The sequence below is a fragment of the Ursus americanus genome, chromosome 4 (assembly GCF_024610735.1).
Source record: "Ursus americanus isolate L20-20 chromosome 4, mUrsAme1.1.p, whole genome shotgun sequence".
NCBI classification, from domain to species: Eukaryota; Metazoa; Chordata; class Mammalia; order Carnivora; family Ursidae; genus Ursus; species Ursus americanus.
Genome location: NC_142130.1, coordinates 77,046,097 through 77,118,185, shown reverse-complemented (window position 1 = coordinate 77,118,185; position 72,089 = coordinate 77,046,097). Strand labels below are relative to the sequence as shown.

At 36.8% G+C, this 72,089-nt stretch overlaps 1 long non-coding RNA gene and 1 pseudogene across 1 annotated transcript; one reads left to right on the top strand and one right to left on the bottom strand.

Moving 5' to 3' along the window:
* The first annotated feature begins 35,364 nt into the window (after positions 1-35,364).
* On the top strand, positions 35,365-66,370 carry LOC148110276 (uncharacterized). The gene is made up of 3 exons (XR_015724105.1): positions 35,365-35,560; positions 64,944-65,006; positions 65,126-66,370. It is a non-coding gene; the product is annotated as an uncharacterized LOC148110276 (long non-coding RNA).
* On the bottom strand, positions 48,287-48,540 carry LOC123784351 (acyl-CoA-binding protein pseudogene; annotated as a pseudogene).
* Positions 66,371-72,089: the final 5,719 nt, after the last annotated feature.

Sequence of the window (72,089 nt, the reverse complement as noted above, 5' to 3'; positions counted from 1 at the left end):
CAACAAATAACCTCCCTTTCAGCATGGAGGCACGTATTTCCTTAGATCCTGGGAATATTGGTAGTTGATGGATCTCATCTGAATTGCTTCTAGGAAATGCCCTCAGCCAAAGCAGCATCTTTTTTCAGAGGTAGCCTTTTTGTCCCCCCGAAAGTAGCCCACTTTCAATGGCTGGTTATTGCAGTTGTGTAAAGGCTAGGCCCCTTTCCCTCAAGGAAGAAAACTCTGAAAGTCCGTGGAAACTCCAGAGACCCTGGGATATCTGCTGGGATCTATTCCAAGTATATTGTTCTTAATGTTCAAATTTTCCAGTTGCCCAGTTCTGCTTCCCTCATTCTTGTAGAGGTGTTGTTTCCTAGACACCATCCAGTGAACCCCTTGCCTTTACATGTTTCTTTCAGATTCCATTTCCAATTGACTTAATATAGTTGAACCAGCAATTATCCTAGGAAGCAGATTTTAAAATAGGAATTTTGGATCTGGATCGTTTACTTGCTGGCGGCAATAAGGACCAGCATATTGGTGGTATGTGGAACGGTGACAGCCCCAGGTTCAGTAGTGGTACAATTTGACTACTGAGGAATTCAGATGGGATACTAATGGAAGGAAATGCGCTGAATGGCATCATAGCCCAGACATTTGCAAGCTATGATGGGAACTGATGACCATATGGACTGTAGGATCAGTTGGCTATAACTAAGTGCTACCAATATGTCAAAGAAAGACAAAGAAAGGTTGAGACTGTTAATCACTAACTTAAGTGGCTGTGAAAGTTAGAAGGGCACTTTTAAAAAGACATTTATCTTCTGTACTCAAAGGACAGAATCTTAAAAATCAGGTCCAAGACTTAATTATAAGTGTAGAACAATCCCTGGACAGTTTGGACTCTCAACTTCCCAATTTTATTCTTCTGAAGTTACAGCACTGCCTGGAAAGGCAAGGGACTCAGCTGGAGTTGCAGTGGGGACCTCTGAGCCAATGTGCTTAAAAACCATGAAACCCAAGATCCTCCAAAATCCCTGGGCCAGGAGAAGAGGTACTCTCCTCTAAGATAAGCCTGATACTCAGCTTTGATATGCTGGGAGAAGCCAGTGTAGACACTGGATTTGAGTATGCCAAAGGGAGGGGGTATGTTGTTAGAAAATGGCCATTGTAGCATGAACATAAGGCCAGAAAACTCACCAGCTAACTATGATTTAAAGGAGCACTGGGAAGACACTTTATTATTAGAGAAGGAGACAACAACTTTGTTGAGAGACTTGATGGTGGCTATCTTCTCTGAGACGTGAATGGCAATATAGAATGCTATTACATAATTGATCTCCTTAGGAGCATTAGGGCAGAATAGCGATGATAGAATCTCAAAATAATAGATAATCAGATGACTATGTTAAGCACAAGTAGAAAGCAGGAGCACAATTAAGTACTAACTAGAAATGTCAGATTGGCAGCCAGAAATCCTGAACTACAGAGATTATGGAAATAGTGAATAGGACAGAGTGTTCCTAAGGGAAAAGAAATGGACAGCCAATAAAAGTATTTCTCGTTGTATAGAACTAAAAAAAATGTATATCAAGAATGAATGAATAGTGGGTGAAGGCAGAGGATCTAATAATTTTCATGATCTCTTGCTCAGTTTCTAGACTTGACCCAGTTCTCAAACTTAGAAACCACTGACTAGAGTAGAGGCCAGGTTCCCTTGAAGAAAAATGCCATAACACCTTGGCAAGTGTATCGAGTAATTCTTCCCTGAATGCACTTACTGCCAATTAAGTTGTAATCATACACAGGGTGAACTGCAATACTCAGACACATCAAAAACTATTAAAGTTGGCATTGATACATGGGCCACAAAACATCATCATAGATTGAATAATAAAAAATGGACCCTGTTTCCAGCTCTGACTCACCATGAGTCCACTGGGTCCGTAAAACTACCGGGGGTCATTTTAGCAAATGCACAGCTGGAATAAACATAGTTGATAATTAGCAGAACCACCACAGTAGTTCCTTGGCACACAGGTAAGAGATATCTCATTGGGAAAGCCACATGGAATCCTCTAAAACTGCATGCCCAGCCAAAACATAAATCAAAAACTGTATTGCATCTGGGAAGCAGGGAGAATAGCGGAGATTATTGAAGTCTTAAAATATGCAGAGGAAGTGGTCTCAGACATATCCCTATTAAACCACCCTGGCTCATACAAAAACAGGCAGATTCTGGCAAAAGAATACTTTAAAAAGTGATTGCCTCAATTGCATCTGCTGTGCCAGATGTAGTATTTTAACAGATTAACATATTTTTGTTAATACATTTTCTTTGCCATCCCTGTTGGAAATGAGAATCAGAATCAGCCATTATTTATGTGACACAAACATTTACTTTGTGCCCTGGTAAATGCTCCCATTTTCTGACATCAGCAGTGGTGAATGACTTTTTTTTTTTGTTCAGAGCACTGGAAAAAAATATTTAAAAAGAATGGGGATCAAGGACACAGAAGTTTCAAGAAAGCATGTGGATGGCAGTGAGCACAAAGTACAAAAGATCTCTGAAATGCAAGGTAACGCCCACCAAAGAGTATACTCTAGGGAAGAGGCACTAACCAACCAAGTAGATAGAATGGCATAGCCAATTGATATGAGCAAATGTCTATCTCTGAGCAACAGCACAGTGATTCATAACAGAGTAGCCACAGTGGCAGGGATGATGGCTGTAGATGGACTCAACAGCATGAGTTCCAACTCTCCAAGCTTGACATCCAAATAACCAGGAGAACAGACCAGGGCTGAACCCGTAATACCTATCATTCCACTTCTTAGGTAGTAGCACTTCCAACCTGAAGGGACAGAGGTTATTCTGGATTGGGACCAATATACATTCCAGCTGAGGGTTGATCTTTCCTACAAGGCTTTGGCCAGAATAAAATTCCACCTTGCAAACATGGAATCCCACATAAAACTGCTTCAGACTATGGAGCCCACTTTATATCAGAGAGCTATGCCAGGAAGCTCATCACCATGAGAGCTAACCATATCACCCAGAAGCTGCTGTCCTGATAGAGCAACAAAACAGATTTTGAAGCTGTAAGTGATAGGTCATTCTGAAAATGATACTTTCCAGTGATGGGGTTCCATCACCCATACCTCAGGATACAGCATATATCCTAAAATGATTATCATATTACGGTGTTGGATCCTGGACAGGAATCAAGGAATGAAAATAGACGTATTCTATTTATTGTCATTCCACAAATGGGGAATTCATGCTTCTTGTCTTCACAACTTTAGGCTTTGTGGGTCTAGAGATCTTGGTTGCCTGAGAATAACACTTTTACCAAGAAAAAGAGTAAGAGTATCACTAAACTTTATGTATGGTTGTCACCTGGTGATTGTACCTCTTCATGACCAGAGCAAGTCATATCATACTAGCAAGAGAAGAGATAGAGATGATCTTACATGGTGGGGGCAGGAATATACTCATTTGGCAATCACCCGTGGACTCTCTTGCTATTCTTCAGTCCGGTTTTGGTTGCAAATGAACAGATGCAGCAGCCACAGCCTGAGAAGAACCTGTTGAAAATGGGCAAACACAGATACCTCTTGGATTTGGATCTGGATCATTCCCCTCTATCATCTACCCAGGCTAACAAAATACTAGGAGAGGGCATGGGGAATCTAGACCAGGTAGTGGGAGAGAGAAATGTTAGGCGTCACCTTGAGAATTACAGCACTAGGGGAAGCCTTACTGTGTCCCATTTACCTTCCTCTTCTAAGTGACTCCAGGAAGAGGCCAATAAGAATCTTAGAGAATCTATACCTAGCTGGGGTTAATGCATGTAGTAAGGCATGACCTGCAATGGATTCTTTGGTGAGCCACCCAGACTACCCTTCAGAAACAAGGCAGTTATTCATCCAGCTACCAGGAATGCTGTGAGCTGCTGGCTCGCCACTGAGGCTTTAGAAAGAATGGCACTTGACCAAGGAAATTGCATCTCCTGAGATTATTAGCTTTCCTTCAAGGATCAGTCCACATCTAGGGACTGCTGACTGCCATGGTACAAACGTTTAACTCCCTTGCCTGAATTTGGGACAACCCCAAAGGGCCATCCCAGCTCCAGAGTTCACTGTGTTACTGGCTAAAGCCTCTATTGCTACTGTTGTTACAATTCACTTCTTCTCTCAGCCAACTCCACCTTCCATATTCCAGCAGGAGATGTTCTCCAATTACTTTCCCTGAAATTTCCTGCGGGCAAAATTTCATTCTAGAGTCTGTTTCCAGGGAACCTTACCTAAGACAGGAATTATGAGTAAAAGCAAATTGGAAGAAACATGTAAATAACCTAGTTAATTTTATGGTGCTTTGGAATCTCCAGGAGTCTGGTGGATATATGGACTTAAAGCTCCTTAACGTGATCTCGGCTGGAGGCATATCTGGGAGACAGAGACCCAGAGATGGTAACTGAAGTCACAGTAAAAAAAGGAGATCACCCAGTGCAAGTGTTTAAGTGAGAAGAAAAGAAAGCCTAGGACAGAACGCTGGAAAAACAACAAATTCAATGGGTGGGCAGAGGGTTAGATTCTGGCGAAGCAAAAATAGACACTGAGGCAAGAAGAAAGTGATTAAGAAGGATCCTCGATAAATAGAAGCAATCCTGAGAAGTCAAGACAGCTAAGGTGTGAAATTCACCTCTCACAAAAACGTTAGCACTGATGTCCTCGACAAGAACAAAACACCATGGAGACAGAAGCCAGATCGCAAGAGCTGAAACAGCATGTGGTAGAGATCTGGAGTCATGACTTCAGACAGGGCTTCAAAGAGGTTTAATTGTGCAGGAGAAGAGAAAGACGACTGAAGCAAGATCCGGGATTGAATGAGGAGTCTTAAAACTTATTTTTTTGTAACAGGAAAAGTGTGTGATTGCATAAGCCACAAATTCCTAAGTATACATAATTCTAAAATATTCCAAAGAAGAAGATAAATAATGTGCAGTGGCAGTTGTATATGGATATATCCCCTCAATAAGAAATTCTAACAGCTTCGAAAATAAAGCTCTTGGGTAGCAAAATATGTGCGGGCAGTTTGAAGACTCTAATTCTCTTATTATTTACTTAATGTTTGGGTTATTGCCTCACGAGCAGAAGTGACATTAGCATTTTGCTGAAAGTTAAAAGTGATGAAAATATGCTAGTTAGGGGAATATATTAAAGTGAATATAAAAATTAAAATTTTAATATTTTAATATTTAATAAATACAAATATTTAAGATTTAATGTGTATTTAAGTTATTGATGGTAACACTGTTTTCAACTACTGTAGATAAGAGACTAGCTTACTAGCTATGTTTAATAATAAAAATATGTCTTTCAGTTTGTCCATAAAGAACTAGGCATTATGGGGGTGCCTGGTTGGTGCAGTCGGTTGAACGTCTGTCTGACTCGGTTTGGGCTCAGGTCGTGATCTCAGGATCATGGGATGGAGCCCCATGTCCAGCATCACACTCACTGCGAAATTTGTTTGAGATTCTCTCTCCTTCTGTCTCTCCCCCTCACCCTCCCATCCTCTGCACTCACTCTCTCTCTCTGAAACAAGTAGTTGAATCTTTTAAAAGAAGAAGAAGAAGAACTAGGAATTATATATTAAAAACTTTTGATGTTCACATAATAGGAGGAAAAGAAGTTTAGCTATTTTAGAGAGTTGATTCCACTAAGTGTTTGTGTACTTTGAGCTATATTTAAGTTTTAAAGCTCTGAGATGTAGCTAGGGGCTAATTTAGTTCAGTGTTCTAAACCAAGTGTTAGTATTTACATTGCTGCTGCTGATGTCTTCATAGCTTTCTAACATCTGAACTTCTACTGACTCTGGGTGCCAAATCACCAGGTAACCAGTCAGAAATGCCTGTCCAGTAGTGGGGGGAAAGGGGAGTGGAGAGGAAATGTAATGAGATGTCATCAGATTCTGTAAAGCAGAAGTAAAATGCTAAATAAACACCAAATCACTAACTGCATTATGAAAATGGGGGGATTGTCCTGGGGATGGGGATTGTATAGTGAAGGAAAATAAAAGGATGTCAACCTCTTTTAAAAGCCACTTTTTGAGCAAGCACATCCTAAGTGTTTGAATTTGATAGATAGATAGAAGATTAGATATCTAGGTTAAATTCAGTTTAACAGTGTCAAATAAATGTGAGGATGGAAAACTCATGTGTGGTTTGCATAAAGTCAATATTCCCTGTGTTGATTGAATAGATATAACAGGATGAGTTGTGACTGGAAATCAAATGTATAGGAAAAAAAAATAGAGCAGCGATAGATTTCTGTTTTTACTAGATCTTCCTGTAGTTACTTCAAAATGAAGTGCGTTGATCTTTTCTTTACTCTCCTGTGCTTCCCAGCTGTGGATAATTGATAAAGAGGTATAAATGCAACTCGGCGACAGCCATTCAATAGCTTGGTCAGCTATCTTTGGTTTGTGGCTTTTGTTGAACAGATAAACTGAACAAATCACATGATACTTGATGGACTTGAGAATCTAAGAAACGTATTCCTCTGGTGATAGGTGCTGAGGCTGGAAACGCACGGACTCTGTAGGGGGAAATACATACACACGGAACACAGGCGAGGCAGAGAAGTCAAAGGCGGATGCTCAAAATGGAGATACACATGCAGAGGGAGATGGGACCAGAGAAGGTGAGCAAGAGAACAGACGGGAAAGAGTACTTGGTCTGCAGATGTTCCACAGATTCTTCCCCTATTGCAGCCTATTTATTCATTTTTTCCCTAAGTTATCAGGCATCTGTATCTTTTTATACACATTTCTGAAGACAATTTAAATAATCCTATCCCTTATAATTCAAAGTGTCTGGGGAGGGGGAATAAAAGGTCATTTTGTACAAAAAGGCAGAGGAATATGAATTTGAAGGATATGCAAGAAGAATAAACGGGATAGGAAAACAGGAGGCCAGGGCAAATTGAATATAGCAAGTGACAAAATTTTCATAAATATAAGTTTAAAAAGCAGTGCAAGATTTTGTAAACACTTTGAATTGAATTTTGATCCCTATTAGTAGGTTTGTTCTTTTGCAGTTCCTTGAACTGCTTGTCCAATGGTGTGAAGCAGTTATTTCCCCGTGTTGATTTAGAATTTGCAAATATATATTACTGTTTATTTGTACAGTGATACAGGTCTTTAAGTTTCCAATTTTAAAGAACTAAATAGCTGTGTTTCTGTGTCTCTTACTCTTTTACTAGAATATACAATATGGTATACAGTCCAACATTTATCACAGAAACCCAAAGGGAATATTCTTACCATCTTCAAGCTCTTATTTTTGGGGGGTAGTGTCAACAGTTTATACTCTTGATCCTGGCCTTTTTATTTCTTCTCTATTTCCAACAGTGCAAATATAATGGAATATAGTACTATTGGATTGAATTCTTTGGCTATGCACGGATTATATTCAGAATGCTATCATCTTTTACTGCGTCTACTACACATAGTCACACTTGACATATGATATGCTTGTGAAAATGATGACCCCCAAAAGAGAAAATGAGACACCAAATTCTCCTCCACACAACAAAGAGAAAATAGGCAGCAAAGATACATGCGCAGATTATTTTTGTTACACTGGGTAATTGTGTAGACATCTTCAACTCCCTAGCCACTGCTAGATCTGATTTTCATTTCATTTTCTGAGAATGTTCTTGTTCCATGTTAAATCATGATCTCCTGGGATATGACATGTTTGATGCATCATGTTTTAAAATAATAAAATATAACATGTCAAGGGTTATTACACACCAAAAAACAAATAAAACAGAGGAGGTAGAAATCACAAGGTGCCCCCAAAGCTCCAGAGGACTTATTTCTTGGTGTTTGAAATATTAGTGACTGGTTCAGTGCCCTTCAACTTGAAAATAGGGAAGACTAATAATGTGGTTATTCTAGGCTCTCCTTCTACTTAAGGGCTACCATGGACTGCACTATTAACAAAGGGAGAAAGGAGAAAAATATAAAAGAAAATGTCAAGCAATCTCATTAACAGATTTTCTCATAAGTTTTTATAAGATCACAACCTCAGAATTGAATTGATCTAATATTCTATTGTATAAGGCTGTGTAACTGAGATTTATAATCTATCTACAGCCAGTTTGTGTTTAAAATATTGTATGTTCACTCAATAAAATTCTTGAACACTTAATGTGTGTTTGAATGTCTGGATGGAAAGATTAAGTCTATCTTCTCAGGCTAGTGAGGGAAAGAGCTTTGTAAACAGAATCCAAATTCAACATATCTGAGAGGGGGGGGAGGCTGGGGGTAGGGGGAGGATGGAGAGATTGGCGGGTGGGGTGGGGGGAACAGGTGAGCATGGGTGTGTTTATGTGTTTCCCCAATATTTGATAGGAAGATGATAATCCTCATTTCATTTATTTCGGTAGATGATCAATGCTGAATGCTTACTGATTCACCCTAGTCTCAATTTTGTGTTTTTGTTTCCTCGACTAAACGTTTGTTTGTCCCTGCTTGAAACATTCTTCATCATAGACATTGATTCTGCTATAGACTTGAACCTGCCCATACCAGTAGTCTTTTCCTGAAGCAAGATCCTGACCTCTTTATTAGAGAAAACTGCTCAATGACACATTTGTGCATTATTGCTTGGAAATATTATACTTTATCCAAGGCTAAGTCACTACTGCAAGATGATTTTCCATAGTTCCACTCCTAAGTTTTGGGAGGTATCCCGCTTTACTGCTTAGAGTGATGAATGCTCTATTAGAGGTAGGGAAATTGACCTCTGCAGCACGGAAGAGAAATACATTCTGAATGCCATTTTTTCTGATGGATTGTGATAAAATAAGACTTTCCTATGTGGGGAACTTAAAAAAATCATGGTGTCTGATCCAAGCTGGGTATTCAATAAGGAGAAGGTAGGAAAGGGCATTCTAGGCACAAAGACAAACCTCAGTAAAAGCACTGAACCATGGAAGTTTATTCTAACTCGAAACAATGACAAAAATCACCTGGAAGTCACATAACTGCCTTCTTAGAAATCAGAGTATGCCTTTTTCCTCTCCGTCTGTCCTTATGCAGGACAAAGATTTGTCAGTTTATTCATATTTTCAATAACCTCAATTGTGTGCCCATCACCTTGCTATAAGCAGGAAATTACATTTATGGACATAGTATGTTGCCTACTTCAAAGCACCAACATCTCAAGGAGGAAGAGAGCATTTGAAGATAATTACAATAAATGTGATCAAGATAACAAAGGCAGCTTCCAGGAGCAAAGAAAATGATCAATAAGTAAACCAGCCTGGTTGAGCCGGACAGGACAGGTGGGGGAAGAAGCAGCAAGGAAAGCTTCATGGTGAAGAAGATGAAATTCCTGACCTGTTACAAAAGATCAGTAGGAAATTGAAGAGAAAATGTGAATTGAGAAAGTCATTTTAGTTAGAGAAAATGACAAAGCTACAGAGTTGATAGGCGATTCTAGAATATAAAGTGTCAGCCCGGGAGCAGTGAAAACTTATGAATGAGGTGTCGAGCAATCATAGCATGAAGGCCCTGCATGAGCAGGAGCTGCACTTGGATATGGAGCCATAAGAGCAGGTGCTGAAGATTTAAGAGGAGAAGGGACACAATCCGCTATACATATGAGACAGATACCTCCGTAGGGCTGTGGATGAAGGATCTGAGAATGCATTATTAAAGGGAGGGAGACTAGGTCACAGTCCTTAATTGAGAGATGATGAGAAGCCTAATTAAGGCAGCATTATTAGGGACAGAGATTAGTGAGTGTGTTGATCATAAAAAAATTTTGAGAATACGCCTGGCTTTGTGATTAAGCTATAGGAGAGAGAGACCGGGGGAGGAAACAAATTTGAATTTACTTTCAGCTTTGTAGCTCTGGTAAGTTTATGGACAGTGTTGTCAGCAAGTAAGATAAAATAAAAAGGAAGAGAATTACTATATAACTTTCAAACAGGACAAGTTTATTTTTGTCGCATTTCAAAACACTACTAAAGTCGCAATAGGCATACAGGTCCATGAGAACGAAACAAGGGAGTGAGAGAGAAAAAAAATATTAAGAAATGATGTTACTGCATATTTTAAAAGAAGAAGAAGGGATGGACATTTAGGAGAGTAGAGAAAGACGGAACCTAAATGAAAAGAGGGATAATGATAGGAATAGAACCAGTATAAGTATCCTGAATCTTTTAAGTTTTGGGTTTGGAGGGACCTTGGGGGGCAAGTGGAAGACTAGAAGCTGAAATTAGAAGGACTGGATGAATAGCTGTATCTTTTCCTCCCCTGGGGCCTAGAGGAAGTTTATTCTCTGAAAATATTGAATTAGAATGTTCTAGACTCTAGGATATCTTCCTGGGCAGATGAAGATGAAACAGTGGACAAAAAAGAGGGACATAAGTGAAACTCTTCACTCTGTATCTTGTGACCCTCTCCCTCTATACCTTTCCAGAACATTCCTGGGCTCTGCTGCCAAAATGCTCTTCAACATGTATATAAACTGTACCCCACTCCTTGGGTTGGGAATTCTTCTCTGGAAAAAACAGTCAGCAATAGAGGAAATATCTACTCATCAGAAAAGCCTACTCATTTTTTAATAGTTTTGGAGTAAATTCCAACATCTAGAATCTCACTGCCTATTTCCCTTTACATCCCATATTAGTTTCCTAAGGCTGCTATAAAAAAAAAAAAAGTACAAATTTGGTAGGTTAAAACAATAGAAACTTATTCTTTCAAAATTCTAGAGGCCAGAAGTCTTATAATCAAGTTGTCAACCCACATGCCACGAAGGCACTTGTGGAGAATCTTGTTTTTCCTCTTCCAGCTTCTTGTGGCTCAAGCATTCCTTGGAGCCACATTGCTCAAATCTCTGACCCCATCTTCACATGACTTTCTTCCTGTGTGTTTATCTTAGGAGAGAACTGTGTGTTTCTAGATGGTGATGTAGCTTTGTAAATCCCCAAAGTTTCCCATCAATTTTTAAATAACTGGCCCATATCACCTTCAAGTCATAAAGATTTTGCCCATCGTGAAAACCTTTATTGCCATCCTCACAGGGGTTTTTATGTGCTGCTGCCCAACCCTAAACATAGACATAAAGGACACACACACACTTGGATAGAGCAACTGAGTGATGTCTGGGCCATTAAGTGGCTCAAAACAAAACAAAACAAATCTCCCAAACCTTCCTACACGTCTACTCTCATATGGGTGAAGCAAAACTTGATTCTTTAAGGAATATTCTTTGGTTCATGCAGTCTTCAGGCTTGACTGAGGACTCCTCCTGAAAGAGCAAAGAAAGCACTTGTTGGTCAATGGAAGATGAGAGAAGAGAGAAAATAAAGAGATTGGTGAAAGAGGATGGCTGCGAAGAAGACTATGGTTGGATACAACTGACCACAAATTTTTAACTTTGACACCGTCACTTGGGCAAAGGGTAATTTATGAACCAAGTTTATTTGGAGATCAATTCAGTACTAAAAATAATTCTAACAAAAAACATGTTTCTATGGGAAAATATTGAAGTTGGGAATGAGAGATCTTACAGAATTTTGGAACGTAATCTTCTCACCTGCTAATCTATAGCCGCTCGTGTAATAACACACAGCATGCCGAATACGGTGTTACTCCACGAGTCGTTTCCCACTCACTCTGTAGGCCTGTAGAAAAAGTCATGCAGCTCAAGAGACAAAAGAGAAGTGGGAAGGAAAATAAATCCCCTCTTTCCTAGGCTAACCAACAAACTGCATTTACTTTTTGTGTGAACACTCACCCCCCACTCTTCTGGAAGAACACAAGGCCTGCATGCTGTTCTAAACTTTACAACCTAAACCTGACCTACACTCCAATCCACCCCCTTCCCCCAACCAAAGTGCTCATAATCGTGGGTCATCTTTATACTGGGAGCACTGCATGGCCACTGCATCTAAAAACTCACGAGCATTTGTTATTCTAGCTCTTTTGTGCTTTGTTTTCAGACACAATATAGATATGCACACTTGCGCAAGTGTGCAAGAGATATGCTGTTTTGAAAGAAAAGCTTAAGACTGAATAAACAATAGTACCTTGACTGAGGGGGAAAAAAAAAACCACCAAAATTGCTAATAAACAAGTAAATAAATGAGCGAGAATACTGGAGACAACTGAAGAAATACATACAAAGGTCACCAGACACTACCAGGGATTTGAAAGTAAACATATTCAACTATGAATCAGGAACGAAATAAAACTGTAAATTAGAGATTCAGATTTCTTTCAACTGAAAACATTTGTTGCAAGTCTGACATTACAAAGTTCCTTTGTAACCAATTATGTCTATCGCTTGCAGTAAAGTCATAGTTCTTCACAGGTGTAAAATGTTGAAAAGCACAGACTTCTGTTGACAATGAGAATATAGTAAACCAATTTATGAACATGACAAAAATATCTTGAGGTGAAAAAAATAGGTCAAAAAGAGCAGCTTTTGTATTTTTGCCATTGTAAAATGTTCAGATAGCCGTCCAATACAAGGGCAAATAACACCTGTACACTAGAAAGCTTTACAAAAATTCTCACCTACAACTAAAGCAACACAGTATGGCTTAATTTTGCCTGTAAATACCTGTGTGTACATATTAATTCACATAATTCTATATGCATAAATGTGTGCATGTATTATTTCAGATAATTATTTTTCCTTACATAAAACAGAAAAAAAAATTGAAACCGACCAAATAGTATCAACATACTTTTGAGGGAAAAAAGTGTCTCACTATGAGAAAGAAAAAAAAAATTAGTTGCATGAAATCCTTTACAAGATCAAGAGGTACGTGTTAATGCCATTTAAAAACCACTCCATTTTATTCCAGTTCAGAATTGCCATTACACCTGTATGGCCATGTGCCAAGCCACTCTGAGGAAAGAGAAGTGGGTTGTCTTCCTGAGACATGTGAGTGGGTTGCCACAGAGACACAAATAGAATCAAAGGGGTAACTAACTAAAGTGATAATTATAGGTCTTTATTTATTTTTTTAAAAGATTTAATTTATTTATTTGCCAGAGATAGAGTGAGAGAGAGATAGCAAGCACACAAGCAGGGGGAGCTGCAGGCAGAGGGAGATGCAGGCTCCCTGCTGAGCAGGGACCCCCCCCCTCCCCCCCTCCCATGCAGGACTCGATCCTAGGACCCTGGGATCATGACCTGAGTCAATGGCAGTTACTTAACCGACTGAGTCTTCCAGATGTCCCAACTATAAGTCTTTAATATCTGTCCTTTTGAATCTTCAAATTGTGTAAGATACTCCTGATGCATGCAAATGAGGGTTAACTTGTGCAAAGCTAAACTCCTGCAGGAGATACTCCTAGACAAAGTGCTGGTTACCCCCAAATCCATTACTTAAAGGAAAGAATTAAAGTCAACTTCAAAGCTTGGATCCCAGTTCCAATTCAGCCATGAATAAAGATGTGGCAAGGAGTTTGTCACATAACACAACTGCAACAGCATGTTTTGTGCCTGAGCTCCCAAGCATATCCCCCCAGGGAAGAGTTTTCCCCTCCAAACTTCAGCCCCTACCTACACTGAGCTGGCAACAGGGTTGCTTGGATTCAAGGTTCTAAACCATCATATTACTTTTGAATGTTGGCCCCTGTTACCATTGGAGGAGAAGCCCTCTAGGTCTTTCCAAAAGCCCCACTGCCCAAGGACTGCTGTTTCCTCAAATCTCACATCAGGTCTCATGAGCTCACTTCAGATTTGCATCAGCTACCCCAGAATGTGGTGACAAGGCAACAGGGACTGCATGTCTGTCACTGATTTTCACCTCTGAAAGTTGCAGCAATAAATGCTATTACTGCAAACCTAGTATTTCTGCTTGACTCTGCTCTTTTCTGCATGAGAGTAAGAAGACATTAATTTGGATACACAAAGAAATCACTATTTTCTGATTCCTGAAACAGAATTTTAGCATCTAACGAAAAATAGAAGTCTTTCAACAAATTCTAGTTGAACAAAAATGTTCTTTGTCCATCTTTCACTTGGATCAGAATACACATACTTGAATAATAAATAAATATAAATAAAAGGTCAAAACATTTAATGTATACTCATATTCTCTTTGCTAAAAATGATTTACTTCTAGCTATTATTTTGTTTTGCTTATAAATAGAAAAAGAGAAAAAAAAAGGAAAGAAAAGATTCAGGTAAGCATTTCAAATATTAACTTCTCTATTTAACATTCCCCCCCAGGGCAACTAAGTCTCTTTTACAAATATGTAATAAATGAGAAAAAGGGAAAAAAGACTTATTGCTTTGGGACTGAGAGAACAGCCATGTGAGTGAACTCATCATTTTTCATCTTTTCTTTTCATGCTGTGCATTTTTTGTAGGTTTGTTCAAAATTGAAAGTTAAGTGGATCTAAAAACAACATGTAGCACTTGTTTTACAATCAATATATGATATTCTGACAAGCCGAAAGAAACGGTTAGTTTAAAAACTATTAATTTAATGCAGGATTCTAATTTAAGATGCAAGCAAATCTTTAAACTCTTCATTAAAACAATTGGACCTCTATCTATATTTTACCAATGTCTCGGTTGAAATATTAAATAATGTAATTTATCATTTAGGAATTACTATATTGCACTGAAAATGGATTTAAATGACACCATTAAAATAATGTCACCACAGAGAAGCACTATAAATGATCTGACTCTCAGTCCCTTCAAATACCTAAAATTAAGATGGAATAAATCTTTACTTTGCTACATTCCTCACCTGTATTGATATTTTATGAATCATTACATTTTAGATGCATTATGCTATGGGATACTCAATACCCTAGAAAAAAAATCAACTTTAGTTTCCCTAGTCTAAATCATATGATTCATGGGGTGACAGAATTCGGGTCTGTTGAAAAAGTCATGATTCCCAAGTAATCACTCAATAGGCAGTTGCTGAGTGAATGACATGAAGAGGAAGGCAACATACCTGGGAAAGGCATCATGATGTCATTCCCTCAATGCAAACTGTAAGTGACTGTATAGTTCTAAACTCCATGTCATGAGGAGAGCCGAGGATGATGGGCATTGAGCTGCCCTCTTCACCCTCCTCTCCCTCTATGCTTTTCTCATTCTCTGTGTTTCACCCAGGTTGGCCTGCCTTCACTGTCATAAACACACAGGCCTCCTTCTTCTTTCTAGCATATGGGATGGTCTCCTGTAGTTGAGTACTTATGAGTAATTCTTGCCATCTATTTCCACCAAAATATTTCCACCAAAATATTTCCAACAAAAGTTCAAAAAATTTTAGACCATGTATTCCTTATAATTTTAAATATATTGCTTATCAAGATAATGATCCCTTAGTTAAATTATTTTATAGGGTAAATCATAATGGATACTGCATAATTAATAAGACATGGAAGAGCAATTTAAAAGCATTTAAGTAAAAACAAGTCTTGTTTGATAAAATAAAATACACCAAAGAATCCCTACTGAAAGTCCCTATATGCTCTTTTAATTGTATTAAAAAATTATTTATAAATAAGCATTGTAAAGACAGAACCTGATCAATGATTATAGTTTTCTTGGAGCCATCACAGTTCATCCTTTATTTAAAAAGTTATCATATAGTCAAAACGGCATCAGTTCTATTTCAGAGATAACTCATTCATTCATTTATTCTTCTCTGGCCAATGGAGAAATATTTGCACTTGTAAGCCAATAAAACTTGTACAGTATACCATAAGATATAGATGCATACTTAATTGCAAAATACTTGAAGTTTTTCAAGGATTCTTTCAAGTATTTGAGATTAGTTTAAAGCAGTTGAATTCCAGCCTCACTGGCAAGCTAATTCTTAAGCATTGATTAAAAACAATGATCTAAAATTTTACTATTAAAGGTTAAGTAGATTTTTTAAATGAAAATATAGTAGTAAAAGGTGCTTATTTACTCACACTTTGAAGTGAATAATTAGTCCAACAGAGTAAAAATGTCCAGCCATACACAAATATAATTAATTTTATCAAAGGAAATAAAAATGTAAAACAAAGAAAAACAGGAAATTAAGTAGCAAGGAAATTAAAAGATTCATAGTGACTTTAATCCTTTCTCAGATTCTGAGTTTAATTGCCAGTTGCGGAGTAAGCTCATTATAAAATCACTCTAAGAAAACTGACTTTTTAATTTTAGGTTAATTTCATGGGTATGAATGGAGCCTTGGCTGAGAAATCAAAAGAAATAAAAAAAATTCCTTGATGAAAGATTATGAAAAGTAGTGTTTGCTCAATAAGCACAGTGTTCCAGCAATTATAAAGTCAAATAGATTCTAATCAAAAAACCAAAAAGTACTGATATTTAATATTTATCTTTTGTTACCTTTAAAAATGTACTGTTTGAAATTTAGGTGAATGAGTTTAATCCCATAAATCACTCACTTAAGCAAAAATAATATTTAATGATAAGTTAATTATATAAGGTCTCATAAAAAATTATGAGAAAATATTTTTTAGCAACTCAACTGGTTTGAGCTGAATCAAAACACCACATAGTATAAACCAAGTGCACATCTTCCCACAGATTAACATTACAATGTGATAAATACTGGAATGTAATCTTTCTACCAAGACAGTTTTCCAATCCCATTTAGAAAAAAAAAAAAGTATTTGTCTCGTTACCTTCAGATTTATTGTATGAAAAAGACTGCTTCGTACAACAGAAATGAAATCATTTATGTGACTTATTCTTCAAGGCAATTTTCTGGTTTATTATTTGTTCATTCTTTAGCTGTGGCTTAAGTGCATATACAATCATCCTACATACTGATATTCCAAATTAGGTTTGTCAAATCCCTCAAGAATTAAGAAACATTAGAGTCAATAATTCTTTATTTACAACTCAAGTTTTTACTATTTTGATGTATTTTGGAGCTCTCAGTAAATGGCCTTGGTTTTTTGATCTCTTCAAATGTTCGATTTTAAATAACTCTTCTGTTTCTACTATTAACATTAGAGCTTGGCCATATGCTGATTTTATTTTGATTTGACCTTAAGTAAATTTGATTTTTAAGTTTTTACTTATAACACATTTTCTCCTATAATCACACATATAATTTGTATGCATATACATATATATGAAATTATACAGAATTCACTATACAACACACACACACACATTGGAATAATTTACTTTGTAATCATACTTTCACACATATATATGAATTTTAGGAGAGGGAGATAGCCACGTTCACATAATTTTTAGCATTAAGAAGTCTATTTAGAAAACCCGATATCAAGGGGCGCCTGGGTGGCACAGCAGTTAAGCGTCTGCCTTCGGCTCAGGGCGTGATCCCGGCGATCCGGGATCGAGCCCCACGTCAGGCTCTTCCGCTATGAGCCTGCTTCTTCCTCTCCCACTCCCCCTGCTTCTGTTCCCTCTCTCGCTGGCTGTCTCTATCTCTGTCAAATAAATAAAAAAATAAAATCTTTAAAAAAAAAAGAAAACCCGATATCTTTGTATATTTGTTCTGGGATTGCTCTCCATTTCTCTTTATCATTAATAGCCACCTCCCCAAGCTACATGTTATAGGAATCATTCTTAAAGAATCATTTCAACTCCCTGATCTTTGGTTCCTGCTGTAAATTGATTCTACACACAGCAGTCTAATGAAATCATATAAAAAATACTTTTGTGATTCTAAACCATAGAGACATGTGGATGTTCCTTCCCTGAAAGATGAACTTAAACCCTGGTGTGATTCTTTATCTATTCACATTATTTTTCAGGAATAAAGTAGCAAAACCACAAAGCCCAGAGAGAGGTCTTGGGTTAAGTGTTTGTGTAACTCTTTTTCTCAGTATGCAATTTCTTATTCTCCTTCTATATTTCTTTAACTGACTCTCTCAGTATGTCCTCATTATATCTTGCTTTAGCGATAACGTCAAAATACTGTCATTAGTGAAAAGGATCTTTGCTCTGAGAGCAAGTGATGAAGGTGTAAATTACATGAGTAGAAGAAAAGATGTGCCCTAGGAATTTAAACCCATTTTGCCTTCATGATTCGGACAAATTCATTCAGTGAGCTAATGAGCTATGAGAAATGAGATACATTTCAAACACATTGCTTAGTGTAGAGAATGTTCTACTAGACTTGGTTTTATCATTAGAGTTGTGGGCTCACTTACTGCATTAGGGAATTCAGAATATGTTTAACTAATGTCTTTCATTTTTAGAAAGAGTAATAAAACAGTGAGAATTACCAATAATTTTTTTCTTTTTTTTTTGAGAAATATGTACTTAATATGTCTTTGTAATGGCCAATGGTATTTTACTTCTTGTGTATTTGTTTTTATACAACCTGCTTTATTCAAAACAATTCATTGTAGTTGATGGTCTTTATAAAAACAAACAAGCAAACAAAAGCCTGCTCTAGAGTTGGAATTGGTGATATAGAGTGAAATAATTACTTAGGATTGATTGTGAGACCAAAGCTGAGAGCAACAGTAAGGACAGGTCCAAGTAAGTGTTAGGTACCACAGATGAATAAAAATGCAAACCTGACACAGAGGGAAACAGAGAAAAAAGCTTTCCTGATCATCTCATGCATTCCAAGGAAGGAGCTCTGTAGTATTTCAAAGATTATTTTACAGAAACATGGTAAACATGCTCCAGATTTTCTGTGAAATCTGAAAGACAAAACCATCTCTTTTTTGCTTAAAATAAAATTATTTGACTTAACAGTAGCATGACATGATTCCACTATTACTGAATCACTGTGATTATACTATTTGTATAAAATATTGCATTTTAACCACAACAAAATATCATTAATTTTTAAAATTCATTTCCAAATAATTTATGGGACATTAAAGAGATATAGCTTCCCATTTCTGGGTGACGATGAAAGTGACGAATGAATGACTTGTTCTTATCACCAAGTAATGAAAATTAAGATCCAGTTGTGGGCGTGCCTTCGATAAATGATAGAAGTGGTGAGGAAATCCTGAGAACACATTATACTTAAAGTGTCTCAAGTAAATAAACCTTTGATTTTTCTATGCTTCAGGAAGAAAAAAAAATCCATCCTGCTTTACAGTTGTATCATGTTAGTGTAGCATTTTCATTTTCATATGCCTTTTCTCTTTTAGGTAAAAATAAGAATAGCTGATATTTGTTGATCATGTACTATGACAAAATTTTTGAGTTTTCCACTAAGTCTATTCTCCTGTTCTTACCTTGGAAGACCGGGGTTCTAAGCTTGAAGTTTCTAACTAGAGAATTCCTTTCTTAGCCCCCTTTACAGGTAGACACAGTATAGGGGGTCAGATTTTCCCCATGAAAGTGAATGGCAGTGTGTCACATGGGAGCCTGAGTCTGTAGGGCTGCGAGTTCTCCCATAGATTCATTCTCTTTCTCTTTCCCTGCCTGATGGAGCTAGGCTTACAGAACCACTGGGCAACGTGCAGATTTCCACAGGCTATTTGCTAATGCCTCTCAGGAAAACTGTCATTGTGAAAAAATATATACATGCTTCCTTGTTTCTTTTTATTTACTGCATTATAAAATGCTTTAAAAATGTAATAGGTTAGGCTTTTATTTCCCCTAATAAGTTTAACATGTGCCATGCCATCCTCTAAGAGCTTTATATAAACTGTATAATTTAATCATGAAAAGAGTTATGTGGGTACTTTTATTGCCACTTTTTCGAATAAAGAAACTTAGTTTTATTTAGATGAAGTAATTTGCCCATGTTCACTCTGCTACTGCCATAGTCTATCAACTCTAAGATGAGCCTTTTTTCCATATCATAACATCTCTGAAAGCAAGATGTATCTTAAAATAATTGGTATCCTACAAATCACTTGTAGGGGTTGCTTGTGTGTCTAGGGGAGAATATAAAATAACGATGTATGCTCTAAAAAATAATGCCTTGGATTTGATGACCATAAGTAAACATGGTTGTAGGTATTCAAGCCCAGGCATCCTGTTCCAGAACTTTTGATCTGAAGTCCTACTTCACTTAAAAAACAAAATGAGGGGTGCCCGGGTGGCTCAGTCGGTTAAGCCTCTGCCCTCAGGTCATGATTCCAGGCGGGGTCCAGGGATCGAGCCCTGCATCAGGCTCCCTGTTCAGAGGGAAGTCTGCTTCTCCCTCTCCCTCTGCGCCTCCCCTTCCACGTGTTCGTGCTCTCTCTGTCAAATAAATAAGTAAAATCTTAAAAAAAATGAAATAAAAAGACAAAACAATTTCAACATAACACAAAAATGGTGTCTAGGAAGGACAGTCTTGCACATTTTTCAAGTTGGTTTGATTCCGTTTATTTTCAGTTTCCCATATCTTTTCCATTTTTGATGTTAATAAATAAATGACTTTTAATCTTCCAGCATAAATTAACTGCTTTGCTGAAATACCCAAACAAGTGGTGAAAAGTGGGAATGTTTTTGCGATTTTTTTTTATTTCCTTGTTGATGTAAGACTATAAAACAGGACTAAATCTCATCTCCTAGGATACGTCCTGCCATGATGAAATTAATAAATTAGACAAAATGTATTGTTTACAAGTAAGATACTTCTGAAAAATTGTCTTGATACAGTATATATGGCTTCTCACCAAGTTCCTGCCAGGTGATGACGCATTTGTCCTTTTTCCTTTCTTGACCCCTCCCTCCAATCAATCTCTCTTTTTCTCTGCCTTCGTTTCTTATTTTTATCTTTTTGGGGGAGCAGGGCAGGAAGAAGATTCAATTTTAGCAGTTTGAGAGGTTTTGAAATAATGAGAAGCAGTACAACTATGTAATTTATTTTCATTTATCAACTAGACTATGAACTCCTTGAAGGGATGGTCTATGATTTTTATCACTCCGCTCCAGCCCTTGGTACAAAGTCAACAACTGCCTACAAACCCTGGAGAATCTGTTAAATGTCCCTGCAATTTGAAAGAACAAGATGGTAAAATTTTTTCAATTACTTAATTCAATACTATTGATCACCTACTATGTACCAATCAGTATTTCTGACAGAGTTCAAGTACAAGAACTATCTATGGATCTATTTATCTATCTATCTATCTATCTATCTATCTATCTATCTATCTATCTGTTATTCTGAAGTTAATGATTATTTATGTAAACTTTAAAAAAAACTAAAATTTTCCATTGCATATTTCTCTGTGTTTTTAATTTCCCTCATAAATTTGGACTGTGCTCATAAAAAAACCATGATTCCCAATAATCCATTTTTATGTGACTTAAACATATAAATATACGATTTCAAAAGAACCATTCTACTTCAGGAAATATCTTCTAAAGAAACGATCCTAAACAGAAAAATATATGTATATATAAACATACGTTAAACATAAATGTTTATAACTGGATTTTATGAAGCAAAAAATTTAAAAAAACTTCTGATTTTATATAGATATAGGTATATAGATATATAACTATATCACAACTAAAAAAGTAGCTGTCCTCAAGTTTTGATAATAGTGTGCATTTTTCTCTTAATTTTATTTTTCTGTGATTATAGAAGTCTGTTATGTGTAGATCTTGGTACTACTGAATAGGAATAATGAAATATAATGTAATGCTTTTTTGAGCACTTCTGAAGGCCAATCAGTATGCAACACAATTTATAAGAATTATTACTTCATTATTCATTACAAGCCTATGAGGTATTATACTATTATTCCCATCTTATTACTGAGAAAAGAGCCCAAACAGATGAAATTATACAAAAGCTAAAAAATAGAGGAACTAGTACCAGACCCAGTGTCATTCTGAAACTATGTTTTGAACAACGAGTGATACCATTTTTCCTGAAATATAATGTCTGTTTTCTCAAGTGGGAGAGAAAATAGTATATAGATATGAGACAATGTTAAATACTGCCTGTAAAGAAAGGAAAAATTGGTTTGAACTAAAAATGACAAAAAAAAACCCTTTTATTAATCAGCCTGGGGGAAAGGGTGTGAGCAGACACAGAATATGACAGCTATTAAATTAACAGAAAATGCTGTGTATCTCGCCAGTTGTAGAGAAACTGTAAAATGCATTAATGATCTCTTTTTAGAGAGATACCTTTTCTTACCAATTACACTCCCTGCCTCTCTTTGCTATATATATTTATAATTAGAGATACCCAATGACTAAGTCATCTTCACTTCAGGAGAGCACGCAATGACTAATTGATCTCCACCTCTAATCTTGCCCCAGAAAAAAGTGAGTGATCCAAAACTCATGCTTTCCTTAGACCTTTCTCAAAATCATTCCATGGGAAGCCAAACCTTACAAAAGATATGTCTCTGGAGAGTCACCCTTGCTGCATCAAGTCACTGTCTCTGACTTGTTGGATTACAGATTTGCCCCTGTGTTTTTGTTTTTGTTTTTTGACCACATGGATTTAGGCTTTATTGCATGGATTGCCTTAATACAAAACAGAATGTGATAAATGCTGTCAAACAAGTTTAAATGTTCTTTAGTTCGAGCAGTGAAGAGGAAGTGATTACTTTTGGGTCAAAAGACAGATGAAAGTTTACACTGAGTGCTTCCTGAGGTAGGCTCTAAGTTGGGGACCAATCTGGTTGTATGAGTCTATTTCAGGATCAGGGAACAGTTTGAACATGGGAAAGATATTGTCAGAAAACATCAAAGCACTCTGCTCAGTTTGAATTAGGTTTAAGGATATTCGGTCTAGAAAGCAATGTTGGAGATAAATGTGAAATGTTTAAAATATTATAAAATAAAAGTTGGGCATGTCTTGTGTAGGTTATCAGGTTGGACACAGAGGCATTTGAATGGTATATGATGGACAGATCGTTGGATTAAGACAAGAAACAATCTAGTGTCAGTTAAAGAATGGAGTTGGACATTTGAAATTTGGGTCAGGGAGAACATTCAGGAAGCAACTGCAAAAAACTGAGTGAATGTTCCATTGCCAGATTAATTAAAGTAAGAAAAATACATGTGTGACAATATTTAATAAGAGATTAAAGAGAAAGAACAAAAAAAATGTGGTAAGATTTTTAGTAGAAAATAGTGGCAGGTTCAGGAGTTGGTGATATTATCAAAGAGGGGACGATGAATACACTCTTCTTGATAGGCTGCCAAGAGCAGGCACCGTACTAAGATGGAACCACAAGCCAACATATGAAAATAAATCTCTAGAGCAGGGGCAGAGCATCTGAACTGGAAAGGACAATTTGAGGGTTGTTAATACTCAAGTGAATTTTCAAAGTATATCAGTAGAGAATTTAAAAGAAATCATGTGAAATGAGATGAATACGTCCATTTAGGAGCCATGTTTAGGAAAGAGCAAATAAGAAGAATCTGGTAAATAACAGATTAAGAAAATGATGAGAGATAAAGAACCAAATAGACTCTCAAGATGAAAGAAACTGACAAGTTTACATCGCTCATCAAGTGTGAGGAGGAAGAAGATTTAGTGGTTATGATATCACTGATGCACCATTCCGGAAAGTACTAGGGCACTCTAAATCTTTTTCCAGAGCTCTCTGTCTTATTTTGAGGGAGGATATTAGATAAGGTATTACCATATTGAAATTTATAGAATTTCCCCCCAATCTATGCCCCTTCCTAGTTTCTCATTTATTTTATGATCTTTAGTGTCCTACATTTCTTTAAAGTTAGAAGTTCTTAGGAACGAAGGTCCCAGTAGAACATGGCAATACTGTGATACTGAATGAACAGAGATCTGTGCTGGGAAACAAAGAGCAAATGGCAACTGGCAAGAATTTGTGAAGCAACTGCTTGTATTCAAAGCACTGCGCTATCCCCACTGTTCTATGAATCCATGACTTATGAACAATTGATTTTCTATTTAAGTATAAACTTTCAAGGTCACTTAAACCTAGAGTATCTATCATACATTTGAACACCGTGGGTAACTTCGATGAATGTTTCATCTATAATCTCTCCTTGGCACACACATCTGATTTATTAAGCTTCATCGCTGCTAACTCATCATACAAGTGAAATGCCAAACAGGTTAATTTTCCCCGTGAATGTGAACACTTTTTCACTTACCGTTTTTTGCCAGTTTTCCTTTTTCCTCATACAGGTATACCGCCCTCCAGGAGGGAGCTCTGTAACATTTTATAACTTACCTTTTATCTGTTGAGTCATTCCGGAAGCTGCCAAGAGCGCCTTTAAGGACAATACCCGGTCAATTACCGTAATCACTTCCCGCCTCTTTCTCTAACAGACATTTGCCATTTAAGTGACAGTTCCGTTCTGAATGGTCCCTTGATTTTAAACCTCTTATTGAAAGATTCACTGACTTCTCAGATAAGAGTCAATTTATTAATTTTTTCCAGAGCTTTTGACATATTTGAAAAAGTCACCTTCTCTTCACTTTAAATATCATTTTCACCAGGTAATCACTTCTCCTGATCCTCCCTGATGTTCTTCATAAAAACTTTTATATTCTTCCATTGTCTTACCCTAAACGCGCTGCATTCTATAACATACTTACTGATGCATTCTTCATTTTACCTGTAGTAGGTAAGAATCACCTTTGTTTTGTTTTGTTTTCTTGCCAGGCTACTCTTCTCTACTTCAAATCCTTTCTCCACATATTCATTACATTCCAAGCTCTCCTATGGCAAATTCATAATTGCCAAAGGAAAAAAAAAAAAATGGGGGGAGGGTACAAGTTGGGCCCAGACTGATTTTCTGTTACCTGAGTTAATGACAATAGGAAAAAAAACTTGCTTTCCTAAACACCTATGAAGAAACTTCAACGAATATTTGTACATGTTTTGATAACTTGTGCCACTTTATAGATATACAAAACTATTTGAAATATTTATAAGGATTTTATTTGCATCAAATTATGCCTACTTTCTTGGACATATTACTGGAAACTTTCTAATATTTCTCCAAAAAAACTCTTTTCAAAGCTCTACCTGACTTTTAACTACATATTTTTTTATGGATTGAATTCTTTTTCCCTGAAACATTCAAATGCTGAAATTCCAACTTCCCAGGACATGGTATTTGGAGGTGAGGACTTTTGAAAGGTGATTAGATATTGAGGGTAGAGTCCTCTGAATGGGATTATTTCCCCTTTAAAAGAGACCCCAGTGATTTCTCTCCCCCTCCTTTTCTCCCATGTGAAGATATAATGAGAAGACAGTTGTCTGCAATCCAGAAGAGGGATCTCATCAGAACCAGGCCCCTTTCTGGTACCTTGATCTTGAACTTCCAGGCTCCAGAACTGTGAGAAAAAAAAAAAAAATTCTGTTGTTACAAACCACCTAGTGTACGATACTTTGTTACGGCAGCCCTAAGTGACAAGGACAAATCCCTGAATGTACAGCTAGAGTATCAACCCCCCAAGAAGACTTTCCAACCCCCAACCTCTGCCCTCAATCCAGTCCTGAGCACCTACTATCCTTTTTTTTTCCTTAAGCTTCTATAGTATTCTTCCGTGTTAAGCAAGAATTACAACTTTATGAAAAATATGTATGGCCTCAGAAGGAACCTGGATCTTGTTAAACAAAATGTGGCTTGTCTAAATTGGCTCATTTTCTGCTGAATTCTTGGAGTCCTCTCTTCACTATCACTTTGCTGCCTATGCCTTTGCCTGAGCTCATAATCCTATTACGTGTCAGTTTGCTACACACATGTACTGTGCTGTCAATGAATATTTTCAGCATTCCTCAGGTAGGAAACAAAAATCTATCTTTTCTGTTCTATGTCCACACTACTCAGGGAATATCATTTCCATCATACCCGTTATTTGGAGAGCTTCATTGTGTCAAGATAATTGCCATTCCCGGACCTATTTCTTCCTAGAACCTCTCCCAACAGCACTAACAAATTACCATAGCATTTTTGAACACTTACACTTATATAGAATGGTATCACTTTCCATACAATTCGTTCATGCGTTTTTCTCTTCAAATCATTTTCCGAACAGCTAGTATGGAGGATATGGACTTTAAATACAGGTGTATCTCCCCTTTGGACTGTAAATTTTATGAGGGGGTCACTGAGTTGATTTGTCTCTGTATGCCTCAGGACAACTAGCAGTAAGCTTTCCTTATAGTTTGTGCGCAACAGAGATTTTTTTTTTTTTTTCCAATACCATTGCAGAGGACTCTATTGCTGAAGAAGCCAGGACAGCCAGATGATAAACTCTACTACAGGGCTGTATATAGACCTTCAGAATCTGTGGATCCTAATAAGAGGTTTAAAGAAGCAGAGTGATGGCTGATCACTGATTGAATAATGAATTAATATGAGGGAACTTGGGGTCTTCCAAATATCCAGGAAGTTTTTTTCCCCTTAACTTGTATTTTTAAAAATATTTTATTTATTTATTAGAGAAAAAGAGTAGGAGAGGTCACAAGCAGAGGGAGCAGCAGAGGGAGAGAGAGAAGCAGGCACCCCCACTGAGCAGGGAACCTGACCTGCGGCTTGATCCCAGGACCTGAAGGTAATGACCTGAGCTGAAAGCAGACACTTAACCAACTAAGGCGTCCACGCACCCCCCAGTTTAACTTCTATTTTAAACTGTATCATTTTACTAAGGATCTCTTATATAACTTATTTAGACACAAAGTTACATTCTAATAAGGAGATTTCCCCAGCTCCCTCCAAAGAGAAAATACTCATCTGAAACTTGATTATCCCATAGTTGGAGTTCAAGGTGTTGGGCCCGTATTTTAGAGATTCTACACATGGAGAGGGCTATGGAGAATCCATAAAATCATCTAAGTTTTAAATGAATGTGCTTAGCCAAGTTAATCCTGTTTATGAATTTCAGATACAACACGAGCAGTATCTAAGACACTAGGGGAAGGGCCTCTCTAAATAGCACACAGAAGAGTTGATCCCTGCTTCGATAGCACTCTATTTAAAAAGGTGAAATGGTAGATAGCATATAAGACCACTGGTTTCTTCAGGTCCTGCCCTCCTCTTTGCATTCAGAAAAAGAATTTTGCATTGTTTAAAGCCATCTATGAGTGAAGGGAAACAGAAGGATGAATTGACAGGTAGGCAATTAGCTCATTTCAGGCTAGGCAGGTGGAACGCTTGCCCATTAAGCCGGGTCTCAACTGTTTTCCTGAGCTGCTGAAGAAGAGAGATGGTCATCAATTCCCTATTACCCTTTTCCTAATGTCTCCCCCACTAGGAACACAATTTGGACTGAGATGTGCCTGAATATATTTGGTATTTATAAATGCCAATATAATATTCTGAAACAACAAATAGATACAAATAAACTTAGATGCAGTACTTGAGACAGTACAGAGTTAAATTTCTGGGCTTTTTTATTTTTTAAGGCATTTCTTAAGGCACATTTAGATTTTTTTTTTTTTAAGAGGGAGAGAGGCGGGGAGGGGGAGGGGAAGGGAAAGAATCTTAAGCGGGCTCCACACTGAGTCTGACCCTGACTCTGGGCTAGATCTCAGGACCTTGAGATCATGACCCTGAGATCATGACCTGAGTCGAAATCAAGAGTCAGATGCTCAACCGACTGAGCCACCCAAGGTGCCCTTTAGATTTTCTTTAATCATTCATGACATACCAGTAAGAAATCTGGTGGAAAGAGGCAATCCTAGGGCATTTCTTAAGAGTAAAGAAAATACTACCGAAATAAGGAACTCTGTTATAGCAAATTTTTCTAAACAAATAATTACACCCAGCTCCTTGTTATCACTGTGAAGTCAAAACCAAATATCAACTAAACTCTGTGCCGATGTGAAATTAAACTAAATCTCGTCTATTTGTAACCCCTTCTAAGATTATGTTCACAGAATTTTAAAGTGGTAGTGAATATTTTAAACAGAAAGAGGTGATATTTCATTTTTGCGTTTCATAAGTGGCCATTTTAAAGCATTTCTTCTTGGTATTCACTCATTTGTGATTTTTTTAATTGAATAACTTCCAACATGGTAAAATATAATGCTAATTGAAGATTAACTACCCTTTTTACCCTTTTTACATTTTTGCCTTTAACCCAAAAATATGATATAACTATAAATCAATTCATTCTTTCGGATGAGTTAATCTAAAAAAATTGATGACTTAATGACATTTCACTGCGGATATTAATATAGCACTTTAACGCTAGCCATTTCTCTTCTGCTGATACTTGCCGCTACCTCTACTTTTAATCATATTTTGCACCCCTTTTGTATTATATAACCTGTGGCTCACGGCAATAGGGAGAGCATGTTTACTTCAACAAAAAAAAGAAAAGGAAAGATTCCTTTCACTATTTTTTTTAAATGTGGAACTGAATTTGTTTTGTAAGACAATAGTATTCTTTATATAATTTATAAGATGATAATTATTCCTACAGTACATCCCCAGTTTCCGATGTAAAGTTCGATGATTCGTTAGTTGTGTATAACACCCAGTGCCCCATGCAATATGTGCCCTTCTTACTACCCATCACCCATTCTCATACTGTATGGTGACTAACATAATATAATAAAAAAACATTAAAATAAAAAAATTAAAAAAAATAAATCACCAAGCAAGTGAGAAACCAAAAAAAAAAAGATGATAATTATTCCTAAATATTTAAAGATCCAATATAACTACATAGTTTTTCTTATAAATCTATATTTTTTTCTCTTTGTGTGAATTACTTCTAATAGGCTATAAAATAGATTTTAAAAACTGATTTAATGAAGGACTTGGAAAGGACACGAGAGATCACTTAGCCTCACCTATCTTCCCCCATAACCTTCTATGCCTAAATTCTTTTACAACATTCTTGACAAATAATTCATGCAGATTCACCTTTCTGTCTATTTCTAGGATTATTTGTTCTGGAAACCAGTTATTCCATGGTGAACATTCTACATTATTTTAATTAAAACACATTCATGAATTAAATTACTTCATATAATAGTACCGAAAAGTGAACAAAATTATCATATTGACAATATTAACCCTAAAAATAAAACTGTCAGGTATTTTACCAGCAAAAATGGATTTGAGAATTACAATCCAGGACAAGCAAGCTAAGGCAGAACCACTGACAAGTCTGAAGCACAAACAGGAAAGCTCTTCTGTAGAGGAAAAGGGGAAGTTGGGAGGGGTATTATAAACAGAAAGTCCTTTGGAGTGAACTGGGCGTTCAAAGTATAGTGGTTTTTCACTGGCTGAGTTGTGACCATCTCTCATTGGCTGGGCTGTTGCTGGAGGAGAAGTAAATAATTCCTTCTTCTGCTAAGGTGGTCAAGTAATATCAACTTGCAAGGTACCACTTCCTTCCTGTTGGGGTCTTCCGTTGATGAGGAGTGGTAGGACATAAGAACTCTCCATTCTGGTCTTTCTTTTTTTTTCTTTCTTTCTTTTTTTTTTTTTTTAAAGATTTTATTTATTTGACAGAGAGAGAGAGCCAGCGAGAGAGGGAACACAAGCAGGGGGAGTGGGAGAGGAAGAAGCAGGCTCCCAGTGGAAGAGCCTGACGTGGGGCTCGATCCCAGAACTCTGGGATCACGCCCTGAGCAGAAAGCAGACGCTTAACGACTGAGCCACCCAGGCGCCCCCCCGTTCTGGTCTTTCAACTCCATTTTAGTGAGGTTTCCCTTTATTAATTTTCACAACAGCCATAATGGAACTATCTTACTTCCTCATAAATAATTATTCTTAGTCCTTTGTTTGCATTAGTATCATTATTATTTTATTTTTCTGTTTTCTTTTACAGGGCTTAGAGTAACAATGGTTTTTGGAGTCTTTCCTGCTATACTTCTCTCAAGCCAGGTCTCCTTGTTTTTACATTATATGGTTGACATTTTGAACATACATTCATATGTCTTAATAGGAAACTATTTCTAGTGATGTTGGAGGAATGACATGCTGAATCCTACCATAGATAACAATGATAAAAAATAGATAATACTAAAAAAAAAATATTGTCAATAGCACGTGTTGATGGGTATATACAACAACCCAAACTTGCATACTTCCTGGTGGTAATCTAAAACAGTGTGATTTATTTGAAAAGCAATTTGGTAGTTTCCTAAAAATTAATATAAACTTACTATGTAGTTCAGCCATTCCAATCTTGGAAACCTACTGAAGGGAAATGACAAGTTCATGTAAAATCTCATACAATTTTACTCGTAATAGCTAAAATTGACAACAGTGCACATATTCATCAAAAGAATGGATACGCAAATCATGGCATACCCATTCAATGGAATTCTACTCAGCAATAAAAATGAATACATTAATGATACAAGCAATATAATGGATGAATCTCAAAATCGTCATGCTGCGAGAAAAAATCCAGTCACAAAATAGTACAGAGGAAGCATAGCAATAATTGAGGGATGAGGAATTAGGAAATGAGGACATGAATGAGGAAACAGAAATGATTGAAATATTTTATATCTTAAATGTGATTGTGATTGCACAAACTCATAGATCTTTTAGATTCATCTACTTGTAGACTTTAAATGGACCCAGCTTACTGTTGATAGGTTATAGCTAAAGAAGTTATTTAAAATAGTATATCAAATGTAAACCATCTAGAGATGCTCAGTAATCATGAGTGCTGATTTGGCATGCAGTTCATGAGTTATCTCTTACAATTTAAATAAATAAATACATACATATATTTATATATTTGTATGTATATATAACACAGAAAGCCATGCCTTTAATATTTTGTTCTAAGCTCACACTTCTCCGATGTTAACACACTCACATCCTGAAAGGGTAGTGGTATGGGTTTAGTAGAAGTGTATAGAGGTCCCACAAAGTTGAATAATATTGACATCTCAAAATGATAATTTTAAATAGTCATCTCAAACTTATATTGTAGACACTCATCTATTCTTTACGTATCAGTCAAAATTCTTGTTAAAGGAGGCACTGCCAGATTGAAGTAAACTCCATTAGAGGATATTCACAGGCATTCAGAAGATAGTTTCACTCTCTTCTCATTTTAGATTTACTTTAGTGGGACAATTTGACACACATTGTGGGAATTGCCATTTTAATGCTCAACAAATTATTTCCTTGGCTATAGTAGAAATCTCAGCCCAGTAAATCATCCATGCATAAATCAGTAATCCTTGTTAACATTTTCCAGGAAGTACAAATCTAAGTTTCTCTATTATGCCCACAGGAGAGTTCTGGAGAGATTTCTAAATGCCTTTCAAAAAATAAATGATTTCAAAGTATTTTACTTATGAGCCTCTACTTTTCTAGAGGGGATATATATCTTAGAGGTATAATTTATTCTGAGATATAAAAGGAAAAGGGAATAGTAGACAAGAACAACTGTCCTCTTCATTTTCACCTTTTGTAAATTGAGGGTTATTACTGATATCTACCTCTTAGTATAAAGGTCAAATATGTTACTATCTGGAAAGAGCTTTAAAAAGTACTTGAAACAGAGTAAGAATTCAATAAATATTTATTATGTTTAATTTTGCTATCTCATCCCTAAGATCTGTGAACATCCTATTAAGTACATCAAATATTTTTTCGTAAGTTTCTCTTGTTATACTTGCTCATTTAATGCCAAATAAGAGCTTAGTTTCTAAGATATATTCAATTTAGAAAATGCTTTCAAACCTTATTTCTGCCTTTTTTATTTGTTTTAATCTACTTTTATTTCTAGGGTGAAGCTCCCCTGCTTCACCGTAAAAAGTACTGGGGGTTGACTTCCATTCATTACTCCACGCTTTTCCTCCATATTATCAGACATTCCACTCAGAGTTAAAATCAGACTAGAGAAGCATTTTCCTTTATATTTCCATGATATTCTGAGATAAAATACTATTGTATTACATCAAGAAATTTGCCAAGTATTCTACTTTCAACATATAAAAGATGTTTAGATAGTTCAAGTGGGATATAACAAATAAGCCAGGTATTTGAGATCCTATTCTATATCTCATTTTGAAGAAAATATACTATTTGAGAATAATTTTGTTCTTCAACAATCCTAAAATAACACCTCTTTATCTTTTATTTTTTTTTTTTTAGTGTGTGTGTGTTTTTCTTAAAGATTTTTATTTATTTGAGAGAGAGAGAGAGAGAGCAAGCGCAGGCAGGGGAGAGGGAGATGCAGACTCCCTGCTGAGCATGGAGCTGGGCACGGGGCTGGATCCCAGGACTCTTGGATCATGACCTGAGCTGAAGGCAGATGCTTAACTGACTGAGCCACTCAGGTGTTCCAACACTTTTTTTTTTTAATTAGTAATATTCACATCTAAAAACACAACCATATTTCCCTATCCTAATGTGATTTTCATAATTTTTTAACTTCTCAAAACAATAGCTTTTTGTAAAGATAACGATGTCTATAGGATATAGATAACATTTTCATTGAATATAAGTCTTAGGATGACTCATATAACCAAAAATAAATAGACAAATAAAGGTGTTAATTTTCTTTTTCTCTGACAAGACAGAATAAATATTAAATTTTAGAGAAGGCCAAACTATAGCGATAGCAAATCAGTGGTTTCCGGCAGCTGACGGTGATGGGAGCGGATGTCCACAAAAGGGCACAAAGTAACATTTTGTAGTTAATAAAATATATTTTTTATTAGGATTTGATTGTGCTGGTAGCTATAAAACTATGTCGGTAACGTGTCAAAATTCATTGAATCGTATACTTAAAACTAGTGATGGGTAATATTTTTTGTGTATACAGTTCAAAAAAGACTAATAATTTTTAAAATAGCAAAATCATATTTGCTATGCACACTTATTTAAAAAAGAAATTGCCTGGCTCAAAGTCTGGTGGAGGGTTCAGTCGGGTAACCAAGTTCTTGCCACAAGATCTCATTTGACAAAGCTTTTAGAAAGACAATCCAGGTAGTACCATAATCTTTAATGTGGCCTATCTATTCAGATCCAATAGTTATTATTAAAGTTAGATTCTTTCAACTCTTACATCTCCTTAGCAGGGAGATAACAATTTGAATTCAAAAGAAGGTTAGAGTCAGAGTGGCTGAGTATGCATGGCATTTTGAGCCTTTATGAATGTTCATTAAGGATTGTTTCTGAGATCCTTAGAACTTAGACATAGAGCATCAGTTTCCAGTCTCCTGAAACTTTCCAATTCTATGATTTCTATTCTTGATTTTCCTGTAATTGTCTGTCTCCGTTATTGTCTCAAATGTATCCTTGAACAAATTCTATTCCCTCTGTCTAGAAATAGCAAGAGTAAATTTCATTTTACAATCAAATAAAGCCTAAACAGAACTAGGATTATATGTTTATTATTCAAACTAATGTTCATGTCAATTGCTGCCCAGGGAAATCCATCATGATTTCAGTCTTGGCCAACTTTTTGGAGACTATCTTGGGATAGTATGGAGCATTTGATAGTATTATACTGCCTGAATTATCTCACAGAACACACTTTAGAAAAAGTTGATGGTCCCTAATCTACAAAGTCAGGTCAGTTTCAAATGTCTCTTTGTGAATTCTTTATCCTACATTGAGAGCAGCTCATGGGCCTATCATTTGCTGATCTGTAACTTCCTCTCCTGCATTAAAAGATGGCAATCTGAGGGGCACCTGGGTGGCTCAGTTCGTTAAGCTTCCAACTCTAGATTTCTGCTTGGGTCACCATCTCAGAGTCATGGAATTGAACGCCCCCCCCCCCCCCCCCGCCCCATCCCGGCCCCCTCTCCCACCAAGCTTCACTCTCTCCCTCTCCCTCTCCCTCTGTCCCTTCCCACAATCTCATGCCAGGGCTCTCTTCCCCTCCCCCCCCCCCCGCCCCGACCTGGGCCAAAGAATCTGTTATTAGTCATTTATACCAGTTGATGGACTAATTTATGTTGTAATAACAAGTGCTAATTCTTACATAATGTACTGCTTTCCTTGCTTTTCAGATCAACTCATTTAATCTCCAAACAGCCCCTTTACACACAGGAGAAAACTAAAGAATGGCAGGTGAAGTAGACTGCCAGAGGATTAGTCCAAAGAGAGAGTGCAAGTTCTATTTGACTCCAGGCAGTGGGGCTCCAGGGTCTAAAATACAGTATTTCAGGACTTCCAGGTGGTTCAGTTGGTTAAGCATCTGCCTTTGGCTCAGGTCATGTTCCAGGGTCCTGGGATCCAGCCCAGCATCAGGCTACCTGTGCAGTCTGTTTCTCCTTCTGCTTGCAGCTCCTCCTACTTGTGCTCTCTCTCTCTCAAATAAATAAATAAAACTTAAAAAAATAAAATTAAATTAAAAAAATAAAATGCAGTATTTCTACAAATTAAAAGATGTGATTTAAGTGAAAAAGTAAAGTAGAATAAGATAGATTCTTCTACGACATCAATTAATATTTCAATCAAAATTATTGAAGTTTAGCTTATGATTTGTAGAAAAGTATAAGGGGAAGAAATTTTATGCATGCTCCACAGAGTCCAAATAAGTCCTAGTTCGTACTGCTTTACCAAATGACTCAGATCTGAGTCATTGTGCGTTTAATAGTAATTACCCTCAGATGTGACATGGATGCCGCTTGTAGGATTTGTTCAGTCCAGCACCATAATACACATGCGCACACATGTGTATAAATATGGAAATAATGTATCCTATGTCCTATGGAAATAATGTATTCTCAATATGTACACGTCCATTATATCTTTCACATTTACAGATATTTAGGAAATATTTTATATCTGAAAAGCCACTGAGATCTCTAAAGATCAACATTGTGCTTCTCTCCAAAAAGTGAAAAACAGAAAAATCAAGATAGTAGGCTACAAGTAAAAAGATATTTTCTATTTTAAGGGATTAGGAGCAGGGTGAAATTTTAAGTAAAAAAACTGGTTTTTCTTCAAAAACCTTTGTGTACTTCGGAAGTTGAAACTTCCTGAGAACAGATGGACACCTGCTAGGATGTAATAGTTCATTCTGAGACACTTTTCCTTTTAGTTGCAAATTTCTGCTATTCATTTCAACTTTGTGTTTTTACTTTTAAATGAAAATTCTTCCTACTCTTTTTGATATGCTGATATCTTGTGATATCGCACCTTTTATTCAAACTATAGTGAATACTTCCTCCCTAGTCTCCTTTGCCTATTTTTTTTTTTATTCCCCTAAAGGCATCACCTTCAATGTAATACATGGCTTTATAGTCCCTCATAAACCCATGGAATTTAAAATCCTTTGTACCTCTGATCTCATTTCTTTGATTCTTTCCCTCTTTCAAGCATTTCTTGTATGGTTGTGAAACATACATTTAGAATAATTCCTTCTTGTTGAATTCTCTGGTTTAGACAATGTAATTGACCTCCCAGCAACCAGGAAATCTTTTCGGTCTATTTTTAGCTGTATTTGTCACCACCAGCTGTCGAGGTAGTTAAAATTCCCCTGGAGAACACTGTTAAACAGTTAGCGAGTGCTGCATTTCAAGTGCAGAATTTCACAGCGTTGGAACCTGGGCTACGTGCACGGTGACTCCACCTCTCAGCACGGATCGATAATGTTCTTGCTCTGCTTTAACTTGAACGGAAAGAGTGCTTCACTGATCAAAACCATATACATATTATTTCTTCTTTCATCAAATCAAAGCATGAGTAATATTTCTGGATAACAGTAGGTAAGCAACACAATGACTTTATAAGTAACAGACACATTTTTTACATGGTATTCTGTATTCTCTCGAATACAGAAAATGTATTTGGAAAATTACTGAAAGCAGGGATTAGGTTAATATGAGATATAGTACGTAAATTTTAGGAAATAGTTGTTAAAACATTATATTGTAATGGGTTTACTGTTTCTAAATTTCATAAAAGAATTACAAAGGTGAAAAACAGGTATAGTTTTCAACTGTTCTTCACCCACTAAAATTAATTGACCATAAATTTGTTAGCAGTTGGACTTTGAAGTGGGACAGAACTAAGGCACTGGTACATATTATTTTAATGAACAATGATGTGTGAAACGAATCATAGCCTTGTCAACAAGATAATGGTGAATTATAGCCTATTCGTGGATGAAAGGCTTTGTGACAAGTACATGAGGTAGCTCGTAAAAGACACCAGTTGAGTTTGATACTTGAAAAAGGAAAAACTACAGGAAACCCGAAGCTTTCAGGGCATACCCACACAACAAACACAGCAAAATCCTGTTCTGAGGACTTCGGATGAAATAGAACATTTCGCGACTTTCCCATTGTTGCTTAACAAATTTACCATGAACAGTAGCTTTAGACAGTACAGGTTTGCTATTGCATAGTTGTGTGTCAGAAGTCTGACAGGTCTCACTGGACTAAATGGTGTGGTCAGGGCTGCATTTCTAGTGGAGAATTCATTTTTTCCTTATTTGGATCGTTGAAAAAATTAAGTTTCTTGTTGTTGTAGGTCTGAGATCAACTTTTCTTGGGGCTGTCAGCTGAGCGTTGCTCCCAGCTTTCGGAGACCGCGTTTGTTCCTTGACTCATGGCTCCCTTCCTCCATCTTCAGTGCCAGTGTAAGGATAGGTGAAGTGCCTCTTCCTCGTTCCTCTCATCTCTCTGACTAAACCAGAAAAGATTCTCTACTTTTAAAAGCTCATATAATTAGGTTAATTAGGGCATCCAGGATCTCAGGATCCCCTTAATCACACTTAAACTTTCTTTTGCTATGTAAGGCAAATATCCCCACGTTCCACTGCTCAGAGGTGTGGACATCTTTGTGGGAAACATTATTCTGCCTACCATGGCTCTGATTCTTGACATCAATTACTTTATCCAGTGTATTCATTCGCTAGGGCTGTCAAAACAAAACACTGGAGACTGGGTGGTTTAAACAACAGAAATTAATTTTCCTCACAGTTTTAGAGGCTACAAGTCCAAGATTCAGGTATTAGCACGTTTGGTGTCTTTTGAGGCCCCTCCCTTGTGGTATCTAAATGGGGTGTCTCTCCCCATCAGATGGGGCCCCCAAATATGGGGCAACAATCTGGCGGAAGCCAGTAGTGCAGGAGGTGAAAGAATTCCCCAGAGGCAGAACAAAGGAGATAGTAGTTTATTGAAGACACGGCAAAACAGTGGCAGGAAGGACAGCAGAAGAGAGGTTGTCTCCACGGAGGCAGCGGGTGGGGGCTGTTCTTATAGGGAGAAGATGAGGAGCTATGGTGATGTTTGGAATTCTCCCTTTTTTGGTAACTGTGTCTGGCTGTAAGTAGCTCACTGGTTGGTTAAGGCCTATGGATATTTTGAGTCACCTGATGGCACTGTCTGTATTCAGCCAGGTGGTCACTGTGGGTCCTTTCTACATTCCATTCCTCAAGCCTGTTTGCCTAAAAGTGGCCTCCATGTCCCTATGATTTGTAGATGGACATCTTTTGTTGTGTCCTCACATGGTCTTTCCTCTATGTGTGCATATCCCTCGTACCTGTTTATGTGCTCAAATTCCCTTTTCATAGAAAGAGACCAATCAGATCGGATGAGGGCCTACCCTACAGGCCTCCTTCTAACTTAATCACCTCTTTAAAGATCCCATCTCCAAATACAGCTACATTCTGAGGTATTGGGGATTAGGGCTTCAACATATAAATTTTAGGGAGACACAATTCAGCCCATAACAGACAGTAATTTTAGGATTTTGAAAGCTAGTAGGGACTTTAAAAAGCCACTTTCCCAAAATGTGACTGAGGAAACCAGTAATCAGATCAGCCAAGTAGCTCAGGGTTAACCAGGCAGGCTGTTGGATGTCAAGAATTCTAATCTGGGATGCCACATTAACAGTGCAGATGTAATTTTCCCAATCTGTCATGTTCCCTGTCCACACGGAGTCATATAAAGTTATATACATATATTTCCAGATTTCAATAGCAGGGCTTGATTCTGCAAAACAAGAACATAAAAGAATGGTAATCTATACCTATATACCGTGTATACTGTGGTTTCTGAATATATATGTAACACCCTTTTTTCTTTATTTTTGGCAATTCATAAATGTTCACAGACTTAAACTTCTGACTAATCAGAATTAAACTACATTAATATTAAGATTTTAGATATATATAAAGATTATATATTATATATAATATAAGATTATATAAGATTATATATAATATTAGAATTTATGTGTATATTAGGTGTATTATATATAGTATATATATTATAAATATAAACATAAAATAATTAATAATTAATAATTTAATAATTTTGGTCTTGACCTTTTTTTAATAATAATTTTTTATTATGTTATGTTAGTCTTGACTTTAAATAACAGTGAATTGACAAGGCAACTGGACATCCCAGTATACTCTGGTTATATACTATGATTTGGGGTGGTCCAGGCTTCACACAGAAAGCACACACAGGAAAGGAAACGGTGCAGTAAGGGTACATTTGGGCAGCTTACTGGAGGAGGTAACACTAGGTCTGTCGGGTGAAGGAAGGGAGGAGAGCGGAGACAGATTGAAGAGAGCAATGGGAACTCAGCGAGTACAAGGCTCAGAAGAAAAACAGATCAGTGTCAATTTATTTATTTATTTATTTATTTTTAGATTTTATTTATTTATTTTTGCAAGAGAGAGAGAGGGAGAGGCGAGCATGAGCTGGACGATGGGTGAGGGAGAAGCAGACGCCCACTGAGCAAGGAGCCCAGGGCAGGACTTGATCCTAGGACCCTGGGATCATGACCTGAGCCGAGGGCAGACACTTAACCGACTGAGTCACCCAGGTGCCCCAGCATTGACAATTTAAAGACTTGAATACGCAGTTCATTCTTCCTAGAATCTGGAGTACCAGGAGTGGATCTGGTGGGTGGAGAGAAGGGGCACCAGCTGGGAGAGGGTACATTAGTGGACGGGTCTGAAACTAGATACGTAAACAAGGTGTTCAGGATGAAAAGCCTGCATGCTCTCAAAAAATGTTAGGATTTCATCTTGGAGGCAAATGGGATTTCCTGAAAAGCTGTAAGCAGATAAATGGAATGATCACATTTACATTGTATCAAACCGAGTCCAGTTGATGGATGAAGGATAGACAGGAGTGCCATCTGCATGAAACAAGAAGTAGCAGCAATAATACTGAATAATTAATGCTGGTTGTTACTCCAGTGGATGCTTAAATGATGCACCTCCTTTAGACTGAACTTTTTGAGCAGGTGTTCTTTTTCACCTTTACTAATGACGGACGAAACCCAATCATGGAGAGTTTAAATGATGCTTCCCAATTGAAGTATCTGCTAGGTGATTGTGCTATGGTCTGAGCTCTGGTACTCGGACTTCTGTGCTCATGCTCTTAAATGGTACACAAGCCACATCCTTAAGGAAGGTAAGACGATGAAATAGAGAAAAGTCAAAGAACACAAGACCACCCATAAGATGGACAAACCTGTTAATAAATTGAATTTGAAAAGTGAAGGAGAGGGGAAAAAATGGCGCATAATTTTCTGGTTTAGGAAATCCATCTTTACAGAAACATGTTTTCAGTGGCAATTTGTATATTCTTTAATTACAAGTGTTTTCATATTTACTTTTAATTTTAGGGGTTTGTTTTCTCCTTTCTATATTTGACTCCAAATTCTTCATGGACAAGGATTAAATTTTATTTTTCTTTATAAACTTTAAACCTAGCTTCTAGCATGGTTCTTTCCATGTAGTACTGTATAATAATGTTCTTAATGGGAAATCAGCCTAAGGTCTTTTATTCCAAGTGGCAAAACCCCAATTTTTACTTCAAAAGAAAGAAAATCTGGGGCACCTGGGTGGCTCAGTCGGTTGAGAGTCTGACTCTTGATTTCAGCTCAGGTCATGATCTTGGGGTCATGAGATTGAGCCCCACGTTCGGCTCTGGGCTCAGCACAGAGTCTGCCTAAGACTCTCTCCTCCCTCTGCAGCCCCCCGCTCTCTCTCTCTCTTTCTTTCTCTCAAAATAAATAAACAAATAAATAAAGAGTTCCTTTTTCTCATTTCTCACTGGATATGAGCTGAACAACATACACTGTAGACTGGCTTTTTGCATGTAATGTAGACAATGATATTGAGGGGGGGAATACAACAGTCCTGCCAACCAAGGACCCTCTTATACTAAGATGAAAAGAAATTCCCAAAGGAAAGGATTATATACATTTTTTTCTTTGAAAAAGGGAAAGTATGTATGTAAAATAAAGATGTTTGCTAAAAAGGATTCTTAGTATAAACCTATCACAATAGTGAGAAGACGGATGTGTCTTTGCCTGATAGAGATATTTTTATTTTATAAAGGAGACCTTTAAAAAAGTCTCCTTTAAGTATTTATTGTAAAAAAATCAGTGAAGCACAAAATATTTGAAAATGAAAAATTAATTTGACATTTGACAAAATGTAAGTAGATGTTTTTAAGTCATATAACCTAACTGACAAACTCATTTAGACACTTAAGAGCATATTCTGCAGATAATTTTTTCTGAAATATCCATCAAGATGTACTTCTACCTGAAAGCAGATTTTCAACTACCATCTTGCTCCTGTATGGACATAATGGCCAATTTATAACACCTGTTCTTAAATATTTTTAGGTCCAGATGGTCCGTTGTAAGCTTTATGGGGCTGAACTTTGGATCTCAAACTGCACATGTCAGAGTACTTAACTAAAACTAAAACTCTTTTTTGAGGGAAAAAATAATATATGTGGTCTAAACACATGCACTCCCGTGTCCTATGTCCCTGTGAAAATGAACTAGCCATCTGGCTGAAGGAGAATTCAAGTCAATGTCCTACATTTTCAGAACAGCGTATCAATAACACTACCTACATATATCTTCTATAAAACACACGAATCTCCTTTTACTCACCAAGATAGAATACGGACATATCCAGCTCTTGGAAGGAACTTAGCCATGAATTAATTGTGACCTTGTGTTTCCTAATGCTTGCTTGACACATTTAAGATCTTAAAGCATTCTATTTCTTTTTTTTTTTTTTTAAGATTTTATTTATTTATTTTTACAGAGAGAGAGAGCACAAGTAAGCAGAGCGGCAGGCAGAGGGAGAGGGAGAGGGAGAAGCAGGCTCCCTGCCAAGCAGAGAGCCCCATGCGGGGCTAGGTCCTAGGACCCTAGGATCATGACCTGAGCCAAAGGCAGAGGATGGTTAACTGACTGAGCCCCCCAGGCGCCCCAAAGCATCCTATTTCTTTAAGCCTTTGAAGTTCTAGCCTTCAAGTGAGCTGTATTATTAGAAAGCAGTTTATATACATTATTTATGTTAGTCTCCATAGAAACACACTCATTGAGTGATGGTTAATATTTCATTTTTAGCTTTTATAGAGACATGAGAAACTAGAATATTTGCCAAATTTTGTCCTATATGATCAAAAATAGCTTTTATGAATGTCAGGTTGATAAAATTCTTCCAGAAATCATTTCTAGTTGAAAAGTCCTAGTTTTCGTAACGTAATTAACTACTCCTATCAGGCAGTTTAAACTCTGAAATACAGCATGCCTCTCTTACTCCCTTTTTATCAGGATTCTCAAAGGTATTTTCAAAAAATACTTTTTCTAATGATTTTTTTCAGATATATTTTTAATGAGTTTTTTTTCCCCCAAAAAATACATGTTTGAACTTGTGATGATTAATTTTATGTGTTAATTTGGCCGAGCTAAGGGGTGCACAGATAGTTGGTAAAATACTTCATGGTGTGTCTGTAAGGGTGTTTCTGGAAGAGGTTAGCATTTGATTCAGTAGACTGAGTAAGGAGAGTCACCCTCCCCCACCCCCAATGTCGGCAGGCATTATCCAAGCCTTTGAGGGCAAGATCACAACAAAAAATGACAGAAAAATGAATTCTCTTTCTTTTGGAGCTGGGATGTCCATCTTCTCCTGCCCTCAGATATCAGCTTCCCTGGTTCTCAGGCCTTCAGACGCCAGGACTTACGCCAGTGGCTCCCTTGGTTCTCAGGCTTAGAGCTGGGACTGAGTAATAGCACCAGCTTTTCTAATTTTCCGATTTTCAGACAGCTCAGCTTCTGTAACGACATGAACTAATTCCTATGCTAAATCTCTTATCTCTCTCCCTCCCACCACTCTCTCTCTTTCTGTTTCTCTAGAGAACCCTGACCAATATAGAATTTTTCCTAATTGCTATTATTGTTGTTGTTTATGTTAAGTAGAGTGGGTTTTGCAGTTAGACATTATCCATTCATTACCTCATTTCATCCTGAAAACAAAACTGAAATTGGTATCCCTTGCTTTAGAGATGTGTCAACAAATATAGAGGGGTTAAGTGACTTTCCAGACATCACCAGAAAGTTTCAGATCCTGACTTGAGTACAAATCATGCCCACTTGGGAAGTTATATGGTTATGATATCTCCAAGAGGTTGGAAGTGAAGGATGAGGTCAGATGCTATGGCCTTTGAAGACTCGAAAGTATATAAACACTACCCTGCCAATCATTCCATTCTTCTAGCTGAGGACAGAAGATACATTAACAGAACAGGTGTCAAAATACAACTTCACAAGATTTCAGTATTCCAAGGCAGAGCTCAGTAAAATGAGATTTAGGTTTCATGCATAACTGGGGGCCCTCAATGTGAACTGAAATTATCACAGGGTCTGAATTAGTACAAAGTTGAGAGAGTGAGTGAGGTAGGGGGGTTATACAAAATAAATTTTAAAAAAATAAAACAACAACAATAACTGTATATCACAAGGAAGAAAAACAAGAGAAATTTACGGGTTTGTGTTTTTTAACAGTGTGTGCCCTGGGCTCTAATCGATCATTTAGTAATGTCTCTCCCTTTGGGAGATACTAGAAAAAGAAGAGATGGCTAAGTGCACGATCTGTTAGACAAATGATCAGAGAAGCTTCTCCTTCCTCATAGTAAAGCAAATATGGATGTTGATTCTTAATTAGTTACCTACTGAGAATGTGATCCTTTGACAAGTTACTTAATTTTATTAATTATTTCATTAATTACACATGAATCTACGAAAATAACGAAGATTTTACCTTAGGATTGATGAGTAAAACTGCAACATTTAACACATACTAATTGTTTAATAAGTGTTAATTATCTTTGCCTCGTTGTTTTGGTTGAGAAACCCTCAATCAGAAGATAAGCTATCATCTAATAGTGTCTAATAGGTCTCCGATTTTCCCATTTCTTTTTTTTTTTAATTTATTTATTAGAGAGAAAGAGAGAGAAAGAAGGAGAGCATGGGCGAGCAAACGGAGAGAGGTGCAGATGGGGAGAGAGAGGGACAAGCAGACTCTGCACTGAGCCCACAGCCTGACAAGGGGCTCAATCTTACGACCCTGAGATCATGACCTGGTCCAAAACCAAGAGTGAGATGCTTAACTGACTGAGCCACCCAGGTGCCCCAATTTTCCCATTCAAAAAGGTAAGATACTGTTGAATTCAGTATTAAACAGAGTTAATGCAAATATAAAATAGTATAATATTAAGCTCTTATTCAACTAGGTTCTTATGTAAATAGCTTCTGTGTCAAAAACATTTGCTCATGGAAGCACAGATTGGCATTTTAGCACGGCTCATCACACTTAGCATCACTCACAACCAGGACCTGTCGCGCAGGCTTGCATGTGCAAGGGCCCCATACTTGGTTTGATGCTCTGCTGTTGGTATCTTGAAACATCTAATAACTTTTGAACAAGGGCCTGCATTTGCATTTTATACTGGGCCCTACAAACTATGTAGCTGGTCCCACTCGCCCCTACCATAATATAGATAGCTGGTGCTCTCCTCCTTACTCTTTCAGTACTAATTAAAGCTAACTAAATAAAAACCCAGTTAATTTTATTTATTACACATAGAAATTGAGAATTCCAGAAAACCACAACCTTATAAATGTTCATTAACATTACATGTATTTGTCAGATTTTTTTTTTTTTTTTTTTTTTTTTTTTTACTGTTCTGTGTCCCCAAGCAAAGGGGTCTTCTCCAAAAATCTAGACTTCAGGAGGAATTTGGTTTTTAACTGAAAATTTTACCCCTGGCAATATCAGATTCACATTCTAAGTATCTCTTCTGTGCCTTATGCTTCCTCCAATACCTCGAAGTCGGGTGCTCTTTTGTGGTCAGTATGTAAAGAAAGGGAAAGTGAGTGATACATTCCATTGTTTTCCTGTATTGTTACTATTTTTCTTCCATCTGAAACAGTCCCAACTGGTTTATGGAGTTTTCTCAAAATTTTTTCACACTCCTCCTAGTGGTTATCTATAATTTGTTGGGTTGGGAAGTCTTTCACTCACGCACAATAACTTTATGGAATCACTACACTTTGCCTAGCATTCTTCCTGGTGCAGGGAGCTACAAAATCCTTTCCTTGTGGGAGCTTAAATTCAAATGTTCATTTCTACCTCTTACATAACTGACACATATAATATCAGCAATACAAGAACAAAGGTAAACCCGTTAGATAGCTTAGATACTTTTTTTTTCTAAATACAGTAAACATTTTCATTTTCCATGGGTAAAAATGCTGAGGTTTTTGGTGTTGCCAATCTTAGGAATGATACCGTTTGGGGATAAAGCATTCCTTTGAATTTGAATTCAGTTTTAATGTGAATCCACTCATTTATTTATTTCACAGTATTTACTGTATAGGTTCCAGAGCCCAAAAGAAGTACCAAATATCTACTGAAATTACAACTGAAAAGAAACCTATTGGGGAATATGGCTACGATTAAATCACATATCAGCTGAGGTTCCATGGTTTTACAAGATTTAATGACATGTATTTGTGTTTCCTAAGATATGTCCTACAAAAAACTCAATAACTTTTTCCAAGTACTATATGAATTGCCTCTTCCTTAAATGCTTGTTCCCATTTTTGCTTCCAAATTCCTTCTGCTGAGTCATGCATCTCCCTTTTACAACTGTTTCCCCTTAGCCTCTTGCTAATCCAGTCGTAAAATACAGCTCTCTTCAGTGGATGCAGCATGTATTAGTAGTTTGCGAATAACAAAAGTCTTTTGCACTATACAACTTACAAGTGTGTATTAAAAATCTTATTATTATAATTAGTTAGCAAAACTTTATTCTTTATTTACTTAAATTATTTGGTCATTCTACAAATCAAACCTTTTTCCTAAATCGAATTTCCTCATAAAGTCTAGCTCCAGACAATCATTCTTACACTATTTTCATTTTTACATTTCCTGCTCTTTTGGTATTTAATCCTGACCCCAAATTCCTACTCATTTCTTATTCAATTCATTCATTTCTTATCAAAGTATTTTATCTGATTTCTACTTTTCTTGTCTTATAATCATCTAAATCAAACCATTTTTTAACAAAAAGGCCAGTTTTATTTCTAAGAGGTGATCTGCCATAAGAAGTTAAAATAATGCTTTCAAAAAAAACTCTGTTATCAATTGGATGATTTAATATAAAAAAATAATGTACAAAGGTAGAGAAGGGCAGAGTGCTGTGGGCGTCCGTTAGGATGGGCTGGCTTCCAGGTGAGGTGGGCAGTTAGGATGAGAAGAGATGAAACTATATGCTACACATACATTAAGGAAAGGAGAACATTAACTATCTAAAACCAAAGAGGAGAAGGTATACTTGGGGAAATGACAGGAATTCAATATCTCTTGAATATGGAGCACAGGAGATGGTCGCAGAAAGAAGGCAAAAGTAGAACAAGGATATGTTTACTTGGAATATCAAAGTTTGAGTTTTTTCCTAAAAATGAAAACATTGAAAGAATTTGAAGCCAAGTGGTAATAATCAGTGTTTTACTTCAGATATTATATAATGGCTACAATAAAAAAATAAAATAAAATAAAATAAAATAAAATAAAATAAAATAAAATAAAATAAAATAAAATAAAAATGGATTGGGGGAAACAAATGTGAAAATTCAGAAACTAGACAGGAAGTATTGTGGAAATACAGGTGATAAAAGATTATGGTTTGAAGCAGGGTAGTAACACTGGGAATGAAGAAGCAGCACACGGTAGGAGAGAGCTCGCTGTAAGCCACTGCTAACAAAAGTTCACTGAATTTTGAAATTCACTGCACATTGGAGAAATTTGTTGATTGATGTTTTTGACATTGAAGGCAAAGTCTATCCGGCTAAACTGTCTGTTCTATAAATGTTTTTTGTTGCCCAGGCCCAAGATTTGATCTACACTTTGGAAAAGACAGAAAAAAACACCTTCAGCAATTTTTAATTTGATTTCCTTAGACAAGGTATCAATAAAGAGAAACAAATGAGTTAAATAATTTTTCCCTCAAGTAAGAAAAACGGTAGGATAAGGGACAGGCAGATTAGATGCAAATTTAAGGTTTGCTTCTTTTATCCTCTCAGAGAGTCCCATACAGTCTCAGGCTTGGGAAGGGCTTTAAAGCACATCCTTTTCGTTCCCATATTTGATACGAGGATTACTTTTAAAGCTTCTCTTATGAAGGTCACATAACCTGGTGCTTCTCAAATTTCAGTGTGTATACAAATGACCTGAGGATCTTGTTAAAATGCAGGTTCCAATTTCATAGTTCTTGGGAGGAACATTTTCAGTAAGTTTTAATACAAAATTCTGCATTTTAGTAATTTTCCAGGTGTTGCTGATATTCTTGTTTGTAAGCTATTTTTGAGTACCAAGAATCTAGCTTATACTTGAAAACAATTCCTAGTTAAACCTAGTTCATTGCTAATCGCAACATTATGGCAATATAAGAGACTATGGTTGTGTCTAGAACTTAGGTTAAATGAAAAGACTGTCTCTATCTTTTATTATACAGTGTGCTGAACTACTCAGAGAGCCCACTAAACATCAAATTTTCCCTCCGAAGTGAGGGGTCGATGGTACCCTTTCCTTCTGTAAAACTCCTTGAACTAATTTGGGGTAACTGATTGCTGTACGTAACTCTCTGTACCTTTTAGTTAATTAACTGACCAAAATAAGCATCATTCAGTTTAGTTTAAAAGTGCTCATAAAATAAGCAAGTTTCTTCACTCACCTTTACATATTTTACAATCAATAAAAACACAGATGTTTACGGTAGCATCACTTTACATGCAGAAAAGCTGCTCCCATTGTTAAACTAAGTTAGAAATGAAGGTCAAATCACAGTGTATGATTTTTATAAACAACTCACAGAATCACTAGTGAGTCTGAACAGTTTCACTTTGAATATAATTTTCATTTAAGAAGCTCGCTTTTTTTTTTTTTTTTTTTTTTACTTATGTCTGGTATGGTTTTGAAAAATAAGAAACCATAAGACAAATATTAAACTTGTTTCTGGCCACAATTTTAAGATAAAATATTTGATTTAGCAATAATATGTGAATTATTACCAGTGTTGAGGTCATGAATACGAATGATCTGGAAGAGTCCCACATGACACACAGTCCATTTTGGAAGAGTGAGAAAATTACTAGCCATGTCATTTGAGAAATATTCATGCCATTAAGTGGATTTTTGGTGTATTTGTTTTATACTTAAAGTTTACTAACTGATCATTTATAAACTTTATAACATTTTTTTCGTCTATTCTTTGTTCATGCTTCCTATTTAGCTATGCAAGGGAATCAAAGACACATGAATGAGCATAATATTGGTTTTTTTTTAAATTATCTGTCCATTTGCAATGAGGATTCTGGTTTTTCTATTATTATGAAATTATTGGTTTGATAGAAGTAATACGTAATGACTTTAAGTCAGAAAGTGACAATTTAGATTTCCTAATAGAACATTTTTGCTTGGACAAATGGTTTTAAAGAAAAGACTAATAAAAACAAAACAATAGAAAAAGTATTTTTTTCATTGACTTTGCATTTCAAGACATATCTAAAATTTCTTGTTGCCATTAAATAAGCATTATCAGAAAAATACACGTTTATATTACATTATAAAATATATATTAAATATAAATATTATATTATTAAAGTTGACATATTTAATTTCCAAGTAACCAATTTACTAACATTAATACTAACATCGATTTAGTAAGCAGAGGACTATTAACTCACATGAAATAACTAAATCCATCTATACAGCTAAAATGCATGTAAAAGTCAACATTCTCACCATATTGTTTTCTCACACAAATCTTCAGTGGCAAAAAACTCATCTTTTATGAAATAAGTAATATTCTTTTCTAATTTGATGTCTCACTGAGGTAACACCTAGAATTAATTAATTGACTAATTAATTATTTAAAGTAACAAATGTACTTCTAATTGATGTACGGACAAAAACTACTCAGCGCAGGTCAGTAACTATGGCAGCCCCTACTCTGTTGGAGCCATGTCCTGTACCGTCTTCAGGACCTAGGTTAACAGGCTATTTGCACTATGTCATGTCATCCACGGTATTAGAAAAACAAGGTCTTTGATCAGTTAGATGAAATGCACTGCCGGCAGCCAAATCCAGTCCGTTATAGTCCATATTTTTTCTTTAGTTTTTCTACTTTGTTGGCATCAGCTTTCATGGCATCTTCCTTGGAATCACTTGGCCTTGCCTTTGAGATCCAACAGCCCAGGCCGTTCTGTGTTTACGTCACCCACAGTTGCTTGTTTGTAGCGGCTGTAGGTGAACAACATCTCTCCACCTGCTGGCTTGGTCTTGAGGTGCTTAACATCCTCAGCAGCTTTGTCAAACTCAGCCTGAGACATGCTGGCGGGGTTGTGAGGATTCGGGAGAGCCTGCGGAGGCAGCGAAGAGCAGGAAACAGTGGCCTAGAACTATAATTTTAAAGAGGAGAATCACTGGTCTCCTCAGTCTGCAGCTCTCTTACATAGATGTTGAAGCATGGGATATATTGATTCCAGATAGCCTTCTACTGAAAAAAAAAAAAAAATTGGGTGCTTGCTCCAGGAGCACACGTAATTTTAAGAAAATTTTCCTTGGTAGGAGCCAAATGTTAATTTTTGAATGATGTGTTTTTATCTTTCTTTCTCTTCAGAACTCTATTTATGAAAAGCACCGTAAAAAAAAAGAAAGCACTTTCATAAACTCACAAAATTATCCAGATTATCTATTTTGTATTGTCTAAGTTTATGATAGACTTGTTTAATTCTTAATTTTACTTTGTCTTAGTAGACTTGATGCTGATATAGTCATCTGATACAACTGTAGCATTATTAACATTTTGCCTCAAATAAAAATGCATCCAGACTTAGATAAGGAGAGATTTTATTTAAAAAGACTAATACAATAGTGAGTAATGTTCGAAGATCAGAAATCTGCAAGTGCATGAAAATCAGACTGAAAAAGGCTTTTCTTTTATAGAGGTAAGCAGAACTTAGCCAAAACTTTTAAGGGTAAGTTGGACAAGCAAGGGGGGATGAATAAAAGAGCATGAACGGATGCCATCTAACAGGAAATGTGTCTGCGGAATCACCTGACTTGGGGATCAGCTGCTGAAAAGGACATACTCTGCATCTCAGTTCTTGTCCTGGGCTGGAGACAGGCCAGAGTTCAGGGGACTGTGGGGAAGAGAGAAACCTGAATAAAGTGTGGTCAAGACAAAGCAGAGGGGGGGCGCCTGGGTGGCACAGCGGTTAAGCGTCTGCCTTCGGCTCAGGGCGTGATCCCAGCATTACGGGATCGAGCCCCACATCAGGCTCCTCTGCTATGAGCCTGCTTCTTCCTCTCCCATTCCCCCTGCTTGTGCTCCCTCTCTTGCTGGCTGTCTCTATCTCTGTCGAATAAATAAATAAAACCTTAAAAAAAAAAAAAAAGACAAAGCAGAGGGTAAGAAATGGGCAATTGGCAATTCTTGCTCAGGAACGATAACACTATACTGTACAGGTGTGTATGTGTGTGTTGGTGGGGGATGGTAAGTGCCTGAATTGGTGGCCCATGATTTCACCTTGCTGGTGGTAAGCTAATTCAGTGAGGGTGTATAGAGTTGTGCTGGTGGAGAAAGATATTTGGTCTTTGTCTTCATTCCTGGCTCCTAAAAACAGAGTTCCTAAAAACCTTGAAATTTCCTTCTTGGTAAGAGTGATAGAGTCTTTTGTTCTAAGGAGGCAGCTCTTGGTGAGTAGGCCCCTAGATAGCCCATTTAGGATGGGGCTTCTCACCAGAAAGACACTTTGATTAAAAGCTTGGAAATTTTGGCTTCAATTCCCAAATCTTGAGGAGGAAAGAGGGACTGGAGATTTGAGTTAATCACCAACAGCCAATTAAATCTCTATACCAAGCCCTGAACAACAGGGCTTGGGGAGCTCCTAGGCTGATGAACACATGGGGGGGCTGGCATTGTAGCATGCTCAGAGGGTGCAGGGAAGATCCGTGCCACCAACCCTTGCTTCCATCTTGGCTGTTCCTCAGTTGTAACCTTTATAAGAAAAATCATCAAATGTAAGTAAAGTGTTTTCCTGAGTTCTGTAAATCATTCTAGCAAATATTAAATCAGGAGGGGGCTGTGGAAACCTCCAGGTTTATAGCCTGTCCCATCAGAAGTTTGCATGGCTTGGGACTTGCAATTGGTATCTGATGGGGACAATCTTGTGGGATTGAGCCCCTTTAACATGTGGGCTCTGATGCTAACTCCAGGTAAACATGGTCAGAATTGAATTGAATTGTTAGGACACCCTCTCCTGGTGTCAGAGAAGTAGCTGGTGTGAGAAAGAAAACCTTTCAATAATATAAGATCAAGGATTCAGTCCGTATTAAAGTTAGACAGTTTAGCCCTTTTTTTCCCAAATAATAAGTGTATCATTCATCCCGGCCCTTACATAAATTCTACTGGTTGTAAGAGGGACTGAATGAAAAGGTGTTTAAAATTGTTTAAAGGTATTCTCACCACTGAGAAAATACTTTAAGCACAAGTTTTACGGATAGGCCAGTGGTTTTAAATTTGCATATGAAGGACAGCATATTATTTTCACCTTTCAAGTACTTGGAGACTATTACCATATCTTTAGACAACTGATGCTTAACTAAACAATGCATTCTCAGTTCCTGCAATCTTTCTTCATAACTCAGTGAGTTGATTCCATTAATTATTTCTGCTCTTCTCAGAACTCTTTCCAAATCCCTGTGTGTGTCCGATATTAAGGTAAATAAAGCAGAAAGAAACAAATCTGGTGTCCTCAGAGTCACAAACTTCAGGTAATAGATTCATTCATATCCTTGACTCAGGAAGCCACACTCGTCCATCGGTGGTGATTGGCAACTTCATGGTTTTCAACTGGGGTGCAGCCCAGCTCTCCGTAGATGTGAGGCAAAAAGTACCGCTCCTGTGGGCTCAGCTCCACTTTCAGGAAAATCCAAATCCTCTCCTTCGGTGACACATGGAAGGAGCTGTTGTTTCAGATCAGTCTTAAAAAGACAGTCTTGCTGTCAATACCCCAAAACCAATGACCCCAACTTCTCTTTTCATGACTGTTTTCTCGCTTTTTCTAATCTAAAGAACTAGGCTCTAACTCTGCCCTGTAATTTTATGACTGGACCTCAAGCCCTTGTATTTATGCTTCTGTTCCTCAACATCAAGGCTTTTTCCCCCAACAAACAAACAAACAAACAAACACTATGTACCTACTAAGCACCAGGCAGTGTAGGACCTTCTATACATACATAATTTCATTTAGTCTCATAGCAAAAATATGGTGTATATATTATTTTCCCACTTTTTTTCTGGAGAAATTAAAAGAATTAACAACTGTGATGAACAACTATTTTAGTGGTTGCTCTAGATCTGAATTGTCCAACAAAGTAGCAACTAGGCACATATAGCCATTTATTCTTTTATTTTTATTTTTTAGAATTTTTTAGAGAGATGCAGAGAGAGAGAGAGAGAGCAGGGGAGGGGCAGAGCGAGGGGGAGGGAGAGCGTGGAGCCTGACATAGGGCCTGATCTAAACACCCTGAGATCATGAATGAGCTGCGATCAAGAGTTGGTCACTTAACTGGCTGAGCCACGCAGTGCCCCAAAATATCCTATTTTTGGAAATATTACACATTTTTTCCTGAGTTATTCACTTCAAATTACTTTTCTTTATCATAAGTTTTAAACATCCTTACTGAGACGTAGTTCACGTATCACACAATTCACCCGCATATAGTATACAATACAATGGTTTTTAATATGTTCACAGAGTTGTGTAACCTTGATCACAATTTAAATTTAGAACATTTAATCAATCTAAAGAGAAATCTTAGATCTATTAGTAGGTACTCCCCCTGTACTCCCCATACAACCTTAGACAATAATCTATATTCTGTCTCTAGAGACTTGTCTATTCCTGACATTTCATATAAATGGAATCATATAATATGTGGCCTTTTGTGAGAAGCTTCTTTCTCCTATAAATTTTTCAAGTTTTATTCATGTCATAGCATGTAATAGTAGTTAATTCCTTTTTAGCAATATTTAGTAATTATCTACCTATCATCAATATTTGCTTATCCATTCATCAATTGATGATGGGTATTTATTTTTCCACTTTTTGGTCATTATTAATAATGCTGTCATGAAGAGTTGCATATAAGTTTTGGGGTTTTGGGGGGGACATGTTTTATTTCCCTTATATATTTATATATTTATCCTCATGCCAGTACACACTGTCTTGATGACTGTAGCTATGTAGTTAAGAAATCCTTCAACTTTGCCCCTTTTTTTTTTTCAAGATTGTTTTGACTCTTTTACATTTTCATATGGATTCCAGGATCAGCCTGTCAATTTTTGTACACACACACACACAGACACACATAAACACACATACACAAATCTAGCTTGGGTTTTAATTGGAACTATATTGAGTCTGTAGATCATTTTTGTTTTTTGTGGGGGTTTTTTTGCTAAAGATTTATTTATTTGAGAGAGTGGGAGAGCACTCAAGTGTGGGGGAGGGGGAGAAGCAGAGGGAGAGAATCTCAAGCAGACTCCCTGCTGAGCTGGGAGCCTGACATGGGCTCAGTCTCATGACCCATGAGATCATGACCTTAGCTGAAACCAAGAGTCAGATGTTTAACCAACTGAGCCACCCAGGTGTCCCTGTAGATCATTTTTGAAAGTACTGCTATCTTAAGATTATTAAATCTCCTGATTCAAAAATATTGGATGCTTTTCAATTAATTCATATTGCTTTAATTTTACAATAAAATTGGTTAATTTTATTTCTAGATTGTTCATTACAAGTGTATGGAAATAGAATTAAATTTTGTAGATTGATATTCTATCCTGAAAACTTGCTGAACTCATTTATTAGTTCTAATACTTTTTAAATGGATGCTTCAAAAATTTGTATATATAAGATCATGTCATTTAAAATCACAGGGGTGGATATATCTCATTCATGACCTTAAAGGAAATCCAATTTTCAACCAATAAAGATGATTCAGCTCTGCAATTTTATAAATGACTTTACCAAATTTCCTTATTTTCCTAATATGTTCAGTGATTTTATTATGAAAACCATTGGATTTGTAAATTGATTTTTCTGATTCTATTGAGATGACTGTCCTTTACTCTATTAATATGATATATATCACATCAATTGACTTTTTTTAATGTTGAACCAACCTTGTACTCCAAGGATAAATCTCACTTGTTTAAGTTGTATAATCTTTTTTATATTTTTCTGAATTTCATTTATATTTTGTTGAGGATTTTTATCTCACAAGGAATATTGATCTCCTAATGTCCTCGTCTAGTTTTGGTTTTAGGATAAGATTGGCCTCAAAGAATATGATAGGAAGTGTTTCACCTTTTATTTTTTCAATATTTTATGAAGAGTTAGTATTAATTATACCATAAATATTTGGTAGAACTCATTAGGAAAGCCATCTGGACCCAAGCTTTTCTTTGTGAGAAATTTAAAAATCATTAATTCATTTTGCTTTATGGTATATTCATATATTTTTTAATTCTTCTGGAATAAGTTTATTACTTTGTGCTATTTTCTCTTTTTTCCCAAGATTGTTTTGACTCTTCTACAAGACTTTGTTAATGTCTTCTAAGTTATCTAACTACTTGACATACAGTTGCCCGTAGTATTCTCTTACGTTCTTTCATTTCTGCGAGATCTGTAGTCTGTAGTTATGTGCCCTGTTTCATCACTGGTTTGAGTAATTTGAGTCTTTTTCTTTCTTGGTCATCATACATAAAGTTTGTTGAATGTGCTAATCTTTTCAAAAAATGACTTGATTTCACTGAATTTCACTATTATTTTTCTATTCCAAATTGGACTGATTTCCATGATAATGCTAATTATTCTTTTCTTTCTTGTTTTGAGTTCAGTCTCTTCTTTGATTTCCTAATTAAAGTGAAATATTTGGCTATTGATTTAACATCCGTCTTCCTTTTTTTAGATAAGTGTTGGCAGCTGTAAGTTTCCTTCTTGACATTTTTCTGCCCAAACCCACAAATTTGGTATGTTGGGGGTTTGTTTTATTTATCTAAAATTATTTTCTAATTTTCTCTTATAATTTATTGTTTGACTCATTGGTTACTGTGGAATATGGTGTTTAATGTCCTTTTTATATAATCATATATGCTTTAAAGAAGGGAAGAAAAGAAAGAACAATATCTATTTACAGCATTTATTAAACCAGTATTTTCATTTACCTTTTTTCCATTTCTTTGTGTGTATTTGAGTTCTCATCTAGTGTCATTTCCTTCTCAACATAAATTTGTTGTCACTTGCCCCTTCTGTGCTCTGTCAAATAAATATGTTTCTAAATGTTATAAGCCCAACAATATGATTTTATACACTTTAATGCAGTTGTTTTTTAAAATATGTCAAGGAAAAAAAAAGGAAGTTCTGCTAGTAAGAGATGCTTTAAGCTGTTATTTATTTATTTAGGATTATTTTTATTTCAACTTTTTGAAGGATAGCTTTGTTAGTTATGAGATTTTTGGTAGACTTTTTTTTTTTTTTTTTTTTTTGAATCTTCTTCAGCACTTTGAATACCATTCTACTGCCTTGTGGGGTCATTGTTTCTTATGAGAAGTCAGCTATTAGTTATACCAGGGTTTCCTTGTGATGAGTCATTTTCTCTTCCCACTTTCCAGATTTTCTCTTTGATTTTCAACAATTTGACTATGATGTGTAGATCTCTTTGAATTAATCATACTTGAAGTATGTTGAGATTTTTGGATTTGTAGATTGATATTATTTTCAGATTTCAGAAATTTTTCAGCCATTATATCTCTGAATGTTTTTCATGACCCTTACTCTCCAAACCTGATACTTGCATTCTGCATGCGCTGCTGGGCTTAAGGGTGTTTTGTATTTCTCTGAGGTTCTGTTCATTTTCATTCTTTTTTCTTTTTCTTGTCATATTATATAATCATTATTACTCTATCTCAATGTCGGTGATTCTTTTCCTGTCAGCTGAAATTTACTGTCGAGTCCTGCTAGCACATTTTTATTCTAGTTACTATAATTTTCAACTTCAGACTTTAATTTGGTTCTTATTTATAATATCACTTTCCTGATATTCTTTGGTGAGATAGTTGTTAGATATATGTACCTTTAGTTCTGTGAACACATTTATAGCAGCTGCTTTGAAGTCTTTGTCTAACAAGTCCAACGTGGGGGTTCTTCAAAAGCACTTTTTCTGCCTGATTTCTGTTTTGTTTCATTTTGTTTTTCTTTCTATTTATGTGTCATGCTTTTTAGTTTCCTTGTCTGTCTCAATTTTTTATGAAAAACTGTCTCCCCAGAGCGGGGGCAGGGGAAGTCTGAACTGTGTTGTTATTGTTTCCTTGGTCATGTTTTTTTTTGTTTTAGCAACCTGGCTGAACTGTATTTGTGGAGTCTATTCCCCCATAGTGTGCAGCTTATAATGACTCTTGTTAATGTTTTTCCTTTATTTTATTTTTTAGTCTTCCGGTCTTTTAGGGGTCACACCTAGGTCAATTAAGCCACTTTTTGATCAAAGATTGCGCTTAAATATTCTTAGCCAGATAGATTTGTATCCTTCACTGTTTTTACTGTTGGATATGTGTCTGACATAGAGGCTTCTATCACAGTTTAAGGAGTTTATGATTTTGTCCCATGTTCACCTAGCAACTAATAGTTCAGGTTTTTCCTGAGTATTCCTGAGAGGGCACAGCCTAAGGCATACACATAGTCTTGCACTCTGCCAGCTAGGGGTGTGATTTTATTTTTAAGCCTGGCTTCCTAAGATGTGCCCCTGAGTCAGAGTAGCTTATTGTTCAGCCAAATGTTTTGTCAGAACTGTACTTAACGTTCTTTGTGCCAGTGAGGATTCTGCCCTTTATTGGTGAGATTTTTTCTGTGGTTTGGGAATGTCTTCAAATCTACCCCATATCCTGTTCTGATTGTTCCCAAGCTGGTACAACCTACACACACACAATATTCCCAAACCCCACGGGTGACTGTGATTTCAAAGAGGGCTCTTCAAAGCTGTCTTTTCTCCTGGTTCTGTGCTGAATTTCTGGTCTCCCTGCCATGTCACTTGACACTACTAGTATCATGTGCTATCAGTGTGCTTTTAATTGCTTCCCTTTAAGGCCTTCATAGTTTTTGGCAACAATGTGAGACATGGAATTCCTTGAGATCTGTTCCAGTTAAAGTCAGTCTCTTCAGGCAGAGCTGCGGAGCTCGAAGTCATTATGACCTGCCTCTGTCCCTGATCAGAATCTTTGCAGTTCTGCACGGAAGCTGGAGGTGAGCCAAGGGCCCACTTCCATTAGAATGGCATTCCAGCTCTGTGAGCTGGCACTGCAGGTAGTTGGCAGCCCCTGCTCTTCTTGGCCGTCCCTTTCCTGCATGGAAGCTCTGCCCTATGAGCAAACTGGAGATGAGGCAATTATGCCCAGTAGTTTTGGTCTATCATATCTGGAGTGGAGTCTGCATGCTACAATTAGAGCTTGAGTAGGGTTAACCAGCCTCAATCTTCTCAGTACGTCTGTTTCGAATGGAGCTCTATAAAATAGGACTAATGATGAGAAAAGCCAGCTGCCTACTTCTTCTGAGGTGAACCCACAGCCCTCAGATGGAGTTGGAGTGAAGAGCCCAATCTTTATGGCTGTACCCTCCTGGGGTAGAACACCAAAAGAAGAGTTTCTATACATGGAGCTGGAAGTAGGGAAACACAGTAGGTCTTGGCTCAAATGTCACAGCTTTCTGCTGTTTTTTTATTGAGCTTTAATAGACTTTCCTAAGTAAGTGTTTTTCCATTTGCTTTATGCTCTTCAGACAATTTCCAGAGACCTTAAATGGTTGGCATTTTGTTGTTGTTACTGTTCTTTTATAATTTTCTCTAGTTAAAAGGTGGTTTTGTGGGGGGTAGGGTTCACTGCATTACTCACTCTGCCATTCCCCAAGTGCCACTCCCTTAATCATAATTCATTGCATTGATTCTGTAGGGGCCAAGGACAGGACAAGATGGGCCACTTCCGCATGAAGATTATTTTGAGTTAAAAAGTAATCACCACCCAGCAGGTTCAGCAAAAGCACTAGCTCTTCACCTCCACCCTCAACTGCCTAAAAAGAATTTAGAGAAACTGCTCCGAGAGAGCTAACACCAAAGATAACTACATATGGACTAGGTATGGTAGAAAATCATTTACTCTTTTTCATCTGCCTGTGAATTACATTCCTTCCCTTTGAAGTCTTAAGCCTCCTGCCCCCTTTCTCCTTAGTTCAAAATGACGTATATACGTCATTTTGCCTGTCTTTGGCATTTCTGTGTCTGTGTGGATTCCCTATACGTATACTATTGAATTTGATTTTCTCCTGTTTCTTCTGTCTCATGTCAATTTTATTTTTAGTCAGGTTAAAAGGACCCTTGAAGGGGAGAGGAATTCTTACTCCCTTAAAATCTCTTATTACCAAACAGTTCTTTAAACACATTGAAATTTATTTTTCATTTAAATTTTATGTTGAACTGACTTAAAAGAAACTTTAAGCTATCAAAAATGTGATGGTGGGATATTACTAAATACATTTAAGATTTCGTCTACCAAAAATTAAGAATATGTAAGGCATAAATCTTTAAATACACATTTCACAGAGCTTTATATTTTCTTCAGGGTTCTTTTGAAACATTTAACATCTCATCTCTTTTTTTCATTTTTACTTTGGCGAAGTATATAATTTTCCAACTCTATTGATAAAATATACTGAAATATTTTTTCCTGCAATCGTTATGAAAAGTCAAGAATTTGTAAAGGCACAATAGGTCATAGTAAGAATCTGCAAAACAAAACTTTAGGCTGGTAGTAATCACTGAATTGGGTGGGATTAAAATAAAGTAGACTAAGTGTGTAATGGTTAATTTTATGTATTATATTATGCAACATATTCATAGGAAATTCCCTATGTACATTAAGAACTTATACATTTATCTGGAGCCTAGACTACTTGTGGGGACTTTTGTCACTCTTTCCTCATTCCTCTACACTGTTTCCTAATTTTTCAGTTAAATGACAGAGTTACAGAAATAAAAATGAAACAGTAATATCATCCGATCCAATTCCTCATTTTACAAAAATGAAAAACTGTGTTCTGGAAAGAAAAATCAATATAATGTGGCTTTTAATGCACATCGGAAACCTGGATGTCTCAAACTCCTCCACAATGAATGTTCTACTATCTGCAGGCAGCTGTTCTCAAAAAAGAGCAGAAGGTGGTGGGAACTGAACTCATGCTGCCAGAATCAACACAGCATCTCCCTCGCTTACTTCCCTACACTTCCGTGGTTCTAGATGTAGTGTTTTGAAATGGAGGTAACATTCTAGAATGGGTTATTTCCACGTTGAATACTTTGTGTTCACATCTTCTGAACACCTCCATCTATTTCTGGAAGATTATTTTTTCCTAACTTTAATTAAAGAGAGAGAAAGAGGGACACCTGAGTGGCTCAGTTGGTTGGGCGTCTGCCTTCGGCTCAGGTCATGATTTAGAGTCCTGGGATGGAGCCCTGCATTGAGTTCTGCATTGGGCTCCCTGCTCAGTGGGAGTCTACTTCTTCCTCTACCTCTCAGCCTCTCCGCCTGCTTGTTCTCTCTCTTAAATAAATGAAATCTTAAAAAAAAAAACAAAAAAACAAAAAAAAAAACCTAGAGAGAAAGCGAGAGAGAGACTGATTTTCCTAGGACATTGGTGATTCTGAATAAGAATGGCGGGCAAAGGAAGAAGTATTCATAATTGAAGGGTATCTCCCAACGGCCACAAAGTCAGTTAAAAGAGGAATTGGTAAGGGGCGCCTGGGTGGCGCAGTCGTTAAGCGTCTGCCTTAGGCTCAGGGCGTGATCCCGGCGTTGTGGGATCGGGATCGAGTCCCACATCGGGCTCCTCCGCTGGGAGCCTGCTTCTTCCTCTCCCACTCCCTCGCTGTGTTCCCTCTCTCGCTGGTTGTCTCTCTGTCAAATAAATAAAATCTTTAAAAGAAAAAAAAAACAAAACAGGAATTGGTAATGGTTACAGAGGACAAAATTCTTTAAATTGAAGCATGCTGGAATTTTACCCTAAGATAACAGTAAAAATATATCTTCCTCACAAGTTAAAATTTCTTTCCACTATTAGAAAAAAAAAGTAAAACTTTCATACAGAGAATTACTTTCGACCAGTGTTTCTAGTTCGTTTAGTGCAATTCAACAATCTGGAATAATATGTGTGTTCTACAACATTTAAAACTATTTTATCCACAAATACTTATAAACAGATTAGCTCTGACAGTGGTGCATATCATTCACTGAAAAACTTACTGCTTTTGGTATTTTTAAAGAGAAATATAAGCAAATAATCTTTAAACAATTTCCAAAGTGTGTTTGGGGCCTATCGGTGTAACATTGCGTGATGTTCTTTCCTTAAAATCTCAGTGGGAATCCTCAGTCAGTTGTTGCAATGATTAGATCTTAGTTTTGCGCATGTTGAAACACTTCAAATCAGGACAGAGGAGGAGAAGAAAGCTCTCTTAAACAGATAACTTGTATACAACAAGGCATTCTTTTGTTTATGGACTTCAGAGAGAATTCTTTGTAAGTTACACAAGTCCACACTGTGAAGAACAAAGACGGGATTTCAAAGGCTTGCCTCTTTTGTGATAGAAGAAAAAGCATTTTTCCTCTCCAGGTGAATATTTCTAAGAAAGATTAATAAGTAGGAAAAAAATCATCTTCGGAAAAGATCAGAGCTTGAGCTGTTCTGTTTGTGCTCTGTGGTTTTACACATCCTCTCAGTGAGAGTGGGCTGTGCACAGAAGAGGGTTTTGTTTTGTTTCGTTTTGTTTCAAACTTTCCATTGCCTCAAATTAATTGGCAAACTTAGCCCCATCTGACAGAGGGAAATCTGCAATTTAGTGGGCACACACATTGTATATACTCTACTTTCTGCAGATGTTCCCTAGATGCTTTCATTTTGCTGTTGAGAACATATCTTCTACTATCATTCTCTTTGACTCTTCACGAAGTCATTTTTATACTCCCATATACACATTTTCAAGCGCTTCTGAGGAAAGACTTTGTCTACACTATGTCCTTGTCGCAACAGGACTTCTCCCAGCCTCAACAATTGGACTCTGCCTTTCTTATGACCACCCACTTAGTTTCTTCTGCCTGTGAAGATTTTAAATGTTCTATCCTCAGTCATTTCATATTTCTATGTCATCTATTAAAAGTCAAGATTCTCCTGACAAATTTCTGTAACAATAATATTCTATTTCCTGCTCTTTCAGAATAATTACCAGCATGAATTGTCTCATGCCTGACATATGTACCTGTATAATGTATGTCTGTCAGGGTTGGATTTTTAAACATATATTCTCTCTGTAGAGTTTAACCTATTGTTAAGTAGGTTGCTTAGCATTTTCATTGAATTTCATTTTATAAATAATATTCATAAATAATCATGAATAGTGCTTCTGTAGACCAAGGACAATTTACAGGGTTTTGAAAGAACTTAGTTGAGTAAATAGTGCTGTGAATATATTATACAATCAGCTTATGCTCTTTTGTGTTTTTGGAAAATGGCATTGTAGGATTTCTAGGAAATTCTAAGGAATGTAACATATGGTTCCAAAAACCCTCCAATCAGAGAACTTAGAAATTTCCCAGATTCTTAATGGACTCTAAATATAAAATATTTAGAGTCAAAAATAATTTCAGGATTGGAGGTATATAGCAGCCTCATTGCTAAAAGGAAGTAGGCCAAAAAATTAACTGGACACACAAAATTAAATCACATATACAAAATTAATATGGCCAGATTATATGAAGAGTAGAAGACAAGATCTTAAGAGAAAGGTGCTGGAGTGGGGGAGCATGCACTATGCTACTTTATCTCTTCTTCCTTAAATGAACAAAATTATTTTCACAAGGTGCATCATTGATGCCCATTTTTCTCAGTGATAGGCAACTGTCTCAGCAGAAGGCATTTAAACCCGTCAAAAGAAAATGTTTGAAAACAAATCAGTATAGTAAGTAAAATATGCAAAATGCTAGATTGAAGTTCCAGGAAAAGACTTGCAAAATAAGAAACAGAGGCTGAGGAGAGGGGGGGGAACCCACAAAAAAACCAGTTTTCAAAGTCTGAGATTTATATGTATAGCCAGTTCACAAATTTACTTACGAACGCCGACGTGCAGAAAACACGTATGTTACTTAATTCTCTAAACGTTCTCTTTTATTTGCACTCTTCTCACAACAATCTTCTAGGTTAGAATAATGGGGAACATAAGTTTAGGAAAAACCAATTAAAAACTTAGTCTGTCGGATTGATTTGAACAGGATCTTGAGGTTGAAGTCAGATCTTGGAGATAATTCAGTCTTCAGGTTTTTCTGTCTTCCCCTTGCTGCTCTCACAGTTGTCATGAGAGACGAGGAAAGGTTTATAGGACTTTGAGGCATTAGGGGAAAGGGAGGCCTTTCACCTTATATCCCAGGCTAGTCCTTGGATGTATACTGTCAAATAAAAACAAATGCAGACTTCAGTGAGGACGAACTTATTAAAAACTATCTATATTGCAGTAAAGGGAGGAAGGTTATTGTGATGGGGCAGGGGCACTTGCGCAATAAGGCTGGGGATTATTGCCATATGGCAAATCTACCAGGAGATCTGTAAGTGTTACCAATGGCACCAGAAAAAAAAGCTTTCTTTTGCAGAGAGGAGTAAACAAGGCTAGGAATAACCAGGTGTGGGGAAGTGGGGTGGGTGGCCGTGTGACAGGACAGTGGATGGAGGAGGAATGTTCCCCTAAGGTCAGGCCATTCCAGGAGAGGCTGGAAAAGTGGACTTGTTCGTTATCACAATGACCAGAAGTGCGTGAAGGTTCAGAGACCTGGCGAAGGAGAAGCCTGAGTAACATCTGATCAAGTGAGAGGGCATTTTGTCCAAATTGCTCAGGGGTATAATAAATAGTTCTGTTCAGCATTCAGGAGACAAATAATGAGAATTTGGAGACTTTTCATCATAGGTAAAGCAGGGGCTACCAGTGGATCTTGTCTAAGTCATAATGGGAAGAATGATTCTTTGCAGTTAGCCATTTCGAGGACACAGAAAGGTTGGGGGAATTTCTTGACTGTTGCTGTTTTGGGGCACACAGGACTCTGGTAAAGTCAAACAGTGTCACTGTGAAGGTAGGGAAATTCCCACAGATCTAAGTCTCCAGTACGAGCTGGGTGTTCCACAATTCAACTAAATTCTGGCACTATGTACTTGGAAGTGACATTAAATTCCACAGGTTAAGGGCTTAGTCCCACAGGACTGCCCCCACCACTCTTCAAATACCAGACCCAAGTCCAGGTTGTCTCCTGTGCTTTTGACCAATTGGCAATAGACTGGAGTTTCCAAAGACTCCCTCCTTTGCTTCAATTACTTTGCTAGATCAGCTTACAGAAGTCAGGTACACATTTTACTGACTAGATCACCAGTTTATTATAAAAGAATATAATACAGGAACACCCAGATGAGAGAGATACATAGGACAGGGTATAGGGCAAAGGCACAGAGCTTCCATGTCCTCTCTGAGTACAACACTCCCCAAAATTCTACCCGTTCACCAACCGGAAAGCTCTCTGAACCTCGTCCTTTTGGGTTTTTATGCTGGTTGCATTAGATGGGCATGATTGATCAAATCATTGGCCATTGCAATTGATTTAACCTCCAGCCCATCTCCATTCCCCCAGACAAGGGGGGTAAAACTAAAAGTTGCAACCCTCTAATCACAAGGTTGGCTCCACTGGCAACTAGTCCCCATCCTTAGGTTACCTAGGTGCTTTCTAAAAGTTACCTATTTATTATTGACATAATAAAAGACACCATTATTGCTCTTACCATTTAGGAAATTCCAAGGGTTTGGGGAACTTTGCATCAGAAATTGGGACAAAGAACAAATCTATACTATTAAAAATCATATTATCACAATGTCATATTCTCACTTTGGCTCCGGGTGGTCCTCTCCCCAACAACAATGCCCAGCCACGAAGACGTACAATTTTTTTCTGTCAATTCTCAACTAAACGCACACAGCAGAAAGGACTTGAAAGGGTGCGAACTAGAGGAGCTGGCTGCCTGGCCCTGCTTATTTATACTCTTAATTCAAAACAAACAAAAATGTTGGTACTGGATCACTCCGAACAGTGACCTTTCCGAAGTCTGAAATTTGAAGTAGTAAACAGCCTCCTTGCTCACAACGGAGCCCTTCTGGCATAAGATGTACTTCCAATGCGATGTCTATCTTAGGCTAACCAGAGAGACAATAAATATGTGATTATATGGGGGAGGTGGGGAAGGCAGAGAAGAGATGAAACATTTTTCTTGCAAAAGTATTACCTACTTACTCTTAGAAAGTGTATATTTAAAAACACATAAACTAAAGGCAGGTTTGCTACATATCAGCCTTCAGGTCAAAAAAATAAAGAAATATAAATAATGTAATCAATGGACAATATTGATCAGATTAAAGGAAACAATTATTTATTATATAGCAAAAGTCAAAGGAAGTAATCAGACACTCATCTAGGAGCAGCTTTTTGGTAGTCATGCTACAGAACTTGGTGGTGACAAGGGAATTGAACCAACCCGACAACTGCTAATTAGGAAAGATTCTCTGTTGTAAAAAGCACAGGAATTGACATGGGTGGCTGAGCTTCTTTATTTGATTCTTGTGCACCCAGGAGAACTGCATGATGTAATCGGTACAAAACTTACCAGGAACTAATAGAGCTGAAAATTCAAAAGCAGAATGGAGGTGGGGGTTAGGCAACACTACAGCTCTGCTTCCAGAAAGTAGATTTAAACAGGATTAAAGAACAAGGGTTTTTTTTGTAAGTCTCATAGGATGGAGAAATTCAAGGGGGTACTGAAGGTTAAGATAAATGCTTTTAGAAAAGAAAGGAAGATTTTTTTTTATTGGTGAAATAAGTGAAAAGACAGGGAAAACTTAATGATCTGACAATGATCTGAAGGAGTTGAAAAATAAGCAAGGGTACTTCAAAAAGAAATAGATAATCTTCAAAACGTATAGATAATCAGACATGGATGACTACCCAAAAAATATCTCAAAGAAGTAAGGAAATCTTACTTCTAAGGTGATCTTTCTTCTTTCTAAAATGGTACTGGCTCTCTGCTAAAATCTTTCCATTTCGTCCGTAACATTTGTGCTCAAGTCTAGACTCCTCACTCTGGAATTCCAGATGATTCACAAGTTATTCCTCGCTAGTCTTTTCATCATCACATGTTGAAGCTCTCTGTGTTTCGCCATCTATCTCAGCGATGGCGATCTCATTTAATTTCTTCACACAGGACGTGTGCTCAGGTGGCCAGTCCCTTGGCACACGTTGTTCCCTATGGCTGTAATGACCTTCCTTCTATCCTTCATCTGCTAATTCTCTACTCATTTACTAAAATCCATCTCATGCAGTTTTCTTTGTTCTAGCTCAGCCAACAAAAGTGATATCCTTTAGACTCTTATTGGGGAATTTCATCTAATGCTCTTTGATCAGTGTACCCATCATACATAGCCATAAAAATTACCTGTTTAGTTTAGTTTCCCAGGAGCACATGAGCTCCATTAGATCAGGGTCTTCATCCTGGATCTCTCTCTCTACCCCCAGTACCTGCCTCCCTGCCTGGTATCGAGTTAACCTTTAATTTCTATTTATTAAACAGATGTTGAATGGAATGATGGGCACAGACTGTCACTGGGACTGTATGCTGTAATTTTGACTCCAGGTGAGTGAACTCGCTCTGTTCTTTTCAAACTAGTCTGGGGAAAGGGGAGGTTTGATCTACTGTCTTTCTTGAATTGTCCATTAGACGCTGCCTCAAGTGTTCTTCTTCTTCCCACATAGGCTTTTCACGTGCCTGCTTCTCAAAACCTTCACTGCCTCTCTCTTTAACCTCTGGATACACTACATAATAGGATGCTGCTCTTTCCCCAAGGGTGGTCAATGAACGAAGGCAAGTCAGACTCCTTTTTACAGCTTTTCCCCTTATACCATTATTAGAAGGATGGATCAAGCTTTATTGAATTTCTGATTAAATTAAAATTGATTACTCTGAAGAAGGGAAAAATTTTCAAATAATGTGAACTAAGACTTTTAAATATAGAGTACAAAGGAAATTATTCAGAAAAATAAACAGTTGGTGGGAAGGGGAGGGATTCTTCATAAGGCCCTTCCCAGTTCCTCACCTCACTCCCCTTTTCGGACCCATGCTTCCCTGTGACAGCATTTTCTACATTTAAAATCAACTGTGTCGATTCTCTTTGGAGAATCCCCTTCCTACCCAAAAAGTATGAACTCAGCCCAAGTTACAAACTCATCCCTCTAGGAATTCATGCACGATCTTGAGCCCTCATCTAACTGTTGGCTGAGCTGTGCACATGCTCCCTTCACTGTTCAAAGTTGGAGCTAGAGTTTGAATTTACTAATCATAAATGGCCCAAGTTCATATCCACCCCTTGTGAACATTCTTCAGTAACTTCCGTTTCACTTAGATAGTCAGATGTCTTAAGTCACCATTCTATTCTCACCTTACAGTTTTGTTTTGTTTGTTTGTTTTCCTGTTAATTCAAGAGTCTACGGACATTCTGGCCTTGTTTTTGTTCATGGAATCTGTCAAATTCCTTCCAGGCTTAGGACCCTTGAATTCCTATTTTCTCTGCCTGGAACACTTCTCTTCCTAACCTTTACACATAGTTTCTTCTCTTGTATCAGCTATCACCTCAAATACAAGCCTCTTATGAGGCTTTTCCTGAACGTCTAACCTAAAGAACTCTGTTAATTTTGTATTCTTTACTCATGGCATTTGTCATTAAACCTAAGGATCTTGCCTAAATACCTGCTTACCTGCATTGTATTCTCCCCACAACAAGAATATAAACCCCAAAGAGCAGGAAACTTGTCTCTCTTATTCGCTATTATATATCCACAGTATAGAAGATCACCTAGCGTGTTTGAGGCACAAACTAGATGAATAAATGACTAAATGAGTGGTAGATAGAGAAAATACTTAGCCATTCTCATACTCATTTTCTTTCTAGGAAGGCAGGAAGTGTAACTTTATTCTTCCAGGAACAACTGTAATAGCTCTTAAATAATAGATCACTCATAATTATTGCATTTATTATAACAACAAAGTAAGCATTATTGCCTGCTGATAGATCAATGGATAGATCTATTGTCATAAGGTTTAAAGACTATGCAGAGAATGTTTAATCAAAAGTTGTATAAGAATACTTCTGAACCAACTTTAACTGAAATTTATATAAAAAAATAATTCCTTGATAAGGAGACTGTTTTTCAATTTCAAATCTATTAAGAATAACAAGCCATTGATTGATGAAACAACTTAAAATGAAATGAACTCTAAAAGCGCTAGAACATTATTCTGTCACAACTTCAGCAATTCGAGCAGTTAATCAGCATGTATGGACCAAAGGGCACAGGGCCTCTGAACTATCAGCATACACTCTACAATATGGCCCCATTTATAACGCAAAAGTCCTATCTAGTTGAGTAAATCCAGAACTCATAAAGTAAAATTTGAGATATGTCCTCAGAACATACAAAATGAAATTTTTAGCTAGCTACTTAATCTCAAAATAACATCTCTACTTACATGGCCGCCTTTACTCACAGATACCTAGATACACAATATCACTTCTTAAGTTCCTGCATGCCACAGGTTGCTACACTCACCAAAGGAATTAATTAAAGCAAACATAACGTGAGAAGCATATCTCTTGCAATTTTTATGGAATTTTCCTGAGAACAGTTTCATGAGTCTTTCGATAGAAAAGCTGTCTGTACTGCACAGGTTTTGCTTCTATGCAAAGAGCCTCTGCCATTTCTTCTTTGCTTTGACAAAACACCTAGTGGCCTAACCACTATTCATTTTTGCTTTTTGTTGTTGTTGTTAGTAACAAAACCAGGACTTTGTATGAGGTGTCAATGTATTTAGCAAAAGTATTTCATGTTTCAAACTTCTTTTCTACTGCAGATGATTATTGAAAAATTAGGGGAAAAAATACTTTGAGGTGATTTCCAGGAGATCAGCTCATGGTATTTCCCCTTTGCTCCTTGATCCTTTCCCTCTCCTTGCTGGATTTACAACCACTTGACCTTCAGGATAGAAGGCCAAAGACTCCATTATATACTATTTAATTCGGAGGGAAGATACAGACTAACAATGATGAAATAGACACAGTGAATAAAACCTGTGTCCTCATGCTAGGATCGAGTGGCTACTCTAGCTGTGGATAATCTCTCTTTTCTTGATTTAGGTGAGAAAGAGAACAAACTGCCTTGTTTGGTTTGTTTTATTTTGAACCCACTATAATTGGGTCTTTGATTTTGATAGTCAAAAGAAAACCCTCAGTGACATATGGGCTTTATTTCCATGGACAATATGAAGTTGCCCTATGATAAAACATGAGAATAATGAAACCATGAAATCATAAAAATGAGATATAAATTATAAATAACAAAAATGAGAGAGAAGTGATAGTTGCAGATATTTATACAAGAAACCTGGACATTAAAAAAATACAACTAAAATTGGAATGTATCTTCCCTTTGAGCTTTCTGAAATTTAAGAAAACATGGAAAATGTGTTCATTGAATATTTTTTAAAGTTCCATGATCAAAAGCAAGTCCTACATCCAAAATGATACAATACTATTAATGTTAATAAGAATTTTTGTTTTATTGAATGCTAAAATATTGTGTTGACCATTTTATACTTTGCTCAATTTTCACAGTAAGCCCATGTGGTGGATTATTTTCCTATTTCCATTTTACGGTTGACAATCAGAGGATCAGAGAGGTTAAAGAGTCATTAGAGGAGGAAAAACAGTTTGTTACACCTGAAACAAAAGCGTTCATCTAAGGGTAAGATTATTATGTTAAATACAGGGTTTTCTGTTTATTTCTTGATTCCTAGGTGTGCCTACATTTCCCTATCTGAAAATGGGGACAATTCAGTCCCTATCTTTTTATACCACCATGATGATTAAAACATTTAATATAAATGAGAGGTGTGTGGTAAGCCATAATATTTTAGCTATTATTGTTTTTATTATAATTATTACTTATATCATCAGAGCTGATTTTGTCAGAGCTTACAATCCTGTTCTTTAATGGTATTCCAAGAAGTGGTTCAAAATTTTAGCAGAGAAAATCTTTTTTCATAAATAATAAAGATTTTTTTTACCTAACATATAGATCAAATCTGTTGCCATTCTTGTTTCCCCAATTACACACGTGTACATTATATATTAAGAAAAGAGATAAGAATCTAGTATTGAAGATATTTCAGAAAGATATAACTGAAATTATTAATGAAATTATTGACATTTTGAGCATAATAGTCACAGATACTTAGATAAGTTTGTTTTCTTCTCATTGCTGTGACAAGGAAAACATGTCACTGAAATAGTGGAAGGACATGAGCCAAAAATTGCAACAGGGCGTTTGCAACAAGACAAAAATGTTAGAAAGATTTCCTATCTTCTTTAGTGTGAAGAATTTTTCTCATAAATATTCCAGCTGGTCTTATACGGCTGTGGTACTAGTCCTTTCCAGCATTCTCATCTCTCCTTTTTAAATTAATTAATTAATTTTTTAAATATTTTATTTATTTGTTTGAGAGAGAGTGAGGGAGAGCACAAGCAGGGGGAGCTGCGGCAGGAGAGGAAGAAGCTGACTCCCTACTGAGCAGGGAGCTGGAAGTGGGGGCTCCATCCCAGGACCCTGGGCTCATGACCTGGGCCAAATGCAGATGCTTAACTGACTGAGCCACTCAGGTGTCCCTCATCTCTCCCTTTTTAAATGCATTTTTTACCAATATGCTTTTCAAAAAGCCATGCTTTTGAACATAAAATTGTACTCCCAAGGTTATTGAAATGTTTGTAAACACAGCAATTCATAAAATTGGATGCATAGCTTTTTTGGAAATGATTCCTGATTGTATCTCAGTGTTTATGAACCAAGAAAACCTGTAAGATTGAATAGACTGTATTCTTTATCTAGCTGATGAATTGAAGCTGACTTTGTGTGTGTGCATGTGTGTTTACTTTGACGATCATCTCTAGATCTTTACGCTCGGTATTAGCGATATACTAGGTTAAACTCTTTCACCACTGAAAAAGGTAATAACAACTCCCCAGTGTCAGTTAAGGTCAAATTTGACATATTCCACAATTGTGTGCAGTTATGGTCACACAAAATTGTACCTTAAATAGAACTGTTCAAAAATACATGTGTCCCAGTGTTCATAGCAGCATTGCCCACAATAGCTAAATTGTGGAAGGAGCCGAGATGCCCTTCAACAGATGACTGGATTAAGAAGATGTGGTCCAAATATACAATGGAATATTACTCAGCCATCAGAAAGAACCATTTCTCAACATTTGCTGCAACATGGACGGGACTGGAGGAGATTATGCTGAGTGAAATAAGTCAAGCAGAGAAAGACAATTCTCATATGGTTTCACTCATTTATGGAACATAAGAAGTAGGAAGATCGGTAGGAGAAGGAAGGGAAGAATGAAGAGGGGGTAAACAGAAGGGGGAATGAACCATGAGAGACTGTGGACTCTGGGAAACAAACTGAGGGCTTGGCGGGGGGGGGGGGTCGTTGGGATAGGCCGGCGATGGGTATTAAGGAGGGCACATATTGCATGGTGCACTGGGTATTATACACAAATAATGAATCATGGAACATTACATCAAAAACTAAGGGTATACTGTATGGTGACTAACATAACATAATAAAAAATTATTATAAAAAAATACATGTGTGTTAAAAAAAAGTCCCAAGGAATTATTTTGGCAAAGGATAATAAGAAAACTCTAATTGTTTTGTAAGATTTTGCAAGTCTCTTTTGTTTAGTGTAAAAGCAACCAGTAATATCAGTAGCAAGACTAAAACTCACCAACAGTCTCAATATAAAATAATCCATGTCTCCATGTCTTTTTATAAAAGGAAAAATTATTTAAGTACCTATTTCAAAAAGATATAGTATGGCTTTTGTGAGGCTTCCTTGAAGACATAAAACCAAAGAAATGGAGTTGTTTTCTATTCCAGGGTAGCTTATTGGCAACGGTATATATTTGTTGGTCAAAAATTTTAATCAGTTTCCACAGCTTTTTGGAAAGAGGTTGTGGATATATATGAAGCAACTTGTGGGCAAAGGGAGAAGTGAACAGTGTTGAGAGAGAAAATAAATTTTTACTAATTTCCACCATATTTAAAATGCTCTACTAAATATTATTAATCTAACCTCCCCTTACACGGCTCAAAAACATATATTAAACATTTTCTTGCTTTTAATTATTTTGGCATTTGAATTGGTGTTCATTCTAAGGAGATACCTCTTTGAAACCAGAATATAATTGGGACTAATTAGATTTAGGTTTACTTGTATTTGTTCAAGATATACTTCTTTATAATTATCACTCTTGGTGTTGTCATTCCTGATATTGTTTTGCAAGTACCAGTGACATAGAGCAATGACCCTTTATTAACTCTGATAAACCCGGTGTAGACTGGAAATTGTGCCAATCGGTGAGTAGGACTGATTTTGACTGGATTTATGGGTCAGTGGTTAGCTGTCAGATCTGCTAGGGGCTGATTGTCTAGGAATGCTATAGCTGGCAAGACTCAGGGCTCTTCCGCACGGTCACGTCACCTGCAGCACGCTAACCTAGCCTGTTAACTGCCTGGTTTGGGGGTTCTGGTAGCATGGAGCATGTCAGCTCTTAGCAGCCAGGGCTTACAACTACCATCCCATCACCTCCAAGTCAGTCTATTGGCCAGAGGAAAACCCAATGCAAGTCTGTACTGAAAGGATGAGGAAACAGACTTCGATTCTTGATGAGAGGATCTTCAAAGTGACTTTTCAAAGGACATTATAATACATACGTGAAAAATGGGATTTTTCTGTAGTAGTATGCTTAATAAAATGAGGTCTGCTGGTAAAGTATTAAGGCAACTTGGACTTTGTTAACTTTTCCTTTAACAAGATATCTCTGATATAGTTTTTGGACACATAATGTTTCTTATGGACTATTTCATTGTGATTTCATAAAAAGAAGGTCTTCATTCATTCATAGTACAAGAAATTCTAAGTGCTTACTTATTCTGCCTCAGGCAATGTGCTAGCATTGGCCAACAACTCTGTTTGGAAAACACAAACACACAGACACACACACACACAGAGACACACACACACAGACACACACACCAGCTTTGCCTTCACTTGGCTTAGAGAACTGTAGACACCATAAATCAAACATTCACAAAAAATGAATATATCATTTCAAATGTGATAAGACTAAGAATGAATAAGTCTAGAGTTCTGGAGGATATAAATGTTTTAATCCAGTCTGTCAAGGAAGTTCCCTAAGAGGGCGGCAATTTAAACTGACAATCAGAAGTCAGAAGAGATGTGGGCTGGAGTTAAAACTGTGATTCACCAACATAAAATTAAAAACGAAAGCTTTGTTTATTCAAGAGGTTGTTCCAGAGTAAGAAGAAAATGATATCTAGAACAAAGCCATTCATATGGCTTTCATCATGAAGTAGGATTTTCAAGACTGTCAAAGGTTTCCTCCTACATGGGTTAAAAAAACAATTTCATGAATCCAAGTACGTTAAATTCTCTTAATATTTTAAATGCACTTGTACAACTTCTGGGGATTTCTGTTATATTTAACAGATATTCTCCAGAAATTCATGCAACAGATTTTCAGTGATCTTGAATTTCAGAGAATAAGAAAGTATGCAGAAAAGCAGTTTTTTGGGGTCCCA